The sequence below is a fragment of the Impatiens glandulifera genome, chromosome 1, assembly GCF_907164915.1.
Source record: "Impatiens glandulifera chromosome 1, dImpGla2.1, whole genome shotgun sequence".
NCBI classification, from domain to species: domain Eukaryota; kingdom Viridiplantae; phylum Streptophyta; class Magnoliopsida; order Ericales; family Balsaminaceae; genus Impatiens; species Impatiens glandulifera.
Window position 1 is genome coordinate 100,462,938 of NC_061862.1, and position 72,089 is coordinate 100,535,026.

The following is a 72,089-nucleotide window of genomic DNA, read 5'->3' on the forward strand; positions in this document are numbered from 1 at the left end:
TAAGAAAATCTAATATTTTAAACACTCCATTATCTGCCTTTTTTATCTTCATTTTGTGTCATAACCGAACCTTGTTTCAGAACGACTGTATTTGATATAAACATATCTTTTATCTTTTCTTTTTTGACTTTGTGCACTACAACAAAAAATCCTATCTAGAATTGAACTTGATTTATCATTGTGTTTTGAACTGCATCTTATACCAAATCCAATTATTTTAGATAAATAGAATTCATAAGCATCTTCTCCTGTCTCAAATTCACTACTGATATGTGGAATAAATTTTGGTGAAATATTCTCCAAAATTGACTATTTTGATCAAAATTTAATTGACGGTGACAACTTGTAGATTCACTATTTTAATTTTAGATCATAGAAAAAACGAAATATTGGTAAAGTTGAAAAAAAATAATGATTCTTGTAAAATGAAGGCTGAAACCATAAAAATAAATGTTGATTATGTTATTATTGATCAATACAAGCGCGATTCACCTGAGAGTGTGTTTCACTTGTATTTACAGCGTCAATAGAAGTGAAGAGCGCTTCACTTGAGAGTGTGTTTCACTATAAACAAAACGAACTTATAGTATTAAAGAAATAGTATACCTCTCATCATTATCGTTGTTGTTGTTTTGCTCCTGAATATTAACAAAAGCATAACATTATTAGTTGTCAGAACAAAACAGAACATTTCATTACGTCCAATGTTTTTAAAAAAACGTACCATTTTCACCCCCGGAATCGTGAAGTATTGGTTTACGGAGAATTTTGTTTGCTGCAATGAATTGTGAAATAGGTTTTTAGAAAAGAAAAAAAACTTTTGCTTCACCAGAGCTTGTTTCCGACAAATCAAATAGAGAGAAATCAAAATTATACTCTTTAGTAGAGTAAATTGGAAAATATGAGGAATGATGTGAAATTATAATGAAAACTGAAGTGACGTAGTAGGAAAACATTTTTTTAATAATTTAATTAATAATATAATTATAAATTAATTAATAAAACATTTTGTTATAAATAAATGAGCATAACTAAAATATTATATACTATCGAGTGAAGCTTGTTTCACTTATATTAACAATGTAAATACAAGTGAAGCATAATCGAGTGAAGCTTGCTTCACTTCTATTTACGCTTCTAATAAAGGAGAAGTAAATGTTATCGAGATGTTAATGGAAGTGAAGCAAGCGCACTTGAGTGAAACTTGTTTCATTTCTATTAGCGTTGTTAATGGAAGTGAAACTATTAATGCTACTAATAAAAGTGATGCAAACGCACTTCAGTGAAGCTTCCTTCACTTTTTATTGACGATGTAATAGAAGTAAAGAAAGCACTATAGAGTGAAAATTGCTTCACCTTCACTTACAACGTTAATAAAAGTAAATCGATTTATAGGTCTTTACTGGAGTTTGCATGAATGTATAAATGTTTTTACATGAAGATATAATTGATTTTACATGAATGTATTAATGAATTAATTGAAAATTGTAGGAATATATTTAAGTTTTCAAACATTTTAAGTTGTAATTACTTTATATAATTCAGTTTGTAAAGATTATAACTCGTTTCTGAACATTATACCAAACATTATAAATTATTTTAACAAGTTTTGTAATAATCTTTTATTTTTAAGTACTTCAATAAATTGCATTACATGTCTTTACTAAGGTTTACATGAAGGTATAAATGTGTTCACATTAATTTATAAATATTTTTAAATGAATATGTTAATGATTTTACATGAAATTACATGCATATATTTTATTTTAAAGGACTTTGAGTTGTAATCCCTCTATATAATTCGATTTTCGAGGACTGTAACTCGTATTTGAACATTAAACTAAAATATAATTGTTAACAATGTTCTAATATTTAAGTTTTTAAGCATTATAACTAGTCGTATTTAATCAACATTCTAAATGATTATATCAACTTTTAATCTTGAACCAGACACAACTTGTTCATATAAACCAACTACAATATTAAAACTTGTAATTGGCATGTTATCTCCAACTTTTGTAAACATTTTCATATTAAAACTAATATCATTGATTTTTACATGATATCAATTTCATTGTTCATATAATGAATACTATGAAACAAATAAATCACAAAACTAATAACAAACTATGATTCATAAGAAATCATCAAGTTAGGTTATAACATCAAAATTGAAAGTTTTCAATATTGTTAACAAGAAGTCTAAACAAGGAGAAAAAAATATTAATAAAAGGCTACAAATGATAACCAACAATAGATTCCAACAACCAAATGTGAGCAACAACTTGAGAACTCATTTTTGTAGCCAACTTGTAACCCCCGAAACTCAATTCTATAAATGACATCGGTTTACGTATCAGGAATTTTCTTTTAAACAGAGAGATTATGGAAATAAGTAATTTTTTTTAATAATAATATATAAATATATATTATAAATTACAAGTGAAGCGCTACCGAGTGAATCTTACTCACTTCTATTAGCAGCGTTAATAGAAGTGAAGTAAGCTTTACTCGATAGAAGTGAAGCAAACGCACTTCAGTGAAGTTTGATTCACTTCTATTTACAAAATGGAAGTGAAGCAGGTGCACTTCAGTGAAGCTAGCTTAACTTCTATTTATAATGTAAATAAAAGTGAAGTTAGCTTAATTTCTATTTACAATGTAAATAAAAGTGAAGCAATCGCACTTCAGTAAAGCTCCACTTCTATTTACAATGTAAATAAAAGTGAAGCAAGCGCACTTGAATGAAGTTTGTTTCACTTCTATTTACAATATAAATAGAAGTGAAGCGAGCGCACTTCGATGAAGTTTGTTTCACTTCTATTTACAATGTAAATAAAGAGACGCAGATGAGTGAATTTTGTTTCACTTCTATTAGCAATGTTGTAAATTGAAGTGAAACAATCTTCACTTAAGTGTGTTTTCCCAGGTTTAAAGGAAACAGTAATAATTTCGGGTTTAGAATTTTTTTAACCCAAATGAGATTTAATAATATAATATTAATAATGTATTATGATTAGTTCGACACAGAGACAGATAGATCGGTCACAAAAGAACCGGACTGGAACTAACATATAGGTTACTTCAAGATTAATCTTGTTTGCATTATAATAGAACATGGGTCTCATTTATAGAATAATATTTGTGGGGTAGAGATTTTTTTAAGTGGTGAGATGTTTAGAAGTATTAACATCCATTCTTTGTGTTAGAATAAAGAAAAAAAATTGTATTGAATCTTATATTGAGTTACATAAGTTATGTCTATTATATAAACATTACATTGAGCTTATATGAAAACTAATATAATATAATATATAATAATGATATAATATAATATAATATAATAATGATATTATCACAATTTATATAATATTGTGATAATATCTTACATATATATTATATTATATTCTAACATCCCTCCTCAAACTCAAGATGGAAAACGCTTGAACAACTTGGGGTTGAAGACGAGATGTTGAAATGTTGATGGTGTATTCTTCAATCTTCATAAACTTGTGAGCTTCATTTAGTTAAAGGATGGCAGTGTGTTGACGGATAAACCAGCGAAGAGGTAGAATCCCATTGGAATAGAATGTTGGGGTGAAACAACAACCGAATGAACTCTGAAGTTACTCACGAGTCTCGAAATTCATCCAACGATGGGATGACAGTGTGTTGCATTAAAGAAAATCAGCGAAGAAGGTATGTAGAATCTCATGAGAATATAATACTGGAATGAAACAACACTTGTAAAACTCATTTTAACGAGAAAATGGCAGTGTGTTGACTAAATAACCAGTAAAAATATGAGCATTAATACTGGGATAAAGCAACAAAAGCAAAACCCAGAGAATATGATATTGAAGATAATAAGAACATCAAGAGAATTATTTGAAAGAAAAAAATATATTATTAAAAAATATAATAATAATAATAAGAATAATAATAATAATAATGATGATGATTAAAGCCCTCCATCAATGGCTAAGGTAACCATTGATGGAGGCAGCGGAAGACTAAATTTGTTCTCAAAGACAAAATGTTGACTCTGATACCATGTTAGAATAAAGAAAAAAAAAATGTTTGAATGTTATATTGAGTTACATAAGTTATGTCTATTATATAAACATTACATTTAACTTATATGGAAACTAATATAATATAGTATATATAATAATGATATAATATAATATAATAATGATATTATCACAATTTATATAATATTGTGATAATATCTTACATATATATTATATTATATTCTAACACTTTGAAGTTCTCGATAATTGATAAGATAAGAGTAAAAGAGTTTGAGATCAGAAGAAGTTGATCGATAATTTGTTTAGTGCAACAAAGGTGGAAGACATTTGAGGCTCGATCTTTTTGACGTCAAAAGATATTGGCGTTCTTATTTGGCCATCCATTTTGTCTCGACAATTTGTTTGTCACCTTAGCTATTTTATTAATTTATTTTTAATACTTCACCTTCTTTTTTTAGGTGAATCCCCTCCCTGGATGAAGTGAGAATGAATTATTTAATTCAATAATCAATTGATGAGATGGGTGAACAATTCTATATTTATTTTAGAATTGTAGATATCTTCATAATGGTTACTTTCATTTGGAAAACTTGTTTTTAATGAAATTGCTAGTGTGAAAATTTTGACAAAATTGTGAGTGTTCAACTTGTCAATTTGATAAGATGTGAGAAAAGTAATTAATCTTGACAATTTTGGATCCTAAGTTTTACATTTTATTTCTTAGGTAACTTGTTTAGATTATTAGATCTTGAACTAATATCTCCCACAATACATAAAAATCATTGGTGGATTGTCTCCTAAGAATGACCACTTTTCTTAATGAGTGTTGGAATATTTGGAGTTAGCGCATATAATGGACTTTTGAAAATGAAAGTAACGAATTAAATGGTGGGTAAATCTTGAAATGTAATAAAATACTGCGTGATACATAAACGATAATCTAAACCAAACTTGAACCATCATTTTTAATTCAAGACGGAGGCAATCGATCATTTCTAAAATGAGTTTGCCACCCATCGATTGACTTAAATTTAATTATGACGCGACCATTAATGACAACTAAAATTGCTTTTGTGGCGAATATCAACATGGTTCTTTTCTTGTTGGACAATGTTAATAGTTTGGAACAAGGTAATTTTTTAATATGATTCTCAGTTTATGATCGATTTTTTTATCTTCTTGAGATGGCGGAAGACCTTGGTTGATCCAAAAAAGTGTTTATGATATATAGTTTTCTCCTAACATATTTGATTTCATTTTTAATTTGACTAGAAGGAAAAGTAATAGTCTTGCACATACTATTGTTAGTTATAGGGGAAAAAAAGTCTTAATTGTTATTGGTCTTTTTAAGTCTAACGAGAATATAATTTATATTGAATAGAGTACTTTTCTGATTTTATTATTAATGATAATTGAGGTTTTACTTTAAACAAAAAAGAGAAGAAAAATGAATAGTAAGATTTTCAACAATTCTAAATGTGTCAATTATTAGCTCTCTAGCTAAGGTGAAAACATGCATTTTGATCTATTATGTAATGATCATTTTAGGTCTTTTGGATCATTTTCGACTTCGTTACTTATTATTGATTAGTGCTTGAAAAGTGAGGACGAATAGTAGTATAAGTGAAAATGGTTGTCACAGAAGGTTGGTAATAGTCTACTTTTCAACTCTTGTGATTAAGCTTTGAGCTAGGGTGTCATTGTAAAGTACTAAACATTCATTGTGTGATTGTATTGTTATGATAAATAGAAATGGTGGTGAAATGAGCTCTCCATTAAGAATACATAATATATAATTCATAAGTGTACGTACCAACTAGTTTAAAGATATTTAATTGAAATGAAAAAAAAATTAGAATAAAACATTTTAAAAGATAACAAAGGAGTGACACACAAGTAAAAGTAGACGATTTTGTCAAATTTTATTTTGATTTGAACGTAGGATATCCACACTTATGACTTCCACTTTTATTTAAGACGTTCAAAGTGAGAAGATGTGAGTTTGATCTATTATGAACCACTCTCGAACTACTTTTTAGTGTAATAACATTAAAAACATATTGTCAGAAAGAAAAGGATAATGCTTCTATTTAACTTAAAACTTTGAGCTATACAATTGAGATTTAAATAGACAAATAAATGTTTTTTTCTTAACCAGCCAAGAACAAATATAATTCAAACCCTTATTCTAACATTCCCTACAAAATAACGATGCTACTCCAATGAGCAAAACAAAAAAATATAATATATGTATATAAGCACGAGCCAAACAAACGATCATGGCCACAAAATAATAAAAAATACATTGAATAAAATTAAAATATAAAAAGAAAATTAAAAAAACTAAAAACAAATAAATAAAAAATATCCAAACAAAAAAGTGTTAGAGAAAATATATAATATAAACAGACGCTAAAATTTTAAACATAGAGGGTTAAGAATAATAAAAAAACACAAGATATAACGATGGTCGGCCAACAATGCCTACATACTCCAAGTAACCATAGGTTTAGGAATGAACCTAGAATTTAGATAGAATGAAAGTCGTCCATTCTATATTTCATTCTATCGATTTTCCATGAAATAATGCTCCAAGTAACCATAGGTTTAGGAACGAACCTAGAATTTAGATAGAATGAAAATCGTCCATTCTATATTTCATTCTATCGATTTTCCATGAAATAATGCTCCAAGTAACCATAGGTTCAGGGATGACCCATGATTTAGATTTGGGTTGGGCTCGAAAAAAATTAGGTGAACTAAAAACTTAACAAGAAAATTTTGGATAAAATAGATAGATAAAAATAAGTTTTACCATTTTTTAATAATTAGATAAACAAATATTAAAAATACCCAACTATATCCACCCTCTAATTGAAATTCACATATTTCGTTATATCTTATCCTTCAAAGATTTCATTTATTAATGCGTTCTAACTATCATTTTTTCATCCCCAAATTCGCATAATCATTCCCTCAATTCCTCTAATTCGATTTCTCATTATTAATCTCGTATATATATATGTTTAATTATTTTATTGAATAAAAAATATAATTATATAAATAATAGAGATATAGAGAATATATAAAAATTAGTAATTAATTTTTAATAAATTATTTAGAAATTTAGATTAAAATATTTTTTAATTTTAATATATAATTATATATTATAAAATAATTAATAAAAACAGAATGATATATATATATATATATATATATATATATATATATATATATATATATATATATATATATAATTTATTTAAAAATAAATAAATTAAGAAGAAAAAGTTAAAATAATAATATATTGATAAATAAATAAATCAGATTGATATTTTATTGAATAACAAATAAAATAAATAATGAATAAAAAAATATTTATATAAATAATAGATAGAGAATATATAAAAATTAGTAGTTTTTTAATAAATTATTTAGAAAATTATATTAAAAACTTTTAAATGAAGCTTCATAATTAATTATTTGTTAATTATTTTCTTTTAATATAATTTATATTTACATTAGTTAACTTATAGTCGGATTTATACTTAAATGTTTAATTTTATTTAAATATATAGACAAATTAATTTTTAAATAGATGGTTATTTATATATATTATAAAATAATTTGTATATATAAGTATTAATGTATATATATAATTATTTATTTATTAAAAAAAGTATAAAGTATAAGTAGATGAGAAATAAAATTGGTTGAGAAAGAACCAAATTTCATAATTAATTATTTTTTTAAATATTTAACTTTTTTTTATATAAATATATAGATTTATTTATTAAAAAAATATAAAGTACAATTAAAAAAACAAAACTTTTGAGAATTAAAGAAGTTTTATAATTAATTGTTTTCTTAAATATTTGACTTTTGGATATAAAGTATATCCATTTAACTCATTATATATATAAATGAATTAACCTAGTTCATTTTATTTAATAAAAAATTCTAATCACTCCTAACGTTATGAGTTAATTCTTGCAAAATCGAGGTATTATATTATATTATATTATATTATATTATATTATATTATATTATATTATATTATATTATATTATATTATATTATATTATATTATATTATATTATATTATATTATATTATATTATAAGAGCCCAAAACTCTACCATCTCCACCTCGAGTGAATACCGCGCTTATTGAGATTTAACGAATAAGTTGTAAATTCAACAATCTTCACCTTGACGAATTTTAAGTCCTTTAAGAAATACAAAAGTCGTACACATCAATCTTCACATTGACCAAAGTCAAACCATTATAAAATAAGTGGATTCAACACTTCAATCTTCACATTTTCTCGAGCTATTAATGAGATAATTTTTCATATCTACACTTTCACTCAAGAGCCCTTAGAAGAAGAAGAATTTCCACCTACACGTATATCGCGCCATCAAAAGGTTATGAACCATATACCAATCTTCACTACTCGAGCCATTCACGGGATAAATCATTATACATCTACTTTCGCTCAAAAGCCTTAAAAGATAAAATCATAGAGTTTATAACACCAAGTAAATTTGGGTAACCACGCTATTTCAATGACGAGAGACATTCAACAACTCTTCCCAATTTTTGTTCATACCCGGTGGCATATGCATAAACTAGAATTAACAATTCTTTATTATGTCAAAATAACTTTACCATTGTTTTCCACAAACTAAGTGTCTTATTATTCAAGTCCAACAATCGACTGAAACAAAAAAAATTTGATGAGACCTAACACGAACTTTCATTGTCTTCTTTTTCAAAATCAAATATCTCTATCGAGGATACCCAAAACGAACTTACATCGTCTACTTCCTCAAAATAAGATATCGATTGAAAGTGAGAAGACCCAAGACACACATTTATCGTCTAATTCATAACAAATAAATTAGGTATATCTCAACACCTCTTTTTTCAAGCTCAAGATGTGACAAAGCATTTGCCACTCATTTACCTTAAACGTTGTACACTCAAACAACTTGAACCTCGTACTTCTTATTGAACAAATTAAATTGCAATATGCTAGTTTTTTAATCCAAAACGACTAGCATTTCAATAATATATTTTTAAGATTCAGTACCTCTCTTCAATTGTCCTCACCAATTCTTCAAATGATTATCTATAGTTTCTCCGAAAGAGGACGTGAATATCATTCACCTATTAATTGAACAAGCATCTCATCTAGCCTCTTTTTCATGACTATGAATTTCATTCAATGTCTCATTCATTTTCTTAATAAGATGACAAATCAATTATTTCGTTCATCTAAACTATCTAAACTATTATCCACAATGCATATACAATTAAGATAGGACATAAAATGTAACCAAATTCTCACCTTTGAATTGATCGAGTCTCTCATCTAAACCCTTTTTCATGATTAGAAAACTCACTTAGGGTCTTATTTATCTTCTCAAATTAGAAGATAATACAATGATTTCTTCTTGGTTCGTTTAAGAGTTACTTTCAAGATGTCTCAACCTCAACTTATAAGTGTCTTTCACTAGTCTTCATCTTCTTGGTCTTTCATTCATATTGTGTATTAATTAAAATTGTGCAAATTCTTAATCACCCGCCAACTAAATTCAATTTTGCAATTTGGCCCGAAGGATTGCCTTGTCAACATGTCGACAATGTTGTCATCGGTAAATACCTTTTTTATAACAAATTTTCATACGCAGACATGTTTTTGTCAAGTGTAAAGCACATAATGTCACCACCGTCTTCATCTTGATTATCTCTTCCAATATGTTTCTTCAATAACCCTTTTCTAAGGAAAAATTCTCCAAACTCATTTTAGTCGAGAATTTATTCAAGTCAAAGCCCTCAACATAGTGAAAACTTTTTTCTACTTTTGACTATCTCTAAGAGTATGTCAATAAAAGTTTCAAATAATGTCACTCATATATGTCAAGATAACAATCAGTTATAAAAAAAATCTCCAACTAATTTTCAACAAGCATGAAGATGTATCGTTTGTTCTCCATATTTTTCTATCCAAATCTTGCATAAAAATAATTTAACAAACCATGTAAATAATTAGTGCACTCTAACTCATACCTTAAAAAATTATAATTCTTGGTAGAACACTTGAGGCATCAACACCCACTTGACAACTTCGCACTAGCTTTTTATTAAAGATTGTCAAACAAAACATACTCACAAGGTTTGATACAAATCCAAATTCGGACCTTATACACACATCAAAACCACACTCTTGCAAACAAACTTTAAAGTCACCCGATTTAATTAGAAAATCTTTTACATGTTGCATCAACTATCTTCCACAATCTGTAATATCGAATAAGCACGTCACCTTCTTTTCAACTCTAATTTTCAATCTCCACGTTGACGAATATTAAATCTCTTAAAGAGATAAATCACAAATCTCCATCATTGAGAAATTATAGTTAAACAAGCTTGTGAAAATTGGAACCAAATAGACTTAAATCCATTTTGTGAAAACAAACAAGACTTAAAGAAAAAATCTTAGTTAAAAAAATCTTAATTGTCGACCGCTTTAAAAAATTATTGATTGTCCTTCTCTCTCTATTTTATATTATATCATAATATATATATATATATCTTTATTTTTTTATTTTAATAGATTATATGTCTCAAATTAAAATAAGTCAAAAGAATAAACATCATTCGTTCCTACACGACGACTTTTTGTCACCTGCGCCCATTGGCGCCCTTCGCGAAAAACAAAAGAAACATTGTCTTCTTCTATATTCTTTTAAGACATCGTCACTGAGAACCGAAAAATATTTTAACGAGAGTTGACAACTCCATATCAATTGAAGATTTCAACTCAAATCTTTACAACTGTTAATTTTCTACAACCAATGTCGTTTTCTCAAATAACCAACAATCTTCAACAAGAGCATAAATTTGCAACAATTTCTTCAATGGTGATTAGGGTTTCTGTCATATTTTTGCAAATAGATTATGTTAAATAATCTTAAAACATTATGTTAGATAAAATTTAATTGTTAGATAAAATTGACCGGTCAATAAAAACTTAACAAAACAAACTCATTATGCAGGAAAGAACGGTCAAGAACTCCAACAGGTCAAGAAATCAAGTCGGCTAGAAGAAGCAATGACATATCCAAAACCTGAAGCTATCCGATTGAACTGAACAACCTGTAAACATAATCAGTTGAAGTGAATAATACAATCCAAATCCAACGAAAAGACTATTTAGAGAAAGAAGTCAAGGATATCAAATTAAGAATAGTGTACAGATTGGTGCAAATAAATACTTTGGGTATATGCAGAAGATGACATCAAAGCCTCAGACTGTGATATTGCCATATTGATACAAGTCTGATGATACGCTGTAGGCTGCAGAAGATTGCCTGAAGAAAAGTTATCATTCTGATATAAGTCAAAGGAGCAACCTCCCAGGTACAAGCAACTGTCCAACCGACAATTGCTATAATCAAGCAAAGACAAATCAAGTCGGTCTGCTCCATGCCTTGGAAGCCTAAACCGCATTTAATGCTATGTTGATCATTTGCTCAACCAATCAGATTCAAGGATTACCCTGAAGGTATCCGTTGAAGAAATGTGACCGTTGGCACATTTCACCTATAAAAGGAGAAGCTAAAGAAGCTGAAGAACAAGTGTTATGAGCGAACAACAAGTGTTATGCAGACACAGAAAGAGTTGTGAGCGAACAACTTACGAAGTTACAAAGTGATCAAAAGCCCTTATCTCTCTAAAAGATTCAAAGCTTGTGTGTGTATTTGTGAAGTGTATTATAATTTCTGTAAGAGTTGTAAGAGTGATTATCGAGCAATAAATAAGACTCGATTCTGTATTGTGTGTGAGTATTCCTTAGTGAATATCTTTCTCATTGTTTGAGAAGAAGGTGTGACGTAGGAGTTTTATCTCCGAACATCCATAAAAACCTGTCTCGTGCTTTATTTTCTGCCGGCTCCATATCTTAACCGACTCATATAATCCTAACCGCCTCACTAATCTTCAAACCGATACTCTCTGAATCTCATCTTTATTCATCATGTGTGTGTTGCTTCAATCTGAAACAAACCACTTCTGCACTTGAACTCGGTTCAAGGGTTTGTGACAGCTTGTGTAGTATTGAAACCGGTGTTAATTCTTAACCGGATTAGCGCCAACCGTTGAGTGTTGTCAGAGATTATCCTTTAGTCGGACTCTGGTCCACTATCGGCGATCTGGATCCTAACACATTATTTGATACTACTTGTTGAGAAATTATTTAATCTAAACACACGATAAAAGAAGATATAGAAATATTAGAGGGATAACGAATAATAAAAAACACAAGATATAAAGAGATTCGACCAATAATGTCTACATTCTCGGAGAGTCTAATTTTATAGTTTTTTAATAGATTAATGGTCCAAATAACTCTATCTTACAATATCTCTAGTTATAAGAGTACATTAAAAGTCATAAAGACTAAACTACTCTTAAGTCCATTAAAGACTTAAAACTCATTGCAATATATAAACTCTAATTACATATTGCCATAAAAAATACCCTAAAAAATCACCTATTACAAATCCTAAGAGAAATTAGTCAATAAACTAAGTCATATTGAGAGGTTTTTCTAAAATTCCCAATATAATCACATTTTATTTATCAATTATGAATCACTAAATTCACTAATTAAAATAAAAAAATATTTTTTATTTTAAAAAAGATTTATAATTTTATATTAATATCTTTCAAGTTAAAAAAATTATAATTTTTTAAAATAACTAATAATCAAAACTTTTTAAATAATTCAAAATTATTTATAAAAGTAAATAAATATACCTTGAGATCAAATGACTATCACCAAATGATCAAACAAACACCAAATAAACAATGTTTTGAAAACCGTTTCGGTCATCAACCTAGTTTTTTTTGTGTACTTCGGTCCGACCGGTTCAATCGGTTAAACCACTGGTTGAACCGCATTTTTTTTTACTTTTTTATAAATAAATTTAAATATATTAATACATAAATTATATATATAAATTAGTTAGGCATATAAAAAATAATCAAATAAATGCTAATTGAACTTAATAATTGTCAATTAAATTTATATTATACCAAATATCCATAATTCTCTACAATCAAATTAACAAATAACCATAATTCCCTACAATCAATATAACAATCACACCAAATATCTATAATTTCTTACAATCAAAAGATTCAAAACAACAATAACACTAATTTTTCATAATTCCCTACAATCAAAAGTTCAAAACAACAATCACACCAAATATACTTATAATAAGTCAACACCAACACCAACACCAACACCAACACCACCAACACCAACACCACCACCAACAACAACAAATATACTTATAATTAAGTGTTGCTTGAACTGAGAAATCCCTCCACCAAAAATAGTTTTTTCACAAAATGTGCATTGAATTGATCTCTTACCCATATGCTCGAGTAGAATTGCATATTCCCAGGCTGCATCCGACTTAGATCTCATATTTGGAATAGCGCTTGATTGTGTTGTTGGAGTTTCAGCTTCTAATTCAGGACGAGTAGCTCCCGAGTTAGACATTCCTAATAAGTTAAACAATTAGTCAATTACCAATCAATAATTAAACAAACAAATTAATAAATAATTAACCTATATTAAAGATTTGAAAAACAATTATAGATAATTAATAATTAATAAATTGAAGCCAATAATTAATCTTGTTCAGTTTGCCTTATGTTACTAACAGTAAGAATTTCATGTTGGAGAAACAAGATGCAAAATCTGAACAATCACACATTTAGATTACTAAATTGAAGCAATCAATCGTGAGCAAATCAGTAAACAATAAGCAAATTAATAAACCCACACATCACATTGAAGAACCCTAATTATACAGTACCTAAATTAAAAAACCATAATTGAAGAATCCTAATTCTTAGCATTTATTCTCTTCTAAACCCAAACACATCAATCCTATATTGATTTGTTTGCTGCTCATCAATGATAAACCAACATATTATCGGAAATACTACAGAAATTGATACTTACCGAAGATCTGAAGAACATCCGTAAATTTGACGAACAAACGTAGATCCGAAGAACAGCCGAAGATCTGAAGAATAGTCGTGAGTTAAGGAAAAAATTAGATAGTCGTGAGAAGAACAGTCGTCTTTCTTCTTTCGTCTTCAAGCTTTCTCCTTCGTCTTCAGCATATTTCTTCTTTCTTTATTCTCTGTTTCTCTTGTTAAAGCCTAAAAGCAAAAGTAATGATCATAAGCTCATAGCTCATAATACCGACATAAATAAATTAAATATTATTATAATAATAATTATATAAACTTTATATAATTACATTTTCAATCGGAAAAAAATCGGCCTGTTTTTCAGGTTAAATCGGACGGTCGGACCGAATTTTGACCGGTTCAAAAGGTGACCGTTTTGAAGATAAAACCCGGACTGCTCACCAAACCGTTTCGCGGTCGGACCGGTTGGACCGCCAGTCGGACCACGTATTTTAAAACCTTGCAAATAAACTCAAACGGGCAACAAAACCAATAATTCAATTATTAGTAATTTATTTATTTTTTTAAATAAGAGTTAATCTTATCTTGAATTCTTAACATTTAATTTATTATGAATCATTTTTTTCCACTTAAACTTCTTATAAGACTTCAAGTTACACAACAATTTAATTGTACAAATAAACAATCATATTATTTCAAAGATTTGAAACAGTCGAAACATAAATTTACGAAAATGATAAGATTTTGGTTTCTCGTATTGAAACTTTTTTTTTTTTAATTAAGGAGAACTAGTATGACACTCACAACCATGGTCTTCCGCTTCAACTCAAAGCGCTTTCAGATGAAATCGAACCCGTGACATTTTGGTTTTTTAAACCGACTCTTACCACCGAGCTACCTTAGTAATTTATGCTCGTATCAATGAACAAATTAACATTCCAACCCCAAAATGGGACATATGACATATCCCAAATGAATTTCACCATGAAAATGTTGACCAATTTGACTAATTTTACAAGTTGGAAGATTCAATTGGATCTACTTATGGCTCAAGGACTCTAATTACTAAATTTGGAAAAATTGAGTCTTTAAAAGATACTTATTTTTGAGAAAAGTAGAGAGAGAGAGAGAGAGAGACGCGCACACAAACATAGAACCTCTTCTTCTCGCGATCTGTTCTTACATCAAACTAGTAGAATTCTCATCAGTAAGATTTGTAATTCCAGTCAAATAGATTTCACTTCTCACCCATCGGCGATTTCCCCGGATTAGTATCTCATAAGATTTTTCGAAGCTTGATAGGAAGGATACTGAGAATCCTGTGTTAATTTGGGTTTGAGCTCTAGCTATGGCTTGCATAAAGTCCGTAAACAGATCGGCGTCAGTCGCCTTCGCGCCGGAAGCACCGTACCTGGCGGCGGGGACGATGGCTGGCGCTGTGGATCTGTCCTTCAGTTCATCGGCGAATCTGGAGATCTTCAAGCTTGATTTCCAGTCCGACGAACGTGAACTTCCTTTGGCAGGAGAGGCCGCAACTTCCGAGCGTTTCAATCGACTTTCTTGGGGGAAGAATCCTGGTGGAGCGGAGGAATTCTCTCTCGGATTAATTGCTGGTGGATTGGTTGATGGCAGCATTGGCCTCTGGAATCCTCTAACACTGATCAGGTACTGATAGGCAGATCAATTCGATTTTTTTCTTTCTTTTGTGTTCAATTAGTTGAATTTGGCTGTAGCTTTAGTTGACTGTATGATTCGAGGGAAGAAAATTGAAACCCTTATCCATTTCTTTTGTTTGTTTGTAATTGGGGGTGGCTGCATGATGGCTGTTGTAGGGACAGTTAAATGGATCATTCTATAATTGCTTATTCTTGGACTGTTTTTACTTAAAGAGAAGAAAAACATGCTTATATGGCTGCATTTTCAGCTTATTGCCAATGTTCTTATAGTTATAAGTAATTGACTTGTTTTAACTTTAAATTATGTGTTTTATCGGTCCATTCCAGTTCCGAGGCCAGTGAAAGTGCTCTTGTATCACAACTCTCAAGGCATAGAGGGCCTGTAAGTTTCTTCTTTTGCATAAGTGTATACATGTTTGAACTTTGTTTACTGTATTTGACTAGAAAATGACATCATTGTGCTCAATTTTTCTCTTTTCTCAGGTTCGTGGTTTGGAATTTAATTCTCTTTCACCAAACCATCTTGCTTCTGGTGCTGATGAAGGTGAAATTTGTATATGGGATATAACAAAACCTGGAGAACCCACTCACTTCCCTCCTCTCAAGGTATGTATGTTTGCTATAATGCTTATGTTCCTATTGATAGAGTCATTTATTTAACACTTTATTTGGAAACATTTTTGTTTATGGATCAATCATGTAGAAAAAAAGCCAATGAGTTTATGAATTTGTGTCGTACTAAGTTGAGATGCATCCCGTTTCCACATGTGATTCCATCTGGATGAGAAATTTGACAAAAATGATGTTGGATTTAATTTGTTTATTTATGCAGGGCAGTGGATCTGCTACCCAGGGTGAAATTTCTTTTGTATCCTGGAATAACAAAGTTCAACATATATTAGCATCGACCTCATATAACGGAACAATTGGTGAAGATACTTATACTTCTCTGTTTCCTCCTGATTTTTATATGGTGATTGGATAAATATTTATAATCTTTGTTTTTTCAGTTGTTTGGGACCTAAAGAAACAGAAGCCAGTCATTAGGTAAAACATCAACTGCCTGTATTTTGTTTGATGAGTGAATACAAATTTAAAAATACTTTAACTTACTCAACTATGAAATTATCAGTTTTTCAGATTCAAATAGGCGCCGTTGCTCTGTCCTGCAATGGCATCCTGACGTTGCCACACAATTAGTTGTTGCTTCAGATGATGATAATGATCCTTTTCTTAGAGTAATTTTTATGCTCGTGTTTTTCCTTTTATAAGTATGTTCACATGAGCATGTTCTTCATATATCTTTTTATTTTTCAGCTATGGGATATGCGGAACACTATGTCGCCAGTTAGAGAGTTTGTTGGCCACACTAAGGGTTTGTATACAAATTCTTGCTCATTACCTTAGGATTTTGGTGTTGTGCCTAAAAGAATTTGGAAGTCTTTTCTGATTTATCTTTCAGGGTTTCAGTTCCATTTTACTCAATCTATCTTTTGGAATCGGATATGGATGTTGTATATGGATTACGTTCTCTTGTCTTATCTTTTTCGGGAGGGGTTTGTGTTGTCTATGATTGATTTATAATCCGAGATATGCTTTCATGGTGAAACATCTACTGATGCTAGGATTTCTGTAGTATTCATATGTTCCCTTTGCTATCAAATGTGTCTTGAGATAGATATTGAAAATTTATTACAGGATTGTACTTTTTTTTCAACCCAAGAAGAGCAGTTGCAGTTGCAAACTTTAAATGATACTGTATTGTTTGCAAGAAACTGAACCAGAGCAATTTAGGCATGGAATTTCCTTTGTCTTAGCAACCTTCAGAAAACATGCCCATCTATATATATTTTCTTTCATAAGATCAGCTAAAAACTATCTTAATAAGCTTGCTAGCATTAAATGAATTGGCTTTCTTATTTTCACAGCTGAAGAATCATTTTTTTTCTTTTCATAAATGCTGATGCTCAAATTGTAGGTTATTTTTGTTTGTTGTTTAATATGCTTTTTAAACATGAAGGATGTTTCATTCTGGATTAAATATCATTTCTTAATTGAAAAAAGAAAGATTTCTCCTGAAGCTGTAGATCTCTGGCAACTACTGTAAATTTAATGAATTGCCGTTAGCTTAAGATACCATCAGACTATTCTTTTGTTGAGTTTGTGATATTTGTGTACCCTTTTAACTAGCCTCTAAGGAAATGAAATATTACCTATTAGCCCCTTGAACATGGACAAATTCCAAATGAATTTGTTGCTTCTACTGCATCTCTTGTTTTTTATTCAATTGCTTGATACAAAATCTAAGTTTAGTGTTGTTTCCTATCAGGTGTCATTGCAATGTCATGGTGTCCTAGCGATAGCTCATATCTGCTATCCTGTGCCAAAGACAATCGTACTATTTGCTGGGATGTTGTTTCTGGAGAGGTATGTACATATCCTAGATTGAGACACCTCAAGGCTTTCTTTTGACTCTTTGCTTTTAATGGAAGCATTCTTTCTTGTACTGATTTCCCCTTCTCACCATCTCATCTGTGCAACTCATATCAAACAGGGTTTTGATTTCACTCTCCACTTGAGGTTTCTGTAATGTTTGTTCCACTGTTAGATGCTAATGTTTTTTTTCATTTGTAATTTCATTTAGATTGTCTCTGAACTTCCAGCTGGAACTAACTGGAATTTTGATGTGCACTGGTATCCGAAGATACCCGGAGTTATATCAGCATCCTCATTTGATGGCAAAATTGGCATATACAATATGGAGGTCTGTTTTCTTGGCTTCAACTGATCTCTTGCACCAGTGCAAAAAAAAGTTGTGATTGCTGCTGGGAAGAGGATTCCTTTTTAAACTTATGCAATGTTTCCTTCATATTTCTCTAACCTCTATTGTTCCCATGGTTCAACTAATATTTTCGTAATTTCGTATTTCCATGGATTTTTAAGCAGGCCTATGGCCGTAATGGTGTTGGAGAGGGCGATTTTGGTGCTGGTAATACACTCTTATTATCTATTGCAAGCGTTACAACTACCTTGTGCACTTTTCAGCATTGAATCTTCCACAATGTCTTCCATTTGATTTTTGGCTAGATGCTTTTGTTTTAAGTAGCTCCCAGCTTTATTGATCATTCCTTTTAATTTGTGAGAGGATGTTTTCCATTACTCAAATTTATGTGACCCAAAAAATTATCACCTTGGAAGTTGAACTTCTGGTCTTGTTTAATGGGAATCAGTTTTCCATCAAAAGAAAATACTTGTTGACGATGGATTCCTAACAACGAGCAGTGATTATGCATCCACTTATACTTGCTGGTATCTGTTTGGATCAGATTCCAATTTGGACAGGGAGTCGAGTAATGCTTAAGCACATATTTTTGGATTCATTATTTCCAATAGGCAGCAGAAGGTTTGCTACTATATGCATGGTTGGAGAGCTTTCTCAATAGTACATATTTCAGACACTTCCTTGTTTAGGTTCTCCCCAAAAGTATATCATCAAGTTACAATTCCAACTTCTATTTTTTATTTATAAATTGTTGATTGTGTTTCACATCATCATGCATTTTCTGATTTTAGTCCATGTGCATCCATTCCAAGCTTTAAATGAGAGTGTATCTGCTTATAATTTGTTCTGAATGATATCGCTTCTGTTCAGCACCACTGAGAGCACCAAAATGGTACAAGCGTAAATCTGGAGTGTCTTTCGGATTTGGTGGAAAACTTGTTTCGTTTAGTTCTAAGGACGGTCCGTCTGGTGGTTCCGAGGTAGGTTTTCATTGCTTCCACACTGCACACTTGTCCGTTGATGATTATGTAATATTACTGCTGAATTGCTCCAGGTTTATGTAAATAACATGGTTACAGAACAAAGCCTGGCAAGCCGTTCATCTGAATTTGAAGCTACAGTAAAGGAATGGGACAGATCTTCGCTAAGGCTAATATGTGATAAAAAATCTCAGGAGTCTGAGTATGTTTTTCTATAACAGATCAACTACTTCATATTCTCCTTTCAAGGAACAAACTGAATTAAACGGCACATTAAATTGTTTAAGCAGGTCAAGTGATGAGAAAGAAACCTGGGGCTTTTTGAGGATTATCTCTGAAGACGGGGGAACAGCAAGGACGAAGCTACTTACACATCTTGGCTTTACTTTACCAGTTGAAGAAAAAGATAACTTGCAAAATGATCTGTCCCAGGAAGTTACTGATCTTGGAACTGAAGAGAAGGTAGCAAATCTTGTAGGGTACAAGACGGATGATCATGGAGCATCTACCCTCCTAACTGATAATGAGGAGGATTTCTTTAACAATCTTCCAAGCCCTAAAGCTGAAACACCAGTCTCAACTTCTGGGGATAAATTAAATGTGGGAGTCTCTCTTACCGGTGGCGAGGAGGAATTGCAACCAGAAATGGATGCAGAAGAGGATGGAAGTTCTGACTCATCATTTGACGAGGCTATTCAACATGCATTGGTGGTTGGAGATTATAAGAGTGCAGTTGTGCAATGTGTATCTGCAAATAAGATTGCTGATGCTTTAGTTATTAGTCATCTTGGTGGCTCTTCCTTGTGGGAGAGCACACGTGATCAGTACCTTAAGATGAGCCGCTCTCCTTATTTGAAGGTTTGTTTATTTGGCCTTTACTTGTCAATCTTTATATGATTCTCGTTACATGGTAAGTTGAGAGCTTAAATCAATTGTTCAACTAGAGTGTTATGTTCTTGACCACTCAGGGAAGCTCGAGTGGTAAGAGTCTTGAACTAAGAGACTCAGGTCTTAGCTTTGATTCCCACTGAAAGCACCTTGACTGAAGTGGGAGGTTACGGCGGTGGGATGCCTTGCTAACCTCTTCCACTGGCAAAAAACCAGTCTCAGACAAAATAAAATTCAATTGTTCAACTAGAGAGTTATTGAGTTACTTCTCTAGGTTGAGGGTTATGTTCTTGCCCATCTAGGATAGCTCGAGTGGTAAGAGTCTTGAACTAAGAGGCTGAGGTCTTAGCTTTGATTCCCACTGAAAGCACCTTGATTGAAGTGGAAAGTTGCTCTGCTAGCTTCCTCCATTGAAAAAAATAACGTTCCTAAAAAAATAACCATTTCATGTTTTCATTCACAGATTGTCTCTGCAATGGTGAGCAATGATCTGACCAACCTTGTGAGCACTAGGCCTTTGAAATCCTGGAAAGAGACTCTCGCTCTTCTTTGCTCTGTAAGTTACTTTGACTGGATAATAATGCTTATATGTAATTGTAGAATGTTAATTAGTTGTATGTTCTGGTTTTTCATTTCAATTAATCTTCTGTTATTTTAGAAAACTAAAAGATACAGAATTATTGAGAATGTTAATTTTATGACTTTCCCTCACTGATAAACAGTTTGCTGCGAAAGAGGAGTGGACTTTGCTTTGCAGTGCACTTGCTTCTAGGCTTATGACTGCAGGCAATATTCTGGCTGCTACTCTCTGTTACATATGTGCTGGGAATATTGATAAGACTGTAGAAATATGGTCTTGGAATCTTAGCAGAGAGCTTGAAGGGAAATCTTATGTTGACCTTTTCCAGGCAAGTATACTTACTCATGTAATCATGCTGAATACTGGAGCTTGTTTGATGTAGTTTTTTTCTGTTGAAATAAACCATTTTCTTTAGGAAAAAACCTTGTTTGATGAAAAAGTGGAAAGGGTAATTTAGTACTTTAGTTGAGGATTTGAATGATTTGATTGATGATGACATACATTGTTATTTGGATTAAATCCAAATAATCCTTTATCAAACAAGGCCTGATAGACCTGAATTTAACACATCTAGTTTATTTTGTCAGGACTTGATGGAGAAGACTATTGTTTTTGTTTTGGCTACTGAGCAAAAGCAATATAGTGCTTCTTTGTGCAAGCTTGTTGAGAAGTATGCTGAAATCTTAGCAAGTCAAGGACTTTTATCTACTGCTATGGGATATTTGAAACTATTGGGATTGGAAGAATTATCGCCTGAACTCAGGGTTCTGCAAGAGCGAATTGCCATGTCTATTGAGAATGGTCTTTATCTTTGGCTTTATCACTTTTGGTTCATTTAAAATGGAATTGTGGATTTTTATTTTATTGATGATTGGCAGATAGAGAAATTCCCAAGCCTGTCCAGCCTGAGTACCATCCATCACAGACTCCAACTGGGTATGGTGGCGTTCAGTCAAATTTTGGTGCGATGAACTCTTCTCAATATTATCAGGTGATTGCCCATTTTATTTATCGAACAAATGTTTAAGCTGCTTTTATTGCTTATGAACCCTTTAGATCTTTCATTTGTCACATAGGAATCAGTGCCATCCCACATGCAGAGTGTTCAAGACAATTCTTATGTTAATAGCTATCAACAAGTTCCTAGTGCTTCATATGGTAGAGGATATGGGGTGCCTGCTCCGTATCAGCCTGTGGCACAAACTCCAATGTTTCCATCGCCTGCATTACAGGAGTCACAGGTAAGCCCACAATTATTTTTTTTGTTAAAATAAAGGCGAAGATCATATCTTTAGCTTAGAAATTAGTACAACTAATTATAACACGTGGTCTCCAAAAGTGAGATCTGAAAATGGGTAACTAGTAATGATAATTGATTCATTTGCAAAAGTCTCCACCCCTCCCAACTTAAATGTCATAAAATGAAACCACAATCAAGCGATCTATTAATTTCTATAAAATCAATAACTTTTAGTTTTGTGCAATGGATACTTTTTTTTTGCTGACTATTGCAAGCACTCTACTTTCTAGTTAAAGACATTTATTTCTTGTAATGTCCAAGTGCTGCCTAAATGAGCTTGGTTCAATCTCTTCATTCAGAATTATGGCAACTCTTCTATAGTAGAGCTTTTGCAGGGTTTTTAGTATAGAGCTTGTGACTGTGCTGTGATGATGCTGTCAAGTAAATAGCCTTTTGTCTGAAGTTCAATCATTTTTGCTTTATGACTTTATGTTTCAGATGCAATTTGTGCCTCCACCTGCCAATAATCCACCAGCTGTCAAAACTTTCAATCCTGCACAACCCATGACATTAAGAAATGCTGATCAGTATCAGCAGGCGCCAACATTGGGTTCTCAGTTATATCCAGTAAGTACACTTCCCTTAGCTACTTTGGGAAATTTCCAATCTATGTGTTGATAAAACTGAAAATTAAGTGTTGAATGTTGAGTTCTGAATTTTAGGTGTCGAATTAATTAATTTTAAAAAATAAATGTTGAATAAACCAAATGAAAATATCTTACCGTTAGCTTAATTGGAGCTGAATCTATATAATTAAGTAATTTTAGAGTATAATTATCATATGAACTTAATTCATATTAGCACTTAATTATTCAGATTAAGTGATAAGTTGTTTTATCAAAGACTACCGGTGTCTTTGAAATATTCATATACATATTATTTTTCAGGGGACTGGATTTCCTAATTATACTACTGGTCCTTCTGGTGACGGTTCACTGGGATCCATCCCATCTCAATCTGGTCCGATCCAGGGTCACAAAATGCCTCCTCAGGTCTTCACTCCTGGATCTGCACCACGGGGATTTGTGCCAGTTGCAAATTCTGGAGTACAAAGACCTGTAATGAGTCAAACACAATCGTCTAGCCCAGCTCAGTCAGCTGTGGTGCCACCTGCCGCAGCTCCTGTAGCTCCAATAGCGACAGTACAGACAGCTGACACTTCAAAAGTTCCTGGTATTACTTGTTTTAACCATTTCTATGATTCAGCAGAGCTTTAAATGATATATCTTCTTTCATCTGGATGATGTTGTTGCTTATAAGTGTCTTCATTAAGGCCTTGTTTAATGTGGGTTATTTGAGATAAGGGCTTGTTCAATCTTGGATTATTTGGATAAGCAGTAGGTTATTTAATAATAACCTTGTTTGGTGTATGTTATTTAAATTGGGGGTACAAAAGTGCCTGGTATTACTTGTTTGAACCATTTCTAAGATTTAGTGGAGCTTGAAATGATATATCTTCTTTCATCTGGCTTATAAATGGATTCATTTAGGCTTTGTTTGATTGGGTTATTTGAGATTAAGGCCTTGTTCGATCTTGGGTTATTTTAAAATGACCTTGTTTGGTGTAGGTTATTTATAAATGAGTTATTTGGGTAAAAAGACATAATGAGTATAAATATATAATGTTTAATAAAAAAGAAAGAACTAGAATTATTTTGGTGGTTAATCTGAATAATGTGATTATTGATGATGGAATAATGGGTTATGTGAGATCAAATTCAAATAACTCATATTGAACAAGGTCTAATTTCAAATAACCCACTATCCAATCAATAGTCTACTCACTCAAATCATCATCCAAAATACCTTCTATCTTTTTGAAAACAATATATCTATTAATTATATATTTATAGCCCTACTGTCTTGTACCCAAATTATCCCAAATAACTAAATTATTTTATAACCTTAACCAAACAAGATTATTGGAAATAACCACTTGGTTATTCAAATAACCCTTCATAAGAAAGTCCTTAATCAGCTTTATGTGAATTGATTTGTTTTGGAACGATGGTTGAAAAAAAGCGAAGGGCATATTCTGGTGTTTTGGAAGGGCGGGGCTCAGAACAACTAGATAATTATATGATTAATTGGCTAATTAAGTTAGTATACTAATTAGATTAGGATTAGAATGGCTACTACTATATATAGGAATACAACATATTCATCCTTAATGAATTCAGCTGACTTTGTGAATCATCATTCCTTGTAACAGCTCATCTGAGGCCCGTAATTGCAACTTTGACCAGACTCTTTAACGAAACATCGGAAGTACTCGGGGGACCAAGAGCTGTGCCTGCTAAAAAGCGTGAAATAGAGGACAACTCCAGGAAAATAGGTGCTTTGTATGAAAAGCTTAACAGGGGAGATATATCGAAAAATGCTGCTGAAAAGCTTGTCCATATTTCCCAAGCATTGGACAATGGTGATTTCAATACTGCTCTCCAAGTTCAGGTAACACCTTTGTACTATTAACTATAGAAAAAAAATGTGTATTTCTTTATCGAAAGCAAAACACGAAACATTCCAGACCAGGCTTATAAAAGGAAAAAAAGTGAATGGGCCATGTTTTTTATTTATTTTTTATTTTGATCTATGTATTTATGCACAGGTTCAACTTACCACAAGTGATTGGGATGAGTGCAATTTCTGGTTAACTGCCCTAAAACGAATGATCAAAACCAGGCAGAATGTCCGATGAACTGTAATACATCAAATGTTGTGTGCTTAGAAGTCATTTATTTCTTCAAGTTCCCCTTATTCATTGTGCACAAGAAAAACTTCTTCAGATCTAGACAATGGGGGCTGTCTTTTTTTTAGCACATCTATCAAACCCTGATTAAATTTTACTGGATTTTTTTTTGTTTTGTTTTTGCTGGCTGTTCAATTCATACTTGTAGAATAAATAGATTTTGTTTTTGGGGAATGTTTTTATTGATAATGTGGTGACTTTTTGGGGGTCTTTTGAGTTGATATTCTTTGATGGTTGTTCCATTGACTTGTAATCTGATAGGTGATGATTGACTATATAATAATGGTTCTGTTTGTGTTAGACATGATGATGTTGTTTGAGTTGTTTTTTTAAGGAGAAATTGTTTTTTTTATTTGAAATTTGATGTCATACATCACATAGCCTGATCCTTAGAGGTTATGTATTGAGACTTCTCATCTTTCCCATGTCTTTTTAGGATTGTTAGAAAGTCATTTTGTCACAAGAAAAAATAAGTTTGTTGAACAGATTGCAGTTATTTAATTTAGATATTTAAATAGGTAAACTAAAATAATCAACCATATTTTATATGAAAAAATCAAAATAATTTTCTATCAATGCAAATATTATTTTTATTTTTTTACATAAATTAGCACGACCGTTTTTGGTTGAAAATTGGTTATGTCATTATTGTGGATTAGGGTGGAGCATTTAAATTGATCTAAATATATCTAATATAACGAATGTAACTAATAAATTTTAGAGTTGTACCAACTTTATTATTATATAATAAGAAAATTGTTATTATACATTTGTTTTTTTTATTTAATTTTTTTTATTAATTATTTTAAAATTAATTTAATGAGATATTATTATATTGATAAATTAATAATTTATTAATTTAAAGAGGTTTTATGTATGACTTATAAATTTTTAAGTTCAATGTACCATGGTACCATGTATATTATTTAGAAATGAAAAGTAAATTATAAAAATAAATACACATTCTATTCTATGAATATTTATTCACCAATTAATTAAATTTGTTAAATTTATTATTTTTGAATGAGTAAAAAAAATAGTTTATGTTATCAAAAAAGTTAGTACATTTAACCAAACATAACATTAAATATGGTTAGAAATTGATCATTATAAAATGTCCATTGAAAATTTTAAAATCACATCAATTATGACTCCTAAATTAAAAAGTGTTCAAAAATCAATCATGACCAATCAACAACGATAAATGTTTGAACAATATCTTAATATAAGAGAGATCACCAAGGATGCACTCAACAAGATTTGGTATGGTGGGTTGACAAAACTTTCAATTTGAAAATTAGTAAATGAATAATATCAAACACTCTAGAGCAATCATCAGAGTTCCTATCAGCTGATTTTGACAAAGATGAATCTTCCAAGCATCACAAACCAGTCAAATACTCAGACATAGAGAAAATTGTTTATGAATGGTTTCTCCAACATCAAGAGTGTGTGAATATAATAGAAGAGTTAATCATAGAGAAAACGGTTGAGGTGATGAAGCTTTTGTACATAAAGGAATACAATTCGTTGTTCTATTCATTCCAAAATGTAACTATATACAAGATTATAAAATTGAGATTCACTAATCTAGAGATCTCCAATATATTAATTAGGTCAACCATATATAGAAAAACCCAAGATAACTATTAATTGATTACATTTATTACAACCCGCAATCGAAGTAAATGTACGATGTATGTTGAGATTGGATCAAAATTTTCAAAAAGAACTCTCAAAATTTTCAACCCGTAATTTCGTACTCAAGTTGGAGATGAAGAATCAACGGAGAGAGTTAGAGGATATCATCAATATTATCATCAACATACAATAACAAGTATGTCATGTGCTCACCCTAGCAAAACATAAATAATGAGTGATCTGAAATAGTCTAGGAAAACCCAAATGTGGACACAAAATCTGTAAACATTTGTTCCAAACTCGAGAATTCTACTTCAAACCATACAATGATTTCTTCAAACGACAGACATGATGAGGAAATGAGGAATTTCTAATCTCAATGGGATGATACATGTATACAACATCATCAAGAGTGTCATGGATAAAAGCATTATTTACATCAAGTTGGGGAATTGACCATTTCTTCAATAGGGAAAAACTAAGGACTAACCAAATAGTGGTCGGTTTGATAGTAGGACTGAAAGTCTCCCCACAATCAACGTCAACCTGTTGAGTTTTTCATCACTTACAAGACAAGATTTATGCCTCTCAAAAGAATCGGTAGCACGGTCTTTATGAGTAAAGACCCATAAAAAACAAATAATATTAACATCACTTAGACGGGGAATCAACTCCCACATCTTATTAGCAATCAAAGAATTAAACTCTTCTTGTATGGATAACTTCTAGTTCGGATCCTATAGGGCAGCTACAAGGTTATACTAATGATGAATCACATATGGTGATGGCGGATCATCGAGAAAATCATATGAGAGTAGAGGGGACTGAATTTCAAAAAAAAAATGAGATTCATCAAAGATGACGTGATGACAAATAATGATTTTATCATTTGATATGTCAAAACACTTATAGCCATGGTGATTGGTGGGTATCCAAGAAAGACAAATGGGTAGAACATGGAAGAAGTTTATGAATTATTGTGGATGAAAATAAAGGATAACACAAACACCCAAACACGCGTAAATGGTCATACATTGGATCTTTGCGGTACAAATGTTGTAACGGAGTAACGTATGCCATGTGTTTACGCAGAAAAATATTTAGGAGGTATGTGGCCATTTGGAGAGCATGATGCCAAAATTAGGTGGTATCTAGGCATGAGCAAGTAATGTACGAATCATATTATTGATATTACGAAATTGTCTCTCAGTCCTTCATCACATCATCCCACCAGTCCCTGTTCTACAGCCACCATCGATAGATAAAGAGAAAGATATGTAGCTAACTCTCGATGTCACTGTCCTTTAATGGATCTATGTCACAATCTCACAAGTTCTCCTTCAAACAATCTTGGAATCAGAATCTACAGCCGAGCAAACCTAGACATAGTTATGTGGGATTTTTCAAGATAATTGTCATTCTCGTGCGGTTTCCCTCGAGTAAGAGTTTTCCACACCATTATGGCGGATTTTTCCGGGGTCTCGTCTTATTGTCAACATCTCAAAGTCTTGGCCGATCAATTGTAGGGCGTCGGTAGCCCAATCTTAAACGACCAAATTGTATTGCAGTTGGTCACGGGCCTAATGAAGACGTACAATGGGGTGGCAACGTTACTCCAATAGAGTGATCTTTTGTCTTAGTTCTACCAATTGCGATCCATGTTGATTTTGGAGGAATCTGGCTTGGCAAAGCGGGTGGCCTTTGGTTCGGCACCGACGTCGAGTGTAGTTCTAATACAATAAAGGAATACAATTCATTTTTATATTCATTTCAAAATGTAAACTATATAAAAGATTATAACATTGAGATCCATTAATTTAGAAATCTCCAATATATTAATTAGGCCAATCATATATAAAAAAACCCAAGATAACTTAATTGATTACTGTTAGATTATGGTGACCCGTATGGGTATTGATCGAGGCATGAGCCTAGGCTCGCGATATAATAAAATAATATAAAATAAAATCATAATTGTTTGATATTGGTCCCACTAGGCCCAATTATGTGACTATAAATATATGGTCTTAATTAGAACTTTATTCACTCATCACAAATTTACACACAGAATAGTTGTCATTATTCTTTTCTCTATATATAAGTTATAATCTTCTACTTTAACCATAGTAAATTTTCCTCCTCTGCCCGTAGTTTTTTCCGTCTTGGGTTTCTACGTAAAACTTTAATGTTGATTTATCAAAGTCTTTTTAGGCTGAAGTTGCAGCTTTAGCATGTTTCTTCGTCAACCGTTCTCCATCAACTATAATTAATAAATAGACTCCACAATAAGTATGGTATGGTATTTCTTATAGTTATTTTGATTTGAAAATATTGGTTGTTCGAAGTATGCTCATGTTGATGAAAGAAAATTGGAGGCTCAATCTATGAAGTGTATTTTAATCGACGGTAAGTCCAGTGTAAAGGGGTATAAGTTATGGTGTCTTGAAACCGGAAAGGTTATAATTAGTCAAAATGTTGTTTTGATTAAACACATATGTTACATGCTACACCTCTTATATCTTCTTGTGATCAGATTGAGCAAAAATCTAACCCTTTTCGAGATAAAACTCAGTAAGAATTTAGCATGCATGTGGAGTTTAAGAGCATATCATAATTTAAATTTGCAACACTACCATCAACTACCCTAGAGTTGTAAAATAATTCATCGCTTGCACCACAATATCATATTACTATAGATAAGCCCATATATGAAATTAGACCTCCTCGAAGACTCGATGAGGAAGGTTATAGTCGAATTTTGGAGATTGATTTTACTGATGTGTTTTCTTCGGTTGTGAAACATACTTTGATTCGAGTATTACTTGGCATCGTGTCGATGCATATTTTGGAGCTTGGGCAGTTAGATGCGAAGATAGTGTTTCTACACGGAGTTTTAGATGAAGTCATCTATATGCATCAACTTAAAGGATTTACAGTCTTAAGAGAAGATAATTGTATTTGTTATTTGAAGAAAATCATTTATGGTTTAAAGTAATCATTAAGGAAATGGTATAAAAAGTTCGACTCTTTTATGACCACTTATGACTTCAAGAGAAATGATTTTGATAGTTTCGTCTACTTCAAAATCCTTTATCTATTCAACAATTTTTATGACAGCCTTATAAGTTCTCTATTTATAACTCACTTTAAACTATTTTCAACTATGTCACCTCAGTCTGATAAGGATATCGAGTATTTATTACGAGCTCCATATTTCATTGCAATTGGTTCACTTATGTATGCAATGGTTTGTACTTGATTAGTTTTGACATATTCAGTAAGTGCATATAGCAAATATCTGGAAAATCTAGGTAAAGTGTATTGGAGAGCTGTTTGGTAGATCTTACGTTATTTAAAAAGTTCAATGGATGTTCACCTATAGTTTGGGAAGACTAGAGATTGAGTTATCGGTTATGTTGACTTTGATTATGCTGGCGACCTTGACAGAACAATATCGCTTACAAGTTTTGTGTTTTGTATTGGAGGTCGTGCAATTAGTTGGAAGTATACTCTACATATTTCAATCGTGTTGTCTACTACTGAGGTAGAACACATGACCATTGCAGAAGTTTGTAAAACTGATATTTGGTTGAAAGTCCTATTTGGGGAATTCAAGAAGGATTTACTGATGACGACGGTGTTTTGTGATAGTCAAAATGATATTTTTCTGACTAAGCACATTAATGTGCGATACCATTCTGTACGAAATTTTATTGCTCGTTGTGATATTGATGTGAGCAAAATTAGTACTGTTGATAATCTTTCTTATATGATAACAAAGGAACTCCCCATTGCTAAGTTTGAGCATTGCTCGAACTTAGTTGGTCTTGGTTGTTTAAGCCCATAGGGCTTTTGGAATAAGTGGAGAATGCTATGATTATTTTCTATATTTTGAAGATCAAATTTTCTTTTGACAAACTGGATCTGTGTCAAGGTAGAGTGATATGATCGGCTTTATCGATAGAGACTGGGGTCTGGCTAAGGATGAAGGCTTATGAAAAACGGTTTGAAAAAAATCCTGTTATGGATTTAATTCGTTTTCTATTCTACGCAAACTTGTGTAAACACTTGAAACGGATTCAAGGCGGAATTGTTTACTTGGGTTTGAAGCACAAGATGAAATATGAAAATATGACAGAAATGAAGAACACAACAGTTTGTTTATGGATGTTCGGAGAAACTCTCCTATGTCACCCCTCTTCCAACCACCGGAAGGATTCACTATAAGATGATTAGAATCAAATACAGTTTACACACACACTTAGCTCACTATTGAACAGAACACTTTCTGTTCAATTACAAGATGAAGAATATCACTCAGCTAAAGGTGTTTTGATTCTAGCTCTCTCTCTCTAGATTCACACACAATACAATCAGAAATAAACTTCACAATATTCAAAGGCTTGAATTCTCAATAAGCAAGATTGGCAAGTAATGGGTTAACTAGTGCTTTGTCCGTTGTCCTTAGGATTGGTTAAATACTGAGCAGGAGCTAACGGTCGAAACTTCAAGAATGATACGTGGCACTCTTTCATTGGAAAGCCTTCATTGTACACATCAGGTTCTGAGCACAAGGATCGTGGCCGTACATCACGGGTAGTGCGCCGAATATTCCATCAGGGATGTATCTGCAAAACAAGTAATTTGAGGAAAATTCTCTTACGTGGCATTCCTTGATTGGATGCATATAGTTTTTGTACTAATCTTCACTAGAAAGTGGAGCAGAAGTAGGGTACGGCTATAGCACGTGGGTAGGAGAAATGCTAGATTCAAGCGTACTGCTTAAACTGAGCATTAGACGTATTTTAGTTAGACGGATTGTGAAAATCAGTCTAATGAAATAATTCATCTCCTTCTAACGGAAAAACGTCTATTAGACCGCCTGGTCTAATAGAATTAGACTCGCGTGTAATTTCAATAACCATTAGACTGCACGTCTAACTCCACTGAGTAAGACTGCACGTCTAATTCCGGTTCTACCTTAGACTTGTCTGAAGGAGTTAGACGCACATCTAACTTTCATTAATTAGACCACACGTCTAATTATTAAATAACCATTAGACTGCACGTCTAACTCCACTGAGTTAGACTGCACGTCAAATTCCGTTTCTACCTCAGACTTGTCTGAAGGAGTTAGACGCACGTCTAACTTTCACTAATTAGACTACACGTCTAATTATTCAATAACCATTAGACTCCACGTCTAACTCCACTGAGTTAGACTGCACGTCTAATTCTGATTCTACCTCAGATTTGTCTGAAGGAGTTAGACGCGCGTCTAACTTTCACTAATTAGACTACACGTCTAATTATTCAATAACTATTAGACTGCACGTCTAACTCCACTGAGTTAGACTGCACGTCTAATTCCGGTTCTACCTCATACTTGTCTGAAGGAGTTAGACGCACGTCTAACTTTCACATTCTATTAGACTGCACGTCTAACTTCATTAAGTTAGACTGCACGTCTAATTCCGCATAAATTAGACTACCCGTCTAATTATAAATATATTAGACTACACGTCTAACTCCGATGAGTTAGACTGTACGTCTAATTCCGAATATCAATTAGACTACCAGTCTAATTATAAGCATATTAGATTTACGTCTAATTCCGTGCATTCATTAGACTACCCGTCTAATTCTTTACATTTATTAGACTACACGTCTAACTCCGATGAGTTAGACTGTACGTCTAATTCTATTAGACTTACGTCTAATTCCGTGTATTCATTAGACCATCCGTCTAATTCTTTACACGTCTATTAGACTACACGTCTAACTCCGATGAGTTAGACTGTAAGTCTAATTTTATGCAATGAAAGCCAAAATCGGTCTAATGATACTCATTATATCCAAGTCTTATAACATATTGTCTCAATATACCTGTATCAAAACTCATAAATTATTTCATCATCAAAATATCAGTGGTTAAATTATTTCAACACTTAGTCAAAATAATTTGACCCAACAATTTCCCCATTTTTGATGAAGAAATTGCAGACCTGTATACATATATCAAAGCATGCATTCATCATACAAATAAACAGAAACCTTGTTCACTTACATCATTCATCCAAAACCAATATTCAAGAAACCATCAAAGAAACATGTTCAAAGGAGTTAAATAGAGTAAAAGAAGAGAAGTTATTGTTCTTCCCTTTTAACTCGAGGATCGGTTGGACTCATCTCTTGACCAGGAAGCATGTTCATGAAATGAGGATAGCCGCGACCACCACGACCGCCTGCACTTGACCTTCCACCACGTTCACCACTACTGGCACGTCCACCTTGATCAACATTTGATAGCCTACTCCGGCCACCATCACTTCTACCTCCATGCTCACCGCCGCTTCGACCTCCACCTCTCTTGGTTGGCCTAGGGTTGACATCAGTGTTTGGAGCTCGCCTGGATCTTGTGCCGGTTGACACACCATCATTTCTTCTGCTTGATTCTCCTTGAACTGGTCGAGGTTGAGCACCTTCAGCATTGGCCTTTGCTTGAAACTTCCTAGCAATGGAGTCAGCAAATTCTTGAAGTTCATTGTCATTCCTTCTCATGCAACCCTGAATTTCCACCATCTGATTCTTCACCAGACTGAATTCTTCCATGGTTTCCTTGTGGCGTTCATCGTTTAAATGCCTTTCAATGTCTAATAATTCACTTTGACGGCTGTAGAGTTCCTTTTCAAATTTTGAAAATTTTACATTCGCGATATGGGTCTCATATGTATTCTTCTTCAAAGTGTTATCCAGCTCAGTGAGGACCTTGAAAATATTGCGAAAGTTCTCTCTTTCTTCTTCCCTTGAGTTCAAGGTCTGAGACATGGTCTTTTGAATTGATGAGATCATGGACTTCATAGATCTTAACACTTTGTTTCCTCCGGCAGATGACTCTTCATGAGACGACACTTCTTCAGATTCTGCTGCCATACTTTGAATAGGCTCAAAGTTTGTATGAACCTGCAAGGATTGCTCCGGCTGATTCATTTCGGCATTCTTAGCAGCTTTGTCTCGTTCTTCTTCTTCAATTTCTTCTTCAGCCCTCTGAAATCTCTCATACATATTTCCAGAGTAGTGAAGAGGAATGTTGATGTTTTCGTGAACACTTCCCACAATAGTGTCGTGAAATAGACGGGGCTTCACAAAATTTTCTTGCTGATCCTGTTCCTCCTCAGATGAGGAACTTTCTTCTTCATCATTCTTCTCTTTAGAGGGTTCCCCCTCAGTTCTGGCAGTTTCTGGCTGAGTGTCCTCGGCCAATTTTTCTTGAACAACCTCTGTTCTCGCAACAGGGGTTATTAACACGTCTTTTTCAATAGGAGCTTTAAAAGCCTCCTTAGTCACATTTACTATGATGACTTCTTCTTCATTTAGCTCAAGAGCTTGTTCAGGCTCTTGGATAATCACATCTTCTTCTTCTTCTCCATTCAGACGCTCTTGAATAGGTTGATCTAGAATGCGTCTCTCTTCAGCAGAAAGATTCCCGAATTCGATCAGGAGAGCAGTATCTGTCTCATCAGCATCATTATCAACATCTGGAATATCCATAGCTTCTTCTTCATTGAGAGGTTCTGCGCTAGAGCAGTCGGCGCCATGAAGGTACTTAGAAGCAACAGAGACGTAGTTGTCCAGGATATCATTCAACTTCTTCAATACCTTTACTTCAACATCAGCTCCTCTCTCGTTAGGATTGAAGTTAGCTTTCCTGGCTTCAAAAATTGGAAAAAGAGCTTTTCCAAGATTGCAAGCTTCCACGAGTTCTCTTTTCTTCAAAGCCTCACCAACATTTGAAGCTCTTGCCCATTTCAAGACTTTCTTCTCGTTTGCCACCCTCTTCTTCCATTCTTTTGATATGGCAGCGTTTGACAGAGAGTCGTTGTACTTGAAGGACAGCCTCTCCATGGACCAGGACTCATAAATTTCCAATTTCTTAGTAGTAAGAACTTTAACTTGATCCAAAATAAGATCAACGATACCTGTTGCCTCAAATACCTTCTCAGGAGCTTGAATTGCAATGGATTTTCCTTTTCCAACAACCTCTACGGGTTTTGGAGCGGGTCTTGGTTCACCAATCACAATTCCACTTGTCCCTTTTCTGGAACGCAACAGTTCGAAAGAAGATTGTGGTTTCTTACAGAGCTCAACAGGAAGCTCCATACAAACAACTTTCCCAGCTACCAATGAATCTTTGGAAGTAGGAATATTGGGTTCACCAGCTATAAGGGTAAGAATAGCACCTTGTTCTGGTTGCGATGACTCTGTAGCACCGGCGGCTACAAGATCAGTTTGAATAACAGGAGACTCAGCCCTGTTAACAGTTTCATCATTTGGACCGGCTGACTCAACAGCAGGCCCTTCAGCAGATTCTCTCAATGGAGAGAATATAGACTCATCTTGTTCCACCATGGGAACATTAAATTTTGGCACAACTGCCAAAGATTTGGAAGACTTTACCTTTGCAGATTTAGACGCGCGGGGCGCCTTTGTCTTCTTCTCCTTTGAGGCACAAGACCTCGAAGGTTTCCTCAAATAGGTTGAGGGAGTGGATAAAGATGACATTGGGGTTGCAGCAAGTACGCCTGGACCTTGCTTCAACCTTGAATCAACAGATTCAGAGTCCTTCTGGTTTGGACTTTTCAGACTGGAGGAACTGACCTCCGATTTGTTCACTGTTTTGGTTCTCTTTGCCCCTGTTGACATAATAGAAGCAGAAGGCTTGGATCGGGTGGAAGGTTTTCCATGGGTCTGGAAGCTGGAAGCACCACCAGATGCAGATTCAAGGTTGTTCTTCAACCTCGTTAGTGTATTAGCCACTGTAAGAGCAGTAAATACTCGTGGAGAATTGATCTGCGCCGATTCATCAACAGGAACCCCCAAATGATTCAAAATGTGGCTTAGTTGAGCCGCATACGTGATACTTTCCTTGTTCACCTGACAGATAGAGTAGCATAAGTTCTGGAAAAGGGTATGAGCCCAGTTTACCTGGATCCCCTTTGAGATAGCACACATATAGTCAAAACGGTCTTGACTATAGAGATTGAAGGAACCAGCCTTCCCTTGAAGCGCCTTCGCCACCACGTCGTTCAGAAGAATGAATTGCGGTTTGAATACCTTCTTGTATCCATTCACATGGATTTTTGAACCGTCTGTAGAGAAAGTTGTCTTCATCTCGTCCATGATTTCTGAAGAGAGAACCAAGTCGAACAAATGACCCTCCGTCGGAAGTTCAAAGAACTCCGCATAAACTGCTTCATCGAAAGAAATCTCCGTTCCGTTGACGGTTGCTACGATGGAATCATCCACCATATCTGTCGTTTTGAAGAACTCGCGAACTTCGTCTTCGTAGAAGATGAACGGTCCGTCTAGATACTTCCTTAGCCCAGAATATTCTAGGGTTTGGAACATCTTCACCACCTCCGGTTGATCAAACGTATACACCGATGGAAAATCCACCTGCAAAGTACAGTGACCGAGAGTGATTTTCTTCACCATTTTTGAGAGAATATGAATCGACACGAGATTTCAAAGAAATTTAGTGAGAGAACTGCAAATAAAGTTAGGGTTCTTAGAAATTTCGAGAGATTGGAAGCTTTCAAATTCATGTAGAAATGTCCTTATATTGATGAAAGAGAGAAATACAGAATAACCGTCTATTCTAGGGGTATTGCCCATTAATAAATGTTAGACGTCCTTTTTCAAGAAGTCATCATTAAAAATGAGGGTATATCAGTCATTTTCTTTAACTTGATAGACACGTGTCTTCATGTTATTAAGAGATGACTGTTTGATATTTTGAGCGGGAAAAGTAGATAGCTCTTAGCGTGGGACAGTTGTCCTTGATCAGTCTAATCGGCACGTAGTTATACGTTTTTCTTACTCCACAAATCCAATATAACACAGCGTCTATTAGACAGATGAGTGTGTTAGACGCATACGTCTAATTCCGTGTTTATAAAAATCCGTCTAATGTTTATTAGATGTGTACGTCTAATTCCGCATAAACACCACGTGTTAGACGTGTGTTTATTAGACGTGAGCATCCTTTTACTCATGACGTAAAAAATGTCTAACGTCTATTAGACGTGTCCGTCTAATTACGTATGTATAACACCTCAACATATAGAATTAGATGTATAGATTATGAGCAAAAAATACGTCTAAGTACACACTGTTTCTTTTAGACACCCTTGTCTAATTAGACCGATTAAGGATATTCGTCTAGAGAGTATCTTTACTTCCAAAGTAATTTTTCCTCTCATTATGAATATAGACATTAAAGTTAAATAAACAATTTTTGTGGTCCAAAGACCAAAACCATTTTTAACAAATAAAAACATTTATTCTTCTAGAATGGCAGATGCCATTGTTGATCTTCCAAGCTGTGTACTCAGAGGAGTACTCTTCTAGCTTCCTTCCTGCTATCCTCCTGCATCACCTACAAAATAAACTATTTACAAATTTTGGTACCCATACTCAATTGGGTCCTCGATCAATTAGTCCCTTAGAAATCCATATTTGAGTTATTCTAATGGATTTCTCATTTTGTGTTGTGATTATTGCATAAGATTTTGACTTAGCAGATGACTTCCTACTAGCCACTGATTTTTTAACTTTTGAAGAAGATTTTCTTTTAAAACTCCTTGACTTAAAGTCAGGTTTTAAATTACCAGGCTTATTAGCTTTTTCTAGCTTATTCTTAAGCCAGCTAACAGTCGGTGGGACATAAACTATTTCATTTTTTAAAGCAACTTCTTCATGAATAGGATCAGATTCAATGTCAGTCATACTTCCTTTGACAAAGCTTATTGGCTTAAGTTTGTCATTTGGTTTTGACTTTTTGCATGACAGATTAAGATCATTGCTGTCAAATCCCAATCCGGATCTAGATCTGGCAGGTTTCAACATGCTGGTCTGATATTTGACAATATCACCAGACCTTGTCCATGCACAGACAACATAGTTAAGCCTTTTGTTTTCAGATAAAAAAGTTTGAATCTGTTCCTTGAGCATCTCATTCTCAGATGAGATCTCTTCAATCTTCTTTTCAAAATCATTTGACTCCTTCCCTTTAGACATATTTGATTTATTTAAATCTGATGAAGATTTAGTTTCATTTAGAGATTCTGCTAGCTTTCTGTACTCAATGACAATGTCATCTAGTGCAGCTACCAGTTGTTCCCTTGAAAATCTTTCAGAAGAGAAATCAAATACCTCAGTCTCCTGAGTTTCTTCCTCATCTTCTCTGGCCATAAAGCACGCCACGTCTTCTTCATCACTTTCACTGGATGAGAAGTACGAACCACGACTGCTTCCTCTATTCTTTCCGTCACCAGTCATAAGAGCCTTCAGCTCTTTTCCATCCTCCTTGGCATCTTCACGCTTTGGCTTCCGGCATTCCGATGCATAATAACCTTTAATACCATAGTTAAAACAAGTAACATTAGCTTTAGATTTTCTATTATCATTAGAATTTGAAGAGTTTGAGTTAGAGTTTCTCTTCTTCATGAAGTCGCCAAACATGGCATGGCATCGCTGCTCAGTTGCTGAGATGTCATCTTCACGTCTGGAGCGGTTGGTGGCTCTTCAGCAGACACCAGCGCCTTGGCAATAATAACGGACGAGGGTTGATCTTCTTCCATCCTACAGTTCAACTCGAACTCATAAGCCTTGAGGTCAGCGAAGAGATCAAAGAGAGAGATCTTGTTAAGATCTTTGAATTCTCTCATCGCCATAGTCTTTATGTCCCATTCTCTTGGAAGAGAACGCATGACCTTGATCGCAAGCTCCCGGTTGCTATATGTCTTGCCTAGGATGGACAAAGAGGAGACGATCTTGCTGAATCTGATGTCGAAATCGTTCATTGTTTCATCAGGATGAAGGCTTATGAAAAACGGTTTGAAAGAAATCCTGTTAGGGATTTAATTCGCTTTCTATTCTACGCAAACTTGTATAAACACTTGAAACGGATTCAAGGCGAAATTGTTTACTTGGGTTTGAAGCACAAGATGAAATATGAAAAGATGACAGATATGAAGAACACAACAGTTTCTTTATGGATGTTCGGAGAAATTCTCCTACGTCACCCCTTCTTCCAACCACCGGAAGGATTCACTATAAGATGATTAGAATCAAATACAGTTTACGCACACACTTAGCTCATTATTGAACAGAACACTTTCTGTTCAATTACAAGATGAAGAATATCACTCAGCTAAAGGTGTTTTGATTATAGCTCTCTCTCTCTCTTGATTCACACACAGTACAATCAAAAGAAGCTTCACAATATTCAAAGGCTTGAATTCTCAGTAAGCAAGATTGGCAAGTAATGGGTTAACTAGTGCTTCGTCCGTTGTCCTTAGGATTGGTTAAATACTAAGCAGGAGCTAACGGTCGAAACTTCAAGAATGATACGTGGCACTCTTTCATTGGAAAGCCTTCATTGTACACATCAGGTTCTGAGCACAAGGATCGTGGTCGTACATCACGGGTAGTGCGCCGAATATTCCATCAGGAATGTACCTGCAAAACAAGTAATTTGAGGGAAATTCTCTTACGTAGAATTCCTTGATTGGATGCATATAGTTGTTGTACTAATCTTCACTAGAAAGTGGAGCAGAAGTAGGGTACAACTATAGCACGTGGGTAGGTGAAATGCTAGATTCAAGTGTACTGGTTAAATTGAGCATTAGACGTATTTCAGTTAGACGAATTGTGAAAATCAGTCTAATGAAATAAGTCGTCTCCTTCTAACGGAAAAACGTCTATTAGACCGTCAGGTCTAATAGAATTAGACTCGCGTCTAATTTCAATAACCATTAGACTGCATGTCTAATTCCGGTTCTACCTCGGACTTGTCTGAAGGAGTTAGACGCACGTCTAACTTTCATTAATTAGACCACACGTCTAATTATTCAATAACCATTAGACTGCACGTCTAACTCCACTGAGTTAGACTGCACGTCTAATTCCGGTTCTACCTCAGACTTGTCTGAATGAGTTAGACGCACGTCTAACTTTCACTAATTAGACTACACGTTTAATTATTCAATAACCATTAGACTGCACGTCTAATTCCGGTTCTACCTCAGACTTGTCTGAATGAGTTAGACGCACGTCTAACTTTCACATTCTATTAGACTGCACGTCTAATTATTCAATAACCATTAGACTGCACTTCTAACTCCACTGAGTTAGACTGCACGTCTAATTCCGGTTCTACCTCAGACTTGTCTGAAGGAGTTAGACGCACGTCTAACTTTCACATTCTATTAGACTGCACGTCTAACTTCATTAAGTTAGACTGCACGTCTAATTCCGCATAAATTAGACTACCCGTCTAATTATAAATATATTAGACTACACGTCTAACTCCGATGAGTTAGACTGTACGTCTAATTCCGAATATCAATTAGACTACCAGTCTAATTATAAGCATATTAGACTTACGTCTAATTCCGTGTATTCATTAGACTTACGTCTAATTCTTTACATCTATTAGACTACACGTCTAACTCCGATGAGTTAGACTGTACGTCTAATTTCGTGTATTCATTAGACTTCCGTCTAATTCTTTATATCTATTAGACTACACGTCTAACTCCGATGAGTTAGACTGTACGTCTAATTCCGTGCATTCATTAGACTACCCGTCTAATTCTTTACATCTATTAGACTACACGTCTAACTCCGATGAGTTAGACTGTACGTCTAATTCTATTAGACTTACGTCTAATTCCATGTATTCATTAGACCATCCGTCTAATTCTTTACACGTCTATTAGACTTCACGTCTAACTCCGATGAGTTAGACTGTAAGTCTAATTTTATGCAATGAAATCCAAAATCGGTCTAATGATACTCTTTAGATCCAAGTCTTATAACATATTGTCTCAATACACCTGTATCAAAACTCATAAGTTATTTCATCATCAAAATATCAGTGGTTAAATTATTTCAACACTTAGTCAAAATAATTTGACCCAACATAGAGATTGTTAGATTATGGTAACCCAAATTAGTTTTGATCGAAGTCTAGGCCTAGGCTCGCGATAAAATAAAATAATATAAAATAAAATAAAATCTTAATTGTTTGATATTGGCTCCACTAGGCCCAATTATGTGGCTATAAATATATGATCTTAGTTAGAATTTTATTCACTCGGCACAATTTGACACACAAAATATTTGTCATAAATCTTATTTCTCTAAGTTGTAATCTTTTACTTTAACCATAGTGAATTTTCCTCCTTTGCCTGTGGTTTTCTCGTCTTGGATTTCCACGTAAATCTTGTGTAATTTATCGTGCTTTCTTGGCTGATACTTCATCTCTTCTCTACCACCGCCATGGACGGATAAAGAGAAAGATATGTAACTAACTCTCTATGTCACTGTCCTTCAATGGATATATGTCTCAATCTCACATGATCTTCTTCACACAATCTTGGAACTAGACTCTACAACTGAGCAAATCTGGACACGGCTACATGGGATTTTTCAAGATAATTGTCATTCTCGTGCGGTTTCTCTCGAGTAAGAGTTTTCCACCACCATCATGGTGGATTTTCTCGGGGTCTCGACTTATTGTCAACATCTAAAAGTCCTAACCAATTAGTTGTAGGGCATCAGTAGCCTAGTCTTGAACGATCGCCTCGTATTGTAGTTGATCACGGGCCTGATAGAGGCGTACAACGAGGTGGCGACGTTACTCCGACAGAGTGATCCTTTTTCTTAGTTCTACCAAGTGCAATGTTGATTTTGGAGGAATATGGCTTGGCGAAGCGGGTGGCTTCTGGTTCAGCACCGACGTCGGGTGTAGCTCTAATACCATAAAAGTATATAATTTGGTGTTTTATTCATTCCAAAATGTAAAATATATACAAGATTATAACATTGAGATCCAATAATTTAGAGATTTTCAATATATTAATTAGTCCAAGCATATATATGTTAGATTAAGTTAAATAAAAAAAAGAATAATTAATTAAAAGAGAAATAATTAATTAAGGAATTTTTTTTTGATAAACATAGGAGAATAAGTTTAAATTAATACGACATAGTTTTAATGATGTGTTCATGAATAAAACTAAGTTGTGTAAATTGTACATGCGCAGGTACAGCGGAAGACGTCTTGCTTCAACAGACGGGTTGGTCTGAAGAAGCGATGAAAGACGTCTTGCTTTAACAGACGGGTTAGTCTGAAGAAGCACTGGAAGACGTCTTGCTTCAACAGACGTGTTAGTCTGAAGAAGCGCTGGAAGACGTCTTTCTTTAACAGACGTGTTAGTTTGAAGAAGCGCAAGTAGTTGTCTCTCTTCATCAGACGTCTCAATCTGAAGAAGCACCAGTAGACGTCTTGTTTTAGCAGCCGTCTGAAGAAGAGTCAACTTATTCTAACTCATTAGTAGCGACCATTATCAGCAGTCTGCCAAGACAGCTTAATACGCTATAACTGCTTAAGTGCCATGTACTCCAATATTCTACTAGCCCGTCTTGTACCTTCTAGTACACCACGTTCTACAAATATTTTACAGTATAATCTAGTACGCCATGATCCAACGAATATATTTTTATGTACAATCACGTACACCTGGAGTACATCCAACAAACAATTGACACATATACAAGAGAAAGAGTCGACCGTTGCCGAGACTTCAGTATAAAAGGTGATCAGAGTACAACAGCGAATCTCTCGATCTCTAAGCTTTCGATCACTCTATAATTGCACGAATTAATAATTACTAAGCGTTGTGATTACTATAGCTCTATGATCATTCTGTAATTCATCTACTGTAATATCTGAGTCTATTTTTAGTACTGTAAGTTGAACAGAATATTGTCTGTTCAATGGAGAGTTAGCTAGGAGTTCAAATACAGGCAGTTGTTAAGTCTTGTGTGCTTCTGACTAGGTTTGTTTAGTCGTTATACGAATCAAAGCCTTCTAGTGAAAAACTTTCTGGAAATAGAAGAAGAGGTGACGTAGGAGTTTTATCTCTGAACATCCATAAAACTCCTTGTGTTAATTCTTTTCTACATCTTCTAATTATGTATCTGTCGCTTCAAATCGAGCAAGTATTTTCCGCACTTGAATCCGTTCAAGAGCTTGCGAAAATTTGCGAAGAATAGAAACAAATCTTAATCTCTAATAGGATTAAAATCGAATTGAAAGTGATAAGTTGTTCAACAAATAAAAGAAAACAAGCTGATGGTTGCCACACAAAACTTCGACAACGTAAAGATGCGTCCTAGAGAGACGATGACTGAATTTGATGAAAGATTCAGCAGCATTTTTATCAAGCTCTCAACTCTTGGGAAGACTTATAGCAACCATGAGGTTGTTATCAAAGTCATGTGTGCTCTTCCTAGAGAATGGGACATAAAGACGTTGGCTATGAGGGGATCTAAATACCTCAACAAGATGAAATTGCATGATCTGTTCGCCGATCTGAAGGCCTATGAGTTTGAGATAAACTCAAGGAACTAAGAGGAACCATCCACATCATCCATCTCAACCATGGTGTTGGTGACTGCTAAGGAGCCACCTGCCGCGACTACTGTGAAATTTGATGAGAAGATCAACAGCGATGCCATGGCTCTCTTCGTGAAGAAATTCGGCAAATTCATGAAGAAGACTCACTCTAACTCAAGCTCTAATAATAATAACAATTATAAGAGTGATTCCAAGGCTAACTTGAAGTGTTTTAACTGTGATAAACTAGAACATTTTAAGGTAGAATGTAGAAAGCCAAAGGGGGGTGATAAGAAGAATAATGATAAGAAGAACAAGAAGGAACAAAAAGATCTCCTAAATGAGGAAAGCAAAAGAAAGAGAAAATTGGTCGACAACGATTCTAACGACAACTCATCAAGCGAGAGTGATGATGAAGTCGTTACATGCTTCATGATAGATGACGACTCTGAGGTATTTGACTTCTCCTTAGACGAGTTCACAAGAGATGACTTAACCACTACACTCAATGACAATGCACTCAATGACATGGTCATTGAGTACTAGAAGCTATCAGATTATTTTAATGAACTGGATTTGAAAAACAAATCTGATAGCCCTTCTTCATCTCAAAACATTGATCAAGAAGTTTTGAAAATGGTTGAGCTCTCATTTGAGAATGAGAAGCTCAAAAAAACAATTCAAACTCTCTCTTTTGAAAACTAAAGGTTGACCTACGTGGTCAGTTCCTGGACGAAATCTAGGGATGCTGTTAGACAGCTAATTAGTCAATTAAGGCATATCGGATGCAAATCCGATTTAGGATTTGATTATGGCAACCTAGATAAGTCCAACAAAAAGTTGAACCCAATAAAAGGCGAGCTTAAGTCTATAAACTTTGTCAAAGGACATTTAACTGAAATTGGAACTAATCACAATTGTGATGATTTAACTTCAAAGGATGAGATTAAGTATGTAAAGCCAACTTCAAGCTGGCTGAAACCCATGAAGAGGGCAGCCAGCAAGTCTGGCAAACAAAAACTTGACAAAAAGTCAAGAAGTTTTCGACAAAAATATTCTCTGAAGTTAAAGGATCAACAGCAGACAGAAAGAAGTCTGCCAAACCAAAATCATTTGTTTTGTTAACAACTCAAAATGGGAGATCCATTAAAATAACCCAAATATGGATCCCCAAGGGACTGATCAACCATGAAACCAAGTGAATATGGGTACCAAAAGCTATAAATATGTGTATTTGTAGGTACATAAGGACAACTGTCTAGAAGAGTCTGTCTGGTATCTGGACAATGATTGCTCCATACATATGACAGGCGACAGATGGTTGTTGACTAAAGTAACCAAATACATAGGGCTTAAGATCACATTTGGTGATAACAACAAATGTAAAACTATAAGTAAGGATAAGATTATCCATAGTAACCTTACTATCAGAGATGTGCTGCTAGTAGAAAATGTGTGCTATAACTTGATATGTATTATTCAAATGTGTGATAATGGCTATACTATAGATTTTCAAAAACATGTATGCCTAGTTAAAGATCAGTAGGGTAACACTCTGCTGATAGGAAATAATGTAGGAAACTCTTACAAAATGAACTAGAAAAATAAGACATCTGATTATTTATGCATGATAGTCAAAAATGATCAAAACTGGCTATGGCATAAAAGATTAAACCATCTTAATTTTAAAATCATTAACAACATCTGTTCAAAAGATTTAGTTTCTAGAATACCTAAGCTGAAGTTTTCAAAATATAAGATTTGTTCTGCTTGCCAGATGGGCAAACAGGTCAGATCAACTTTTAAAAATAAAGGGAATACTCAATCCAACAGGTGTCTGGAATTATTGCACATGGACTCGTTTGGTCCAATTCCAGTCATCAGTTTAGGGGGAATGAGATATACCCTTGTCATTATTGATGATTTTTCAAGATTTACTTGGGTTATATTTTTAGCATCTAAGGATCATACTGCTAAAAATCTCATTAAAATCCTTAGAAGACTTCAAATTGAAAAATCTTTAAGCATCATAAAGATAAAAAGTGATAGAGAAACTGAGTTTACCAACATACGTTTGTCTTCTTTCCTTGAGGAGTTTGGTATTAAACACGAGTTGTCTAGTGCTAGAACTCTACATCAAAATGGTGTTGCTGAACGGAGGAATAGAACACTAAAAGAAGTAGCGATATCTATGCTAGCTGATTCTGGTGTTTCTCAAAAACTGTGGGTAGAAGTCATTAACACAGCTTGCTATACTCAAAACAGGTCAATGATTAATAAATGTTTTAATAAAATACCTTACGAAATCTTTTATGATAAATTTCCTTAATTTTCATATTTTAGGATATTTGGATGTAAGTGTTTTATTCATAACAATGAGAAAAATCATTTGACTGCTTTTGATGCTAAAGCAGATGCTGGCATTATGTTAGATTATTCTTCAGTTAGTAAATCTTATAGAGTGTTTAATAAACAGACTATAACTGTTGAAGAATCTACTCATATTGTTTTTGATAAATCTGTTGAAAGCAATTCTAACGAAATCATTGAAGTTGCTAACAGGTTGGAAGCTGCTACTCTCCAATCTGATAGTGATGATGAAGTTCTGGTCAACAGAAACAGAATGTCTGATCAGACAACTAAACCGGTTGAGACGACTAGACTATAAGTCAGCAAGCTGTTGACAATATGGATGTCGCAAAGCCAACTAACCAGAAGTCTGATCCTTTGGGACTAAACTTCAAATGGAACAGAAATCACCCACCTAAACAAATAATAAGTCATTCTAATGCACCTTTTAAAACAAGAAAACATTTAATGGATGAACTTGCAAACTTTGCTTTTATCTCTCAAATTGAGCCTAAGAAAATCTATGAAGCATTGTTTGATCCAAATTGGATCAATTCTATGCAAGAGGGGCTTAATCAATTTAAAAGAAACAAAGTGTGGAATCTAATTCCAAGACCAAATGATCAATCGGTCATTAGAACTATATGGGTTTTTATAAACAAGCTCAGTGAAGATGGCTTAGTTGTGAGAAACAAAGCCAGATTGGTAGTGCAAGGCTATAGACAAAAGGAATGAATTGACTTTGAGGAGTCATTCGCCATTGTTGCTAGGCTTGAAGCTATTCGAATCTCCCTAACTTATGCAGCTTTAAAAACTTTAAGGTTTATCAAATGGATGTTAAAAATGCTTTTCTGAATAGTTTATTGAATGAAGATGTTTATGTTGAACAACCTCCTAATTTTAAAAATCATTATATGCCTAATCATGTTTCAAACTATATAAAGTTGTATATGGTCTTAAGCAAGCTTGGTATGACACTTTGACTAATTTTATCTTTGAGCGTGATTTTATTATTGGCAAAGTTGATAAAACTCTCTTTAGATTTGTTAAACACTCACATATACTACTTGCTCAAATTTATGTGGATGATATCATATTTGGGTCAACTAACCCCCAATTTTGTGAGAAATTTTCAAAGTTGATGCATGATAAATTTGAGATGAGCATGATGGGTGAGTTGACATTCTTCCTTGGTCTTCAAATTCGTCAAATTGAAGATAGAATCTTCATCAATCAAGTGAAGTATACTAGGGAACTGCTAAAGAAATTCGGCATTGAGAGCTGATCAGCTACCTCAACTCCCATGCACTCATCCAACAAGTTGGACAAGAATGAAGATGGCCAGTTTGTCGTATCACTGTTTATCGTGGAGTCATAGGATCTCTGTTTTATCTAACAACCAGCCGACCAGACATCTTATTTGTTGTCGACGTTTGTGGAAGATTTTAAGCTAACCCTAAACAATCTCATTATATTGTTGCTAAGCATATTTTGAAATATCTTAAGAGAACTCAAATTGTGGGAATGTGGTATCTGAAGGATTCCAGTTTCAATTTAATCAGTTATTCTGATGCAGACTATGCAGGTTGCAAATTGATCGGAAGAGCACTAGTGAAACTTGTTAAATCCTTGGTGATCGTCTAATCTCATGGTTTAACAATATGTAGACGTTTATCGCCACGTCTACAGTAGAAGCATAATATATTGCCGCAGGCAGTTGCTGTGCTCAATTGTTGTGGGTCCAACAACATTTGAGAGACTTTGGCATCCAAGCAGACGAGTCTCTGATCTTCCACGATAATACTAGTGTTATCACGATCACATACAACCCAGTGTTACACTCTCTGACGAAGCATATCGACATTCGACACCATTTCATTCGAGGATGTATCGGAGATGCAAGCCGTCTTCTCAGACATTTCCGGTCCTATTTCTATTCTCGGGAAGAAAAAGTATCTCAAATCTAAGTATTGTCTACTTACCGATATCATTGCCAAGTCTCTTCAAGAGAAAGTAGGGTCGTTCAACGCCTACACCCAAGAGATCTTTGAGATAATGGTGGCCATATTAAAGGGGATGGCTATCAATTGGTCATGCATCTTATTTTCAACTCTTTGCCTAATGGTGTCTATGCCACAGAAGTGGAGTGTGGGCTTCTCAGTCCAACTCAGTTGGGTTCTGGAGCTTCTACAAGTGCCCTTAGGCAAATGTGCCTCTATTAATATTAGCAAGATCATGACAAGAAGCACGGTTATGAACTATATTCTCAGGATGAAGTTGGTCAAAGAATCCAAGTCCACCACATTCGTCCCACAGTCGAGTGGTCAGTCGACCACTCTATCCAAGTGTCATGCGACCTTTAGTAAAAAAATCCTTGCAAAGAGGAGAAAGTTTCATATGCATGAGTCGAATACAAGCACCATAAGCCATAAGAGTGCCTCTATTGGGGAAACTGTCGAAGTTGACTCTATTTCGAAGAAGGCTAGGGTGAAAGAAATTCTTACTGAAGATGTGCCCTCTTTATAAGCCTTTGTTCTACCTTCAGACACGGCGTCTATTGAGGCGTCTACAGTGAATCGATCTGAAGTACCAGCGTCCGCCGAGCCTACTGGTTAGACGTCTGATATTCCTGCAATGGAAATGTCTATTAAGGTAACACCTACTCCTTTGGCCGTAGTACCTAATGTTCCCTCTACTCAGGATCAAACTATCTCACCAGTTGTTGAGACATTTGGTTCTATTATTAATGTCGTTCCCGTTGTGGAACCTAATACTAAACAAACAGTTGAGTATGTTGGTGTTGATGAAGAAAGACCAGCGGTTGCTGATGATGTTGGTCAGAGTGTTGAAACAACTGTTTTTTAGACTCTTGTTACAGAGTCGGCCGCTGCTCCTATTGAAAATGATAAAGCTACAAAAACGGCTATTCTGAATTCTAGTTAAGATGATGTAATTTTAGCTATTCAGACGACTGTCATTTCTGATGTAGCTCATCCTGATGCTGCCATTCTGAAGGCATCAGTTCTTATCTTCGGCTTCTCTTCAGCTTCCATTGCGAGACAGATTCAAATTGTTCAGGGTATAGTCTTTAGGGAGCCTGTCCCTGCTTCTAAGCCTGTCGAAGTTGCGGGTAAGGGAAAAGAGCTCTTGGTCAAAGAACTTGAGTCTATCTCGGAGGTGCAACAGTCACTTGACCTTATTATGGAGCAGGTTGAGTCAACGGCTACTGTGAAAATAGATACGTTTGACAAATGGCTCTTCACAAGTCTTCATACAAAGTTTAGTGACGTTATTAAAGATGCTAATGTGAGTAAGTAGTGGAAGGCGCTACTTAAGTTGGAAAAATCGGTCCTCTCTTGGACCTACACCATTGATGTCAATGAGGCTCTCAAGAGAAGAGAGCTAGTTTCTGCAATAGCCAAAGGGCGTGCCTTGTTTTTGATTATCCAAAAAAAGGAGTCTGACAATAATCCTTCAGAGAAATCGGCCTTGGTAGATGGCAAAGTGAACAACCGTCTGTAGCTAATCTTGGATTTTTATAGTTCAACAGCTCTGTGTTTCATCCATGGCACGGAGTCATCCAAGATTGAAGAACTCCGTAATAAGGCGTCAAATCCCGAGCTGAATTGCTCGGATGCTGAAGAGGAGCTTACCTTCATTGAGAAATTGTTGCCTCCTACTACTCAATCTGTTGAGAAGATGCGTTTGTTTGATCATCTCTCCGCTGAGCAGTAGCATGTTCCTTCTGCTGAGAAGGAGCTGTCTCAAGACGCTGAATAACAGCGAGTTCCGTCTATTGAGAAGGAACCGTCCACAACTACTGAGCAGCCTTCCACTCTTGTCTCCAAGAAGACTGCCTTTATTCATTCCATCTCTTCAGACGTCGTAGACGTCTGAAGAGAGGCGCGCCTCCCTCAAGTCCACTCAAGTGACTCCCTCTTCATCAAGGAAATCCCCCTACCAATTCAGTCTATTCTAAAGATGAATGGGGGTTCCTAAAGGATCTGGGCGATGAGATCAAAGGAGCTGACAGCGAGTCCCAGGCATTAGTCAGTGTGCCTCGAGCTAATTCTCTAGAGTCGTTTGTCATTCAGTTAAGTCATCGAGCCTCTCCTCTTCGCTTTGTCCCTATAGGTTCTCACCTTGCATCCTCTACTCCTTCTTCTCCTAAGGAGTCCTCTCGGGGAACGAAGGATCTCCAAAAATTCATTATCAATGTTCTTGTCCCATTATAACAGAGCATTGATATTATATTTAAAAAGTTGGAGAATCTAGAGGAACGAACTGCCACAAACTCCTCAGCGACAACCGACGTAGCCTCGGTGCAAGTTAGTGCTAACAAAGACATATCGAAGACTACGCTTGAAGTGTTGATGCTCCGTATCCAGATATCCAATATGCAATCACTTCTAATCAATACCATCTTAGACCATCATAATGAGACAAAGTCATCTCTATAAGCTTTTGGTCTTCAACTCCTTGAAATCTCCAAGAACATTAGCACAGTAGATGCTGAATGCAATGAGGCTGCAAGTGTTGCAGCCAAGAAAGTTGAAGATACTAGTGCTGCTGCACTATGTATTCAAGCTATTGATGTTGTTGATAATGTTAAAAACGGGGAAGGGACCAATCGAGGGGGAACCAGTCGCCAAGGAGAAGGCAATTCCAATCGGGGTCCTCAAACCATAAAGAAGCCAGATCGTAGTGTAGGTCATGGCGCAGGTCGTGGTGAAGGCAGTGCAGACCAAGGACAAGGCCGGGGTAGTGCAGCCCGTGGAAAAGGAAGATGTTGGTATTCTGAAGAAGCAGGAGCCCGTGAGGAACATGTCGAGGTTGGGATTTTCTTTTCTTCGGCGAACATAAAGAAGGCAACCAAGGATGAAGTTTCAAGACTAAAAAGGGAGAGAATCTAAAACCTTGTATATCTTATGTTTTTCCATATTTATATATATATATATATATATATATATATTGACTACCTTTTAATTTCCTGTTTTTAACTCAATTTTAACTTAGTTTTAACATTATCAAAAAGGGAGAAATTGTTAGATTAAGTTAAATAAAGAAAAAAGAAAATTAATTAAAAGAGAAATAATTAATTAAGAAAAAATGTTTTGATAAACTTAGAAGAATAAATATAAATTAATACGACATAGTTTTAATGATGTGTTCATGAACAAAACTAAGTTGTGTAATCTTCTATGCGTATGTACAAAGGAAGACGTCTTGCTTCAACAGACGGGTTAGTTTGAAGAAGCGTTGGAAGACGTCTTGCTTCAATAGATGGATTAGTCTGAAGAAGCGTTGGAAGACGTCTTGCTTCAACAGAAAGGTTAGTCTAAAAAGCACCGGAAGACATCTTCCTTCAACAGACGGGTCAATCTGAAGAAGCGCTGGAAGATGTCTTGCTTCAATAGATGAGTCAGTCTGAAGAAGCGTTGAAAGACGTCTTGCTTCAACAGACGGGTTAGTCTGAAGAAGCGATGGAAGACGTCTTGCTTCAACAGACGTGTTAGTCTGAAGAAGCGTTGGAAGACGTCTTGCTTCAACAGACGTGTTAGTCTGAAGAAGCGCGAGTAGTCGTCTTACTTCAGCAGCCGTTTGAAGAAGAGTCAGCTTATCCTAACTCATTAGTAATGTCATTTATTAGTAGTCATTCAAGTCAGCTTAACATGCTATAACTGCTTAAGTTCTACGTACTCCAATATTCCACTAGCCCGTCTTGTACCTTCTAGTACACCACATTCTACCGAATATTCTGTAGTATAATCCGATACGGCACGATCCAACAAATTTATCCTTTTGTGTGATCCCGTACACTTGGCGTACATCCAACGGATAGTTGACATGTATTTAAGATGAAGATTTGACCGTTGCTGAGACTTCAGTATAAAAGGCAATTAGAGTACAACGACGAATCTCTCGATCTTTGAGCTCTCGATCTTTGAGCTCTCGATCACTATACAATTGCACAAATTAAGAATTACTAAGCGTTGTGATTACTCTAACTCTATGATCATTCTATAATTCATCTACTGTAATATTTGAGTGTATTTTCAGTACTAAAGTTTAACAGAACGTTATCGGTTCAACGGATAGTTAGCTAGGAGTTCAGATACAGGCAATTATTAAGACATGTGCTTCTAATTGGGTTTGTGTAGTTGATATACGAATCAAAGCCTTCTGATAAAAAAATCTTCTAGAAACAGAAGAAGGGGTGACGTATGAGTTTTTATCTTCGATCATCCATAAAACTCCTTGTGTTATTTCTTTTCTGCATCTTCCAATCGTGTATCTGCTGCTTCAAATTGAGCATGTATTTCTGTACTGAATCCGTTCAAGAGTTTGCGAAGATTTGCAAAAAATAAAAACAGATCTTAATCTCTAACAGGATTAAAATCGAATTGAAAGTGATAAGTTGTTCAACAATATTCAACCCCCTGCTATTGTTGACATTGATCCTAACAATATATAGAAAACACAAGATAACTATTAATTGATTACTGTTATATTATGGTGACCTAGATGGTTTTGATTGGGGTCTGGGCCTAGAATCGCGATATAATAAAATAATATAAAATAAAATCTAACTGTTTGATATTAGGCCCACTAGGCCCAATTATGTGACTATAAATATATGGTCTTAGTTAGAATTTTATTCACTCAGCACAATTTGACACACAGAATATTTGTCATTATTCTTCTCTCTTTAAGTTGTAATCTTCTAATTTAACCATAGTGAATTTTCATCATCTTCCCGTGGTTTTTCCCGTCTTGGGTTTCCACGTAAATTTTGTGTTATTTATCATGTTTTTTTTGTTATTACTTCATCTCTTTTATATTTTGATTAGTCTCAAATTTATATCCTGTTTTTTAACAATTACATTTATTAGTATCCACATTATTCTTTAGAGCATAAACTTTCACAAGGTTGACTTGAGAAATTCAAGTTAAGACATTTATTAAATCATATCGCCGTTTTGGATAAAGTGGCTTAGTCGACACACATGACATGGAGAAGAAATTGAACTCTATAGGGAAAAAATTATCAATTTCCTATGAAAGATGTTTTCAATATGGAAGAAACTAATTTGTTTTAGAGGTTACAAGTTGACCATTCACTTGCAACAAAAACAATTTGAAGGTAGAAATTTTGAAGAAGACATTCGTGAGCTTGAGAACTTGACTATGGGTATGCATTATTGGCACAAAATGGATATGAATCACTTGCTAAATTATCCTGGTGAAAATATGAATGTTACGAGGTTCAAAGAAGAAATTATGGCAGATACCATTGAAAATCCGGTCGATGACGAAGTTGAGGATGATTCAATAGTTTTGGAACCGGTCACTCGGAAAAAAGCATTGCAAGCGGTAACAACTCTTCACAATTTTTTGTTGCAATACAAGAAGACAATGCCTCAACTTTTAAGTGCAATGATAAGATTTAAAGATGAACTTAATATATATTTGAAATTTAACACACACACAAAGTGACTATAGATTCATTTATTACTAGACAATTTTATAATTTGAAATCTTTTAGTTATTAACACTAGGACCATTATATACATTGGGATTTAAAAGTATTATTATCTAATTATTTTATCAATTAGAGTCCAATTTTGTTCTTGTTATAAATTGGGACTAAACAAATTATTAATTTTATTAAAGTTATTAATTTATCATGTATTAATTTATAAAGATTTTATGTATAAGATTAACTATCCAAACCATTGTCATGTATGATTCAATCCGCTGGATATAATTGACCCAACCAGGCAACAAAGAATTATCAAATTGACCAAATATATGATTCATTCTGTTGGATAGATGGGTCAATTGAAGGATATTGCTCGAGTTTAATATAAATTTATCTAAAATTTCGATACATAATCCCCTATAGTCGATTAGAAACATTTTAATTATTAGATCAATTAATTTATTTTATTTAAAAGATTGATAAAAAAAAATCTAACTTTTCTCGTGGACTAGACTATGCCTTTGTGATCTACCCACGTAAACATAAGGTTATTGGAAAATCTCATTAGCTAAATCATCTAGTTAAATTTAATAATACAAATTAAATTTTAAAATTAAAATAAAAAATAGTAAAATTAAGTGTTAAAAACTCATTATTTTTAATAGCATGTAGCACGTACATTTGTACGAATAATGATATAAAAATCGAGAAAAAAATTACGGTTAAAATGTAATAGCATTTTTAATTTACTCTCGCACATATATTCAAATTATCATAGCTATCGACCCAACAATTCGGACACTTTAAAAATTAAGCATTATATATATATATATATATATATATATATATATATATATATATATATATATATATATATATATATTAGTTAGTTAAAAATTGGAACTTATATAGTTAAAACGTTTCGCGTTAATTAAATTTGGGGTTAAATTTAAAATATAAAGTTTTATTAGCCTAGTTGGTTAAAGGTTGTACTTATTTTGTTAGGTTGCAAATTTATGTGCGGATCCATCCAAAATCCGACTCAAATATTCCTTTACTCATATATATATATATCCAAATTAATCATAGTTTTCGACCCGACAATTCGGACACTTTGAAAATTAAGCATCATTATATATATGTATATATGATATGAAAGGTTAAAAGTATAGATTAGCAAATTAAACTAGATATTGTAGATTAATGAATTGAACTTAATCTAGTAAATTAAATAAACTTATTTCAAATAAATACCTAATTTTTTAAAATAAGTGACTGGTTTTTATTACCTGTTAATGAATTAGTTATTAGAAAATAAGGGTAATAGTCTTATAGCAGCATATAGTTTGAACGACGATAATGGCGACGACGCCGGGGGCGTTGCTATCAAGGACTTTCCGATCTCTGAAGCCGAGCAACTCCGGCGTATTCCTTCGTTCTAAACCACCTGTCTCCTCCCTTCCAATGTCATCTCCTCCATCTTCGGTGTCTGTTTCACCTAATTCATCGAAGAAGAAACCTAAACCTAAGCCTAAGCCTTTCTGGTCTGTATATTTGATTCTCTCCACTAACCTCCCAATCAAAACTTACGTCGGTGTCACAACCAATTCTTCTAGACGGTAATCCTTCCTCCCTCTTTTCTCGTCTCTAACCCATCATACAAAAATTGAAATTTATGTTTCTGTTTCATCTCATATGGTCATGATCATCAATCCTTGATTATTTGATTTTAGAGAAATTGCTGATGGAGGAACTTCTTTTAGACTGGATGTAGATGTAGTATTATTTCTTATGCATTCATCGTAGTGTATAAAGTATCTATATAATCTGGATGGATCTGCATTTGAATGATAAAGGATGTTGTTAATAAACATTTTGTTTTCTTTCTTTTGTTCATTTTGAATGAATAATTCAATCTTACCATCTGCTGCAATTAAATGGCTGAAAGAAGAATTTGAATTTAGTTTTGTTTTGTGTGTCTATAACAGGCTGAAAGAACATAATGGAGAACTGAGAGGTGGTGCCAAGACTTCTTATGCAGGAAGGCCGTGGGTTTTTGCATGTATTATTCAAGGATTCATCAATAGAAGTGAAGGTAACCTTATTTTTAGAGAAGCATGTCTAGATTCTTGGTTGTTTTGATCTGTCTGCAATGAACCCATCTGGAAATCGATGTATTTTAGTAAATTTGTAGTTGTGGCACGATTCTAATGATAACCCGCCATTTCTTTTATGAGAAACTGATACATGTTCTATCGTTTGGTACAAATATTTGGCTGGGCAAGATCATAACTTCATTCGACAAATGACTCAGCTGACTTTAACTGTGGCTGGATCCCAATTGGGAACTACCAATTTACTTACCATCTGATTGGGTTATTTGAATAATTCTCAGATAACTCACCATCTTTTCATTCGTCGTCTCATCAATCACCTCTTCATTTATAATGAATGAGATCACAAACTGAGATTGAGCTGAAAATATATTCAGCTCCTACATTTAGCATATTTAAAAACTAGTATTTTGAATATATGTTACAATCACGATCTCACTCGAAAATCGTCAAAATTTCGTTTGGTTTTATTTTCTTGATCACAATCCAAATTGCAGTGTAATTTTTGGCTTCGTTTGATATAGTGATTTATTTTTCTCGATCATGATCCAAATCCTCTTTAAGATCGTTTGATATAGTGACTACTATGTATATTATTTGTTTGCTTATTCTCCTTTGAATCTGCAGCTTGCTCTTTCGAATCAAAATGGAAAAGTTGGTCAAAAAAAGTAACCCGCAAAAGGAGTAATGCCAATGATACAAAGCAGCCAACCGACCCCTCCCGACTCCTCCTTCAACACAGGTTAGCAGCTTTGGGTCGAGTTCAAGATATAATTGATTGCAGTCATTTAGAAATTGATTGGCGGTTGGATCCTTCTTGACTTGTATACTTCAGTTCATTTTCATTTCATTCTATAAATTATGTTTCAAAATTTACCCACAAAAGAGTTCATTTTTGGGGGGTATTACAATTTACAATAGTTGTGTAAATCTGAATAAAAATATCAACTTTAGTAAATTTAAGATGGAAGCATGAACTGAATATCGGGCCTCTCTCTGTCTCTACTTTTACTGTTAAAGTTCTATGACTAACTTCTTTAATAATTGAAGGGGGCAATTCTCTGACCCTTGCCCGAGAATCTCGGGCTGAATATCAGGCAATTAGACATAACAAGACAGGACCCACCTTGAAATTCGATTTAATTTCTCTTAGGGACAATCCCTAGACAAATCTAGGAACTAACCACACCATTATGGTTGGATTCTTTTGCTTGGTTGCAATTTTTTATGAGCTGTTTCTAAATTCTTATATGGATTTAATCGAGGAATTAAAAGCTAAATAACATTTTTCATTTATCTTTTTGTTTTGATTAAATCCTGATCTATACAAAGGAAATTTGTTCATAGTATATTTAGGTTCTTTAAGGTATATGCTAGGGTTAATTTTTTTGCAATTCCAATACATCGGGTTTTCTCTGAAAAAAGATTATAGACTCAGTTTGATTCTGCTTATACGGATAAACTTATTATTCACTCTATTCGCTGCGTTTGGTGGTGATAGAGTTTATTTGCATCACTAGAGTAAATGTGTGATCCCCATCACCAAGAAAGTTTTTTTTTCGGTTTTATCGTTGGCCTGTTTAATTCGGCTTATTCACAATAGCGAATTCAGCCCAACTATTGTTGGCCGCTCATTTTCTATTAGGGTAGCTCAAATGACAATGGATCTTCCCTTGTGTATCAAAGGTTTAGGTTCTTAGTGGAATCGAAAGATTCTTTTCACTTAGTAGATTAAAGTTGTGTTTGTCTGTAAGCATATTTTCAATGTCAAATTTAGTTGCCATAGTTTTTATAAATAGTTAACTTTAAATATTTCAATGTCAAATATTTTTTAGATCAAAGGATTTAATATTTATAGTAAAGAGAACCAGCTGAGACAAACTCCCAATTGTGCTAAGACTATTTCACTAGAATTGCCAATATTAATGGGATTATATAGAAACACTTTCTAGACCATAAAATGTTGATAATTTAAACAAAATATATATATATATATATATATATATATATATATATATATATATATATATATATATATTGATGAAGATGACATAATGTTCTGGAATTTAACTTAATTAGATATAAAAATTAATGTTTTCTTGCATAACTTATATATAAATGTGCTCCACAAAATGTTTTTTCAATTGATTATAGACGGAGAACAAATTATTAATCATATAAATAGAATGTTAAATAAACAATTTATAATAATAATAATAATAACAAAGTATTAATTAAAAATAATAAATAATTAAATAATCTGACCGCCTCACGTATAGGCGGAGCGGTATTGGACCGCCTACCGCCTAGGCGCCGCCTAGGCGGCCGCCTCGACCGCCATTTAGAACACTGCAAAGTAAAGTAAAGAGGTAGAACAACTTCTTTTCTCTGGTCCCTCATGAATATGATTGATTACCTTGTTTGCAAGGCATATGATGATAATTTGAAGATCCCTTTGCAAGAAATGTAAATAATAATGAAGCTTGAATTGACATGACTATGTAATGTCATGATTCATGCTAGTGACATAAATCTCCCCCACCTCTCATTACTCTCTTGCCTGCCTCATTCACCAAACTACACTAATTGAAGATTTGTGATGGGTACAAAATTGACTATCAATCAAACATTATTGTACTTTACTAATACAATTATATTTCATCGTTTATAGATTTAGGATTAAACCGAAACAACCCCGATTATCGGTTGAGAAGTAAAAAGAAGATGTTTACCGGCCTTTATTAGGATTAAACCAAAACAACCCTCGATTATCGGTCGAAAGTAAAAAGAAGATGTTTACCGCCAAGAAGAGTAGAAATTGGGGATCTTACTAAAAGAAATATCATGGATTTATTATCTTGAGAAGACTAACACTACTAGTCACCGCCAAGAACCTCACACTTAATTTTGGAGAGGTAACTTGTATTCATTGCAATTTTATCCTACCTTCTAAATCATATAACACCAAAGTCTATAATTTTGTTTGTATTATATTTGTTTTGTCAATGATTTTTTAAATCTAATTCCAATAAGATATGCATGTTTTCTTTAAAAGACAATTATTACCTTATCTCTTAAAACACAAATAAGCCCAATTATTAATTTGTCTTGCAAAAAGTAATTATCTCATCTTTATCCATTTTTCCTAGTGTCATCTTCAATAACTTTATTTATCTAGTTTCATTGCATTCACTTACAATTCATTTGATTTGGAAAGACATATTTGACCATTTATTTCAATTTAATCTACATACTACTTTCATTCCGATTATCATTTTAAATAAGTTGTAAGTTACGGTCATTTTAACAAATGAATAATAAACATAAATAAGTGTTTAGTGAATAAATTAGATACTCTTGTATCGATTAAGCATAAGTTAAATATTTTCAAATGAATTAAATATGATCAAACATTCATATTAGCATAAATAAGCTGAATAATCTAGTCTTATATCCCTGAATTTGAATTAAAAGTTGAAAAATATCAGTTGGGATGTCCTTTTTGTGCAAAAATAAAAAAAGGAGAAAAAATAATAATAATCTAATAATACTTTCATAAAAAAATATATATATTGGAGAAGAAAAATGAGTACTTCTTGAACCTGAAGAGTCCTAAGGATACTCATTATAGAGCCCACAAAAAGTAATATAAAAACATTATTAAACAAACATCCATAATAGATCTCTAAACTAGCATAGCTTTTTTCTTTCTTTTTCCAAAAAACTATCATAGTTTATATATGCCTACAAACTTGCTATATTCTATTTGTTTAATTCAATATTTGTTTAGATACGTATACAATTCACTCATTTATTTAATTTCAAATTTATATTTTTTTTATAAAATATTGAGATTAATTAATTTATAAAATTCATGTTTTTTTTTATGTTTCCTTTTACATCTATCTATATAATTAAACGAAAAAAGACCATGAATCTGAAATAGTATATCACTTATGCACGAGAGAAGAAAAAAATCGTACTAAAAATAATAATAAATTAAAAAAATGTTTGAAAACGAAAGTAAAATTACAAAAATGTTCCGAACATGACCATATTCGAGACAAAAATATTCAAATAAATTTGATTTTCAGTTTACGTACCATTAAAACATTCGACATGACCATCTTTTTTAAATTTATTATTATTTTATACATGTTTTTTTTCTCATTCATGCATATCATATGCAGTAACTATGTCATATTCATGATTTTACATGTTATAATTAAATTTCAAAACTTAATCTAAGAACTTGTTTGATGTAAGGTTATTTACTTTGATTTAATTACTATAATATATAATTTAATTTTACAAAAATAAATAAAGAAAATACCAAAATGAATTTTATTGAAAGTTGACAAAATAAAAGTAAACTTTTCTGCAATAACAGAGAAACCAGCCAAGAGCAATAAAAGAATGAACTTTACAAGTTCAATCCATCTTCTTCTTCCCAAAGCTTCTGTTTTTTTTCTCTCTCTCTCTCTCTCTACATATGAGCTATGGAGTTCTTTCTAATATCATGCATCTAAGCTTCTAACCATCATCTTTAATGGGTTACTTATCTTGTAAAGCAGAATCATCCGTGGCCACTATAGACCAGTCACAAAAGAAACCAATCAAAATCAAAGAATTCCAATACAGCGATCTCGAAAACGCCACCAATGGTTTCTCCGATCAAAAACTCCTCGGTAAAGGTAGTCACGGTCTAGTCTACAAAGGCGTCCTAAGTAGCGGTCGTCTAGTGGCAGTAAAAAAATCAACACTCATCAACCGTCCTCCATCTTCTCCATATTCCAACAACGAAGTCGATAATGAAATCGAAATCCTCTCTCAATTACAAAGCCCATGTCTCGTTAACCTAGTCGGTTTCACCGCCTCTCCCGCCTCAAACCGTCTCCTCGTAGTCGAATTCATGAGCAACGGCACTCTCTACGACGTACTACATTCCAGTTCCCGACAGCCGCCGAACTGGGGACGTAGAATTAGATTTGCTCTACAAACAGCTAAAGCGATCCACGGTCTTCATTCGTTAAACCCTCCTGTAATTCATCGCGATATTAAATCTGCTAATGTTTTGATAGACAGGAGTTTTAATGCTAGGTTAGGCGATTTCGGTCTTGCTCTTAGATGCGGTGGAGATGATTATTATTCAACACCGCCGGCAGGGACAATTGGGTATCTAGATCCTTATTACGTGACTCCTGATAACTTGAGCACCAAGATAGATGTGTTTAGTTATGGAATTCTTTTATTGGAGATTATAAGTGGTAGAAAGGCTATTGACGTTGGATATTCACCACCTTCGATTGTGGATTGGGCGATACCGTTAATCCGACGAGGGAGAATTGTTGATGTTTATGATCCGAGAATTGAACCTCCTAAGGATCCTAGAGTTAGGAAACATTTAGCAGTTATTGCGGCGAAATGTGTTAGGTCTTGTAAAGAGAGAAGACCTTCAATGAAGGAAATTGTTGAGAGTATTGGTGAATTGAGTAAATCTATACCTCTTCATTCATGGAATGGAATTAGTAAGCCCTGTGCTATGATTGATACAATCGGAGGAGGAAATTCCGGCAGGTGGAATTCGAAACCGTCTTCATCAGGGAATCAGTTTAGAAGAGTTTATTCTGATTTGGGTTTGAGGACTAATTTGATGGAGTTGATGACGGGAAATCAAGAAGAAGAAGATGGAGAGAATTTGGCCGGAAAAGTTCATAGTTGCCGGAGAAGTTCTCGGAGGAGCTTGAAACCACCGATGGAGGAGGGAGAGTGACTGGTACTAAGTTATAGTTATTGATTTGGGTTTTTTCTTTATTTGATCAATAAATTATTTGTGAAATGAATTATCATATCATAATTAGTCCTTTTTTTTATTAAACAAAAACATGTTTTTATAATTTGGGATGATTTGGAACTTGTTCTATGTTCATTTATTCTAATGAATTAAGAGTGGGTTGAACTAATATTTTGAGATAATAAATTGGGAGTATTTGAAATTTGAAATTGAGTTTACATGGGGTCATAGGATTCGATATAATTCATATAAATGAATTGTTATGAAATAAATTTTTTTTAAAATGAATGTGTGTTAATATTGATTTAAGGGGTGATACTTTGTTTTATCATTTTTTTATTTGAGATTTAAATTGAAAAAAAAAAAAACAATAATAATTTTGTGTCAGGAATGGTGGTTGAGAATGATATATTAAACATGTGAATGGACTTCAAAAATGATTTTTTTTCCAATTAAATTTCAAATCTACTCACGTTGCTGCATCATCCTCGACACAATTAATGACACAATTTTCGTTTTTTATAATTACCCTTTAAGAAATGAGAAACACTTTGTATGTAAAAATTCCACAATAGACCCTAACAAAACCTAATGGTTAATGAGTAAGATCATGAGATGATTTTTGAGATTTGTATTGGAGAAAATGTTATATTTAATAAAAATATATAAAAAAAAAAAAGCTAAGTTATTTAGATTTTTAATTTGTTTGATTATTAATATTTTATATTTAAATTTTAAAAAATATATATTAGTAGTTTAATAGATAAAATGAGTTATTTGATAATTAAAATAATAATAATATGATAAATTTATTTTATAAAAATTGATAAAAATTCCATCAAAATACTCATTTTTAAGCCCCCACAATGTTAGGTAATACTTGATAGGTAATACAAGTTATTTTGAACACAATGATATTCAAAATGGTCAATATTGTAACTAGAAAATAAATAAATTAAAATAAAAAAAAAAAGTTAAAAACTTGATCTCAAATTTAAAATACAAATTATTATGGATAACAATTTACAGCATTACCTAATTTTAGAAACTGATTTTTTTACCAATATCGTAATTCTCAAAATAAGAAAAAAAAATTGTGATATTTAGGTGGGTGATGGGTTATTTAAGATAACCTATTTATTTAAAAAATGATGAGGGAGGGAGTGGTGGGTGGGTGGGGTAATTTTAATTTTTTAAAAATAAAAAAAATTGTTTAAAGATTTAAAATTTTGTTAATATATAAATGATAAAATAAAAATTAATAATTTAAAATATATGATATTTTAATATTTTGATTAATAAATTAAAAAATAAAATTGAGTGGAATGAAATTGAAATAATTTTTTATTATGTTAAGATTATTTTTAAAAACCTTAATGTATTATGAAGACGAACAGTTTAAGTTTTTTTATATTTTTAATAAAAATTTTACTATTATATTTTTTAATCATTTAATTTATTAATTAAAGTATTCTTACTTTATATCTATTAAATTTTAATTTTAAATATAAAAAATTATATCATAATTTAACTTATTAACACTAAAATACATTTTTTTTATATCCACATAAACTTCTTCTGAACAAAGTAAATAACCCAACATCAAACAAGCTTACATAGTTAAAGACAAATTATGGCAGAGTACCTTTTGTCGAACTCACATGTGATCACTCTCGCACAAAAAGGTTCAAACGGTGTATTTTTTTTTTTCTTTATTATTTTCATAACAAAACGGTGTATTGTGTTTGTTTGATTGAAAAAAATGATTGTAAGACTAATATTCATCAAACGCTCTTAAAGTTGTCAATTTTGGACACGACACGAAAACACGATCTGGAACGAACACGAAAAAATAATGTTAGGGTTATCTATTTTTTTTATTTCGGTCAAAATCAGGTCGACATGTTTAGCTTAGTTAATAAATAAGTCAAAATCGGGTCGACCTGATATGACCTAAAATAGACACGATAATCCGTTTCCAAATTTTTTTTTGTTGAGTTTCGTATTATTCTTTATTATTCACTTACTCGTTTTCTTTTAAATTTATTTTTATAAGCGGATTTGAGATTTAACTTCATTTTTATTTTGTATTGATGTCATTTTAATTTGAAATAAAAATGTGAATTAATTGTATCGAGTTTGATTCGAGTTGAATTAGATAAATCGAGTCAAACGGGTCATGAAACGAGTCAGACTCAGGTCAATCACAAATAAATAAACAGGCAGGTTCAGGTTAGAAATTTTAACACAAATTACTATACAGATCAGGTTTATGTTATAATAGAAGAGGGACTCGATTAAAGGACTCATACAAGACTTATTCCAGACCTATTCTTTCGCATGCTTCTAAGACTCGAACTCATCACTAAGTAGGAGAGCTCTAAGGCAGGACTTTCCAGAGAGTTACTATTACACAATCAGACTTAGAAATTCAACGAGTCTCGTCGAATCGAGGGTATTGAACCTGCTCTAGCAAAACTCGACGATGATCTTCAAAGCAACAAAAGTGCAAAATGAGGAATGATTCAATTTGTTTGATGATGTCTCTAGCTCACACCACCCTTGAAACAGGATTGAAGGTTGTTACATTGGGAGCTCTCATAAACCTTTCCAGGTCGGTCTCATTCAACTCGTTAACCTGTGAACCCAAACTCGTCAAACTGAAACTAACCTAGATTATCACCCTTATTTTTTTTTTTAAGAGAATGTTAATAAATTTTAAAATTCATCTCGTCTCCTGTTTATCTACGTGATCGAATGACTATAAAGTTAGGTATATTTAATTGTTACAATTTATCCTTATTATTGTTTAAAATTATTTTCAGTTTAATGTGAAAGGTTAATTATGTTTGATTTTTTTTTTATATGAGATAATTTATTTATTAAACTAATATAATAATTTATTAAGCAATCACCATAAATTTGTGTTATAAGCCCAATCAAAATAACATAAGAAGATTGAGTCCAAACTTTTATTTTTGTAATATGATCATGCATTATAAATTTATCTTCTTTACTAAAAAATATATACAAAATAAAAATGTAAATGTCTCTCAAAATAAATTAACTGTTCTTATGGTGTCTACAAAATTATTATAAAAAAATAACTCTTACAATTATTAGACTGATTTTAGTAGTTAGGCAGTGTTTGTTAAGCAGGATTATCCTGTATATATAGGATGATAATTCACACAGTAGATTTGATTAAGTATTTTGTTGAAATTTTTGTATAAATAGTGTTTATATGTTATACAATTTATATATCAAACTAGGTACAAAGCATATAAACAAATTGATTCCAAATTTACCCTTATATTTATATTATATTTTTTCTTTGAAAGCTTATTTTTTAAAAAGTTTATCATAACTTATTCTCTCTTCTTATTTTTACTTTTTCACGTTATATTTAAATTTGTTTTTATATTTAAGTCTGTTATATTTAAATTTGTTTTTTAATTTAATTTTATACTTTATAATTTTATTTGGAATAAATTAATTCTAATGCACATAGATGGAGAGATAAGTCTCTTCCATTTTACGAGGATTGATGTATTGTATTTTGAAAAGATATAACAACTGAAGAACTTGATGAAGGACCTGGAGAAGCAATGACAGTAATAGTGAATGAAGTGGAACTAATGATATAGAATATGAAAATGTAGGAAAAGAGTCTACATCGGGGTCAGATCATGCAAGAACTAGTGAGGTAAAAGAAGGAAGACCGGGTAAGAGAAATAAATATTGTGTAATTGACATGTTATCTTAATTACACTTTTTATAATTAATTTTTTATGAATCTATATAACTTTGTTATCAAAGAAGATAATATATGGTGTCAATCTTTTTAATTATGAAGTAGTGTGAGCAGCTTGGTTGTGAATCATTTTATTTTATCAATTAAATATATTCTTAAATGAGATAAAAAAAAAATATTTATTACTATAGTCATAATTTAATATAGTGGTAAGAAATTTAATTCTTAAATGAGATCTAAAGAGTTTAAAATTTCCCTATGAACAAATAAGTAAAAGAACTATATGTGAGAAACAAAATTTCAATATTGAACATGAACAAAGAACTACCTTTGTTAACATTATTTTATAATGGTTCACAAATTTATGATAACATTATTTTATAACATTACACAAAATGTGTTCATAAATTTTTGTTAACATCATTTTATAACATAACACAAAATGTGTTCACAAATTACAAGCAATAAAAAAAAACACATTAATAAAGAGAAATAATAAAAAAATTAAATAAATATTAATTTAACAATTAAATTAAATTTATATAAATATAAAGGACAAAAATGTCTTTTACATTTTATACAACATTTTATACTACTAACCAAATAAAAAAAATTATAAAATTTATACAATTTATAGGAAAAAAGCTCACTTAAACGTATGTACTTGTACAACTAGCTCATTTAGATGTACTAATAAAAGGTCATTTAAACATATGTACTATTAAAAATTAGCTCATTTAGCCTCTTTTAGTAACCATGGTTAACTTTTATTTTTAAATTTATATATTTATTAATTAAATATTAATATATTTTCTCTCTCTTTCTTTTTCATTAATTAAACTAGGTAATTTATTTTATTCTTAAATTTTTTATTATTTTAATATTAATTTTTATTTTATATTTCATCTTTTTTTATTAGTTTTTATTTCTCATATTTCTTAAATTTTTATTTTTTAAAAAAAAATTAACAACTTATTTATGAATTTTATGTTTTACTGTAATATTTTTTTTTGAAAGATTTTTTCTTATTTAATTTAATATAATAAAAATGAAAAAGGGGTTTTTTTATTTAGTTTAATATAAATAAAAATAAAAATAATAATTTTTATTTAATTTTTATTCACGACTTATATTAGTAATAAATGAATTGTTTTGTCTAATATTTGATTATTACTCTTTTGGTGTTTGATGAATGAGTTTTTATTATTATCCAATTCTTAATTATTAATTAATTTATTGTTGAAAGAATTTTCATTATTATATTTAATTATTGGGATAAACAAATTTAAAATAATTAATAATTAATGTAAGTATAAAAAATATATATATAAAAAAGAAGAAGAAATATAGAGTTAAAATAATTAATGATGAATGCTCGTATATATATATATATATAAAATTAAAATAATCAATCATAAATACTCATATAGAAATAATAAAAAATTATAAAAAAGAAAAAAATAGAGGGTCATTTATTAGTAATAAATGAAATAATAAATGAAAAGAGAAGAAAGAGAAAATATATTAATATTTAATTAATAAATATATAAATTTAAAAATAAAAGTTAACCATGGTTACTAAAAGAGGCTAAATGAGCCAATTTTTGATAGTACATATGTTTAAATGACATTTTATTAGTACATACGTCTAAATGAGCTAGTTGTACAAGTACATACGTCTAAGTGAACTTTTTTCCCAATTTATAACCCTTTTATACTTTCAACCAAATACAAATAACATATATAACTTATACCTCTTAATACCCCTTACAACTTATAACCCCTACAAATAATATCTATATAACTAATACCATATAACAAACGCTACCTTAGTGTATTATTTTAATTAGATTGAGTTGTCAGTAGAACTGAAATGTTTTATTTATTAATAAATACGTTATTGATAGTATAGATTTGTTTTTACAATAACATTAAAAAAATAAAAATAAAAATATAATATTTAATAAGGTTTATCCAATAAGATTTGTCAATTCTATAAATATTTAATAAAATAACCATCCAAGTAACTCTAAATTCCATCATTTTTATTTATAAGAGTTCATTAAGTCATATACTAAACTATACTTAAAATTTAATCCATTAAAATATAAACCTTTAATAAATAAGTTTAAAATATTATTATTAACAAATATTAAATAATTTGTAAGTATTTAAATTAATATAATATCAATTAGCATCTTATTCAATTATTATTTTGTAAAATATTATTTTCATCTTAATACAAAATATGCCAAAATATTAATTAGACTTGGCACCATATATAGGAACAAGGGTCACGGGTAAACAAGAAGACAAATAACAAACTAAAAAGATAAAACAATAAAAGTAAAGCTCAAGCCAAACAATTATAATTAAAATATAGAGTTCCTTATAAGATTTTATAATTTTAGAAGATAATAATAGTTAATTTGATAAATTCTTAAATTAGTTAAAAATTTATAATTTTAAGATTATACAGATTTATAAATTATTTTGATTTTATAATTTTATAAGATTTTACATAATTAAAATAATTATTTATTTACAAAGTCAAAAATAAGTTATTATTTATTACGTAAATGAACTAACATAATTAATTTTATGACTATTAACTTTTTTTAGTATGAATTTTTTATTGAATATTTTAAATTAATTTATATAAAAAAAATATATTGAAATAAGAGCACTATGTGACTTGCCCTAATTTTTTAAAAAATTCAAAATAACAATACATTACTAATCTTTTTTTTAAATAAGTTTTATGTAACTCTTTAAAATATATATATATTGATTAGTCAACTATTTTAATAGACTCACATACAAAGTTACCTTAAATTTAAATATAAAAAGTACAAATATTTTGAATATATATTGAGCTTTAGTTATAAAGTTAACTGGAGTATGTTTTATAAGGAGAACAAGTCCATTAAGAGCCTATTTGGCCCAATTTCTCTATGTTAAATTGGACCAGTTTTGTCTTCAAAATTATACATTAATTTCTTCAAGAAGTTTCATAATGTATGAAAATCAAATTTGATAATGAGGCTGTTAAGTTTTTATTTAGAAAATTAATACAATATCACAATTATGATATATAATTCAAATTTATGAGGAATTGTGCTACTTAATAAAATTTTAAAACAACAATGTTGTATTTGAATTTTGTTTTATTTACTAATATGCAAAATATTTAACCAAAAAAATTACAAACTCCATATTGCCTAATAATTATGCCAAGATTATCGAACTAATTATAATTTTTTTCATTTAAATCTTTCATTTCAATATTAGTTTAAATAAGATAATATTTTAAAATAAATTTTAATTATATATATTAACAAATTTAATAATATTTTTATACTAAATCCAGTTGTAGAATACATCAAATGAACATTTGTTGGGAGATAATTATTTATTTGACTTGAAAGCGTACTCACCAGCATTCAAGTCAAAACGTGATGAGCTGGTGGTTGAGGGCGCCAACGATGAGTGAGCGGAAGTGTCCGGTTAAAGGGTCGATGTAATTGAGTTAACCAGAATTCGAGGAACGGAAAAATCACCGAGAGAGGAGTGAAAGGTCAGAGCTTATCCCCAGAGGGAGCTAACGTCAACAAGTTAGCTTTAAGTCCTTCCACTTATCCATAAAAAACCAAAATTGAAATTAAGTGACTGATTCTTTAAAACAAGATTAAATAAGTATTTACCAACAAAAAGTAAGAAGTATTTTTAAAGTCATATTTTTGGGTTCAAATCTAGACAAAGATTCAGCTTCAATACCAACATAATAAATAATATTTTCACATTAACCCAATATTGCCTTGTTACCTAATAACATCATTTTCATTTAATGAAATGTGGGCGTGGTCGGTGGGTCACATCATTCTAAATTGAGCAAATTAACCCAAAATCTTTTACTTAAGGTCTATATTTGGACAATTATGATGGAGACATAAAGACATATAATGGGGTTCATAAGATGACAAACAATATTACCAAAGCTTAACAATATTTTAATGAAGATCAAGAGTGAAGCTTCAACACATGACAAACTCTAATATAGGTTTTATAACTAAATTATATATACCTAGCTAGTCAAGTCATCTTCAAATGACTTAATTAAAAATCATTCATTTTGTAGGAGATATTTGTGTTGGAAAATTAACTTACTTACTCAATTTTAATCTATTAGGACAATTAATTAAAACTCAAAAAAGTTTGTTAAAATTGAAGTATTTAACTTGACTACTTTAATTTCAAAAAGTTTAACAATAAAGTAAGTACTGTTTTTGCATTTTTCATTAGGTATAAGGTGCATGATATCTCTGAGGTTGGAAAAACAAGTAATTATAACATGTTTTGAACATGTGAATGAATCAATTTCATGTACATCTCATATGATCATTTAGATAAATAGATAAGGCCTTTCTTAGATACTTTTTTAAACAAAATTATATTTAATATCTTATTATCAATGTTTTAACTATTAAATTATTTAATTAATCAACTAAATACAAAAATATTCTTATTTTACTTTTGTTCAATTGTAATAATTTTTCGTATATATATTGGGAAGAAATTACTAATATAATTGACCAAAATTTCATATTCGAATTTTCGAACTGATCTAATATTAAGTTATTTTGAGATTTTTTTTTTAATTCTATCACATCACATTATTCTAACTAATAAATCACTAATTTATCAATAAAAATATACAAAATACTCTTATTTTACTTTTATTAAATTTAAATTTAAATTTAAATTTTAAATATAAAATATATTTTTGTAATTTACCTTACACAAATCTCAAAAACTCCTTTTTTAAATATTTTTTTTTAAAAAAAACACAAGATCAAACTGGCTCTAAAAATAAACTCATTCTCTTTTAGAGAATAATCTCAAGATAATAATAATAATAATAATAATAATAATAATAATAATGTAGTTATAATCTTAAGTTATGAAACCTGATTCTTATATTTATAGTATTAGTCACTAATTTTAAAAAAACATTAATTAATTTACTATTTTCTCTTCAAGCCACACACACCAGAAATACTTTAAAAACTCAATTATGTTAAGCTGTCATGATAACTAAATTAATACTTTATTTACAACATAGAGGCTTCCTTTTGAATGTAACAATATATAATGAGACGTTTCTAACCATTTATTGCACTAATTTTATAAGTAATCTATTACATTTTGATTCTTTATTGTTTTTTTCTTTGTTTTGTTAGGAGATAATAATACAAGATTCCAAATACTGTAGATGAACAAAAATAAAACACTGACACTACATCATTATCATCACCTCCGATCCATTGATTTTTATATGTTTACAAATTAAATGTAATGAAAATTAGTTATCATCTTAGAAAAAAATGACTTATATTCATTTCTACTATAAATTTTAATATATATGATGTACAATATTACAAACTATTCTTTTAACCCACTCATTTACTTTTTTTTTATTAATTAAAGGAGAATTATCATGACACCTCATAGTCATGCCCTCCCGCTTAAACTCAAAACGCTTTCAGATGAATCGAACTCGTGACATATTGGTCTCTTAAGCCGACTCTTTACTCCTAATCCAATAATATTATAATTATTTATTTTTTCATAAAACCTATCAAATAACCCAATATCAAACAAGCTCTTAAAGCTAGTTGATCCAGCTTTTAAGCAACTTAGGCTTGAATATAACTTAATTAAAACATTAATGTTACATATACTTAATCTTTTCATAGAGACGGATCTATGTTAGGATGGGTAGGTTTCAGCCTGTTCCGAAGGAAAAAGAAAATTACGATACATTAGATCTAACTCGCTAATTTTTTGATTTTTTTAATTTAATTTACTATTTAAAAAAAAAAGACAATATCCATCTTTATCTAATATTTTTTTCTTCATAATTTTAACTTTATTTACTCAGCTCTAATTAATTGAACCACCCTTACTTTTCCAAGATAATTCAGCTTTTAGCCATATAAAAAAAAGGAAGGCTGTGAACGAATGATAATAAATTTAGGTTTAAATGTCAAGAAAATAATAATGGTCATAAGACGGAGGAGAGAGTGTGTTTGTCGGATTGCAATCTTCAGATAGATAGAATAAGATTTTCCAAATATAAATAAATATATAAATGTGGGGATTTTGCATGGTAGGGGCCAATCCAATGCATATGTAGTTTTCTATTGTTTTTCTTTTCTTTATGCTACTTATTAGCTGTTCTGAAAATTATATATTATTATTATTAATATCAATCATGTGAAAAGGAAAAGTAAACCCACTAGTGTTACAGTCCAATCTCATATTTAAATTCTATATTTGTGGGTTTTCCTCCCCAAAAAAAATACTCATAACATACTTCTTTTTTATATTTATTTAATGTTTGTTAACTAATAATTAACTTAATACCTTAAGTTTTTAGAGTCAGTCAATCTGTACTGGGTATATATAAAGTGGATCATAACTAGAATGTAGTCCTATTTTTTTTTAATTTAAAAAAATAAAATTATTGATTATTAAATCTTATTTAGTTTTAAGTTATTTAAATGATTGGGGATGATTTTGAGATAATAATTTTTTTTATTAATAAAAAGACTTAAAAGGTTATTAATATATTAGTAATAATATAAAAAAATAATTTAAAATATATAATATTTTAGTATTTTGGTTAATGAATTTAGTGATTAACCGAGAAAAAGAAAAATAATGTGATATTTTTGAGTTATGGTTAATTAAATAACCACAAATGAACCAGGCCTAAAATCTTGTTTGTTTATTATTTTATAAAAAAAAATTAAAAATAATTATTTTTTCAATCATCCTGTTATCAATTACATTACTAATAATCAAGGTATATTGGATAAATCGGTGATAAATCGGTACATGGGTGTAAGAAAAAGTTTGTATAATGCACAAATGATGATTTCAATCACTGGAAGTATTTTAGCAATTTGGGGTGTATATGACAGAATCGGTACATCTAACGAATGTTTGACGACGATTTCAATGCCTCGTCTTTTACGGAAGCATCTTTTCGTTTAATTTTTTTTAGTATCATCGATATATTTGACAGAATCGGTAGATTTAGTTAATTGTCCAGTGATTTCAATGTTTCAACTTTGTTATGGATATATTAATTTTTTACTTAGAGTTTTAAATGATCAATTCATTCATAAAATATTAAAACACTTCATAAATATTTTTTCATTAATATTAATACTTTTAAACATTTTTAAAATTTACTACAAATAAGCTAATATTAAAAAAAAGCCCAAGTTTTATAGAATATTTATATAAAAAAAAAGATAAGTTATTTTGTTAACTCATGCTCAAATCCTTATATTTTTGTAAGTCGCCTTTATTTTGATTTTTTTTCAAACATTTAAAGCATTTTTTTTATCTTGTATGTCAATACGTACATTTGTTTTTGAAAAAGAAAAGAGCTCCACAAGAAGAAC

At 32.2% G+C, this 72,089-nt stretch overlaps 3 protein-coding genes across 3 annotated transcripts; all 3 read left to right on the forward strand.

The window, feature by feature from the left end:
* Nucleotides 1-15,167: 15,167 nt before the first annotated feature.
* Nucleotides 15,168-25,311, forward strand: LOC124919417 (protein transport protein SEC31 homolog B-like). Its single transcript, XM_047459649.1, has 22 exons — nucleotides 15,168-15,721; nucleotides 16,060-16,114; nucleotides 16,216-16,338; nucleotides 16,565-16,661; nucleotides 16,743-16,779; nucleotides 16,865-16,970; nucleotides 17,050-17,107; nucleotides 18,062-18,159; nucleotides 18,377-18,496; nucleotides 18,679-18,721; nucleotides 19,385-19,494; nucleotides 19,569-19,696; nucleotides 19,785-20,352; nucleotides 20,846-20,938; nucleotides 21,105-21,290; nucleotides 21,550-21,763; nucleotides 21,841-21,953; nucleotides 22,039-22,203; nucleotides 22,701-22,829; nucleotides 23,150-23,435; nucleotides 24,475-24,713; nucleotides 24,871-25,311. Exons 1-22 carry the CDS (start codon nucleotides 15,405-15,407, stop codon nucleotides 24,958-24,960), a joined length of 3,375 nt encoding a protein of 1,124 aa, XP_047315605.1. The 5' UTR covers nucleotides 15,168-15,404; the 3' UTR covers nucleotides 24,961-25,311.
* A 28,964-nt stretch (nucleotides 25,312-54,275) lies between these two features.
* Nucleotides 54,276-56,045, forward strand: LOC124922562 (structure-specific endonuclease subunit slx1). Its single transcript, XM_047463287.1, has 3 exons — nucleotides 54,276-54,571; nucleotides 54,941-55,047; nucleotides 55,694-56,045. The coding sequence occupies exons 1-3, from the start codon at nucleotides 54,312-54,314 to the stop codon at nucleotides 55,885-55,887; spliced, it is 561 nt and encodes a 186-aa protein (XP_047319243.1). The 5' UTR covers nucleotides 54,276-54,311; the 3' UTR covers nucleotides 55,888-56,045.
* Nucleotides 56,046-59,501: 3,456 nt separating this feature from the next.
* LOC124922564 (serine/threonine-protein kinase-like protein At3g51990) lies at nucleotides 59,502-61,027 on the forward strand. Its single transcript, XM_047463289.1, has one exon. The coding sequence runs from the start codon at nucleotides 59,616-59,618 to the stop codon at nucleotides 60,837-60,839; it is 1,224 nt and encodes a 407-aa protein (XP_047319245.1). The 5' UTR covers nucleotides 59,502-59,615; the 3' UTR covers nucleotides 60,840-61,027.
* Nucleotides 61,028-72,089: the final 11,062 nt, after the last annotated feature.

Coding starts and splice junctions, on each gene's coding strand:
- LOC124919417 (XM_047459649.1), top strand. CDS start 15,405: ATGGCTTGCATAAAGTCCGTAAACAGATCGGCGTCAGTCGCCTTCGCG. Junction 16,971..17,049: donor ATAATGATCCTTTTCTTAGA/GTAATTTTTATG, acceptor TTTATTTTTCAG/CTATGGGATATGCGGAACAC. Junction 20,353..20,845: donor GCCGCTCTCCTTATTTGAAG/GTTTGTTTATTT, acceptor TTTCATTCACAG/ATTGTCTCTGCAATGGTGAG.
- LOC124922562 (XM_047463287.1), top strand. CDS start 54,312: ATGGCGACGACGCCGGGGGCGTTGCTATCAAGGACTTTCCGATCTCTG. Junction 54,572..54,940: donor ACAACCAATTCTTCTAGACG/GTAATCCTTCCT, acceptor TGTCTATAACAG/GCTGAAAGAACATAATGGAG. Junction 55,048..55,693: donor ATTCATCAATAGAAGTGAAG/GTAACCTTATTT, acceptor TTGAATCTGCAG/CTTGCTCTTTCGAATCAAAA.
- LOC124922564 (XM_047463289.1), top strand. CDS start 59,616: ATGGGTTACTTATCTTGTAAAGCAGAATCATCCGTGGCCACTATAGAC.